General features: G+C 37.2%; 1 long non-coding RNA gene across 1 annotated transcript; it reads right to left on the bottom strand.

The window, feature by feature from the left end:
- Positions 1 to 50,702: 50,702 nt before the first annotated feature.
- LOC115947382 (uncharacterized) lies at positions 50,703 to 64,052 on the bottom strand. The gene is made up of 3 exons (XR_004081303.1): positions 63,999 to 64,052; positions 53,786 to 53,846; positions 50,703 to 50,771 (listed from the first exon to the last, which is right to left on the bottom strand). It is a non-coding gene; the product is annotated as an uncharacterized lncRNA (long non-coding RNA).
- Between the last annotated feature and the right edge of the window lie 8,037 nt (positions 64,053 to 72,089).

Below are 72,089 nucleotides of genomic sequence, written 5' to 3'. Positions count from 1 at the left end.
CCACTGAGTGGTCCACCTATCAAATTGATGACACTCCAATTTAGAGACAAGGATGTCTTCTGGGACAGTGTCGAACGCTTTGCACAAGTCCAAGTAGATGATGTCAACTGCTCCACCCCTGTCCCTCACTTTTGTAGTCCCATCATAGAAGGCCACCAAATCCGTCAGGCAAGATTTTCCCCTACTAAAGCCATGCTGGCTGTCACCAAGCACCTTGTTGTTTTTCATGTGCCCTAGCATTCCTTCCAAGAGAATCTGCTTCAAGATTTTGCCAGGCACAGAGGTGAAACATATCTATGTTCATAGAATTATACAATGCTGTTTCACATATAGGAACTTTAATTATGTAGTTTAGTGTTGTTTGTAAATACAGTTGGCCTTTCTTTGTTCCCCTAAATAAAGATCAGACTCTGTGCTCTGGTAATTCATTTTGGATAGTTTGTGTTCTTTTTACACTCTTATATAAAACATGCTCTTTTATTTGTTTGGTTTGAGCAATAAAATAGTTACCCAAAATGTAGTTAATGGTCCCTGCATGGGTGGGTCTTGCTTCCCTACAATCTCTAGCACTGTAGAGGAGTTCTGCAGAAAGATATATTTGCAAGTGCATCACTGCAGTATTTCACAATATACATCCTTATTTACAGTCTTACCAACATACATCTGTGTTTACCTGTGTTATAAGTAGAGCATATATATTGAAGCTGCAGGACTTGCAGAAGAAATACCAGTTGTATTATTTATTTGTTGTCATCTTTCATGTGGAAAGACTTTTATTGTTCCCTTGTGCCAATGAAATATTTTATGAAGCTGTAGATCACTTTCATGGTCCTGAATCATGTTAAGTAATTTTTTACAAATCCAGTTTGTAACAGCTGCAAACCCCCATCATTTAACGTCCACCTCAGTTTACTCATTTCAGACCGATACTGGCCTCTCAGTTAATTATGGAGCATTTTAAATCTTTATTGCCTCATTTATGCAATAACAAGGAAGGCAAGGCTATAGGGGAATTTGCCTTTCTCTAGCTAAATTTAAAGTTGTAGGATTACAGCTGAATATGAACACTATAAGTACAAACTCAATTTGTGTAGCTCTATCCCCCTGAGATCACAGAGATTTTTAGCTCTGTACAAACTGCCTGCCTATTAGCCACACAGTCTCAAGATGTTTGTAAAGCTGTTGAGTTTCCTCATCAAATGTCCCTGTGAGATGACCTTGTTCACCCCAGTTCTACTCTGTCATTGTCTATTACTTGCCAATTTTCGTTCCTTCTCTTATTCTTATACTGACCTCACTGCTACCAGCACCTGTATAGACTTACCTGTATACTTGCACACAAGAGCCACAGTGGCCCCACTGATACAATCTTCCTTGGTGAGTATAAAGACAATTTAGGTATAAGTTAAGTCTGGGCTTATCTAAAGATAAATGCTAGCTAAAATTAGGTAGCTGATTGCATGTCCTTGTTTTCAATACATACTAGTCTGCCTTCCCTCCCTTCAAACTCCACCAAAATACACAGTGCCTGAATCATTGCTTGTAGAGAAGTATTATTAAATACTTGTTTTATTTGAATGGTAGAATCTAATTGCCATAGAATTCTGCTGTTATTTATCTGCTAAAACCAGCCTTAAAAATATGCTATAGATAAAATTCAAAACCAGCTGAGCAAGGAACATGACAAATGTTATTGTAGTTACTTTTTTAGTAGAAAAATCTTAGGCCTAAAACTCTGATACTAACTGTGATTGTAGGTATGGTTATGTTCGTCACTGCTTTCACCAAAAATAATTACAATCCACATGGTAGATAGGAGGTCAGGAAATGGACACAGCTTTTCTTCTCTTGTAGACAAAGAATTTTCCACTTTTTATTGAAATAAACACCTAATAAATACTGTTCTCTGAATGCTTCAGATTCAAAATAAGGGCCATTTAACATAAGACAGAACTGAACTAAAGACGCAGCTTTTTGGTAACAAGCTCTCTGCTTATGTCAACATTTGACTTTGCTGGCACTCTGTCCAAATGCTTTTATATATGGCCTCAGCTTTCTTTAAGCACTTTGGCCAATTTAATCTTGGCTGAAAACACAACCATCAGCTCTATGATGACTGTTTGACTTGGCTGCAGGGAAGAAGCCAATTTCTGGTTAGGTAGCATTGATAGAAAGAATATTAGATTTCACATGTGAGGGTGTTCCCTATATATATATCTTAGGCACAATCATTCGAAAAACATCATGCCTGAGTAATGATTACTAGTTCAGTTATGTCCTGGTCATTTCCAAAGGGAAATGTGGAATTTGGAAGATGATCTTATTTTGATTCCATGGTTTTTAAATATGACTCCTAACAAAAGAATGACAGTTCCTTCCTTAAGCTTGGAAAGGGGTGAAATTAAACATCGAATTGGCTGGATTATCATGCTTTGTTTTCCACAGCTTTGATGGATGAACTTATATTTCACACATTCTGGCCATGGAATGAGACCAGAAATTGTCTGTAGAGACACAGGCAAAAGCTCTTGCTCCTATGATTCTGTTATTGTCAGAAGCAAATTGAAAGGCTAGTGAGGAAGTAAAGTGTCAACAGTAGATGTAGTAAGTATTGCTGGAATGTAATGAATTTTCTTGAGCAAAATGGACATAACTAAAAACAATTAAAATGGAGAGCAGCTACGATTTGAAAATAATTTGTCTTGTTGCATCTTTAATTCATTGTTAATAAATAAACAATAACAGTAACAATCATAAGAATAATAATCCTAATAAAACCAGTGCCAGGCAAGCTCTTAAATTCTTCTTTCAGGTCATGTGAAACACAAAGCACATATATGTATTGTCTAGCTTGAAGCTATAGCAGCTGAAATTTGACATATTTAGCTACCTATTTCCAAGTTTTCAGTCTGCACTCTGTTGGTGCATTTTCTCATATCAACAGATTGCCAAGAGCAATATTGGTAGATTAGTTTACAAATGGATGCACTAGATTGTTATAGTAGCTTGTTTTCTCTCAGTCCTGAGCATTATTGTACCAATTTATTGGTCGATAAGGAGAACTTACAGTTCATATCAGGATTTTATAGAGCTTCTTTCAAGATAATTCAAGGTTTTTCTCATGCTGGATTGGACTTTGAAAAGGTTATTGATCTTAAATGATTTTTTCTCTTCTGGATTCTTTTTTCAGTGTTCTCATTTTCCAGCATTACTTGATATTTTCTGATAGATGTTAAGGGACCTTATCCACATTATTTTGGAATAGGTCACAAATTGGATTTCTTTGCTGTTAAAAACTAGTAGAAAGTAAGCCTGAGCTTTGGACTGGAAGGGAAGCAATCAAACAAATAAAAATAACCCAAAGCCATAAATACACAAAGAAACAAAGAAAAAAACTCTCTTACTGTGGTTTTGCTATTAAAAACAATTAATTTGGAAGAGATCTCCTACTCCTACTCAGCTAAAATCAAACTTATTTTCAGCTTATTATACCCCACCAAGATATCTAGTGAAAAAATAATATAGGCTACTCTTTCCTAATAGTAAGATTCAAAACAGTATCCAGATGTTAACAAAAAAAAAAAATGAAATATGAAAGCAAAATAAACCTGAATTACAAAGTCTCAGAAGAGCACGAACAGGAGTGATACACAATGTCTAAAGGCAGGGGAATATTAGTGACAAACAACTGCTCAATATTTCAAGTTGTCACTGAGTCTTTCTTGGAGATACATTTCCTCTATACCTATTGCAAGAGTTGCACAACTATTCGACTCTGAGTAATTTTCAAGTTTTCTTTATTATTTCCCTGAAATCAACTATGTATTTGCTTTATTCTGAACTCACTAATATTCCACTGCCTTTAGACATTGTGCATCACTCCTGTTCATGCTCTTCTGACTAGAATTTTAGAAGGGTTAAGGATAGTTAGATAGCTGATTTTTACTACAACTTCCATTGCTTTGAAAAATCTAAGTATTAATTTATAGAACAGCAATCTGCCCTTCAGCCAGTAGTAGGTGAGACTTTGCCAGTACCATTTGTCCTGTGAAGCATACTTCTAGATAATCTCAACTCCACCATCCCCTTAGATTACTAACGCAAAACCAGGTCTCTTTCTTGACAGAAGCAATCACCTCCATACTATTCTTGAGATTCAAATTCTTGAAAGTGAGGCCATATTCTTCTCTCTTGCAACTTAAGCCAACAAATGATTTAAGAACATTTCATTTTCCAGAAGACATATTTGTATGCCAATTAAGCCATTGCTTTGGAGACAGTGACCAGCAAATGATATTGCATAATCTTGCCTCATGCGGTTTCGAAGATAGAACTACCCATTTCTAACAGCTTATGTCCTCAGTAATGTTATATGAAGAATTAGAAAATTACTTAAAATTTTCTAGATATCACCCCATGGGACACTATTAAATACTACAAAATTTCCACCACTACTGCAAAATATAAATTGCATTTTACCTCTTCACCTCTGAGATTCCTTGGCAGCTGAGACTTATTTGTTGTTGGAAGTAGTTTTTCTGTTTGTTTTCAGTTCAAACTGCTGTTATGTGTTAGCAAATAGTTTTAGATTGTGTTCTCACTCCCTTTCTAAAGCTTGAATGGCATTTATCAGTTTAATTTGGTTAAAATGATTCAACCACTAAGTCTCAGTAGCAATAAAAGAAGAAAACAGTGATATCTCTGTTGGTTTAATTTATATAGAGATGAAATAATTAATATTTATAAACAGAACATCTTAGCAGAGTATAGTATAGAAACAACTTCCATATCATACCTAAGCAAATGTACTCAAGAGAGATGTCTATACATATGAAAGCAACGATTAAAGTCAGAGGAAGTTACTGAAAGATTTTGTTGCTCAATGACTGCTGCAAATACCATTCTATTAGCCACTGCAGAACTACTGCTGATTTCAACATTTTTTTAGTTTCCCAACAGAGTTACGGGTCCCTGGGGGAGTAGAAGTCTATTGGTAATAAACCTGATTATTTTAGTAGCCTTTCACAGACCACTGAGAAGTAATCCACTAACCCCAGGGAGCTGTCTAACACAGCCTTGGAAAAGGTTGATGTGCAGAGACATGCATGAACAATTTAGACTGTAAATAAAAAAAGTGCCATCATTTTATCCTGACTTCATACAAAATCTGTAAAAAAAGCCAATTGATCCCTGACTATTTCAAGTACTACTGCAATGAAAATTTAAAAAATCCCATGTAATTATTTATAAACAATGCATATGTTTGTGATATAACTGTACTTATAAAAACAATGTCGATAAAAGGAATTTGAAATGAAATTAAATCGAAATTGTACTCCTTATCTATAGAATCTCAGACCCAAGTATATATTTGTATACAGATTAGCAAATGCAAACATAAGATATTCTGTAATTGAGAACTTTTAACTTTGCTGATTTTTTTTCCTGTGTATTATTACTAAGATTCAGGATTTGCATCTACTGCATCATTCTGCACTTTCTGATTATTTTGCTGCCTGTACACCTAGGAAAATTCTTTTACTCAGTTTGTAAACACATCTGGATATCTAATGGAAAAGTCTTGGAGAGAAGGAAAGCATAGTGTCTTTAGGTGCTAAATGTTGGGTTCATTTTTTTTTTTGACAAATAATGAAAGAAAGAAGCAAGAAAAAACAGATAATACTAAAGAGCTTGCCAAAATTTTGTGAAAAATATAACAGATGAACACTACTGAATTATTTTAGCCAGGCACAGAGAGGAGCTTCAGTGTCTTTCTGTCTATGAGAAACAGATTCAAGTCTAGCACAAATGGGTTTCTTGAGTCAGAATGTTTAAGCCAACTCAGCTATATAATGTGAAAGCAATTCATTTATACAGCAATCATTGAAATAAAAGCAAATGGAAGGGAACTGTTAATTCTTGTCAGTATCAATTATGGTGAAAATACCACCGTTTTCTCTTCCTAGCTAATCCATTCTAAAGTATATGTTAGCTTAAGATGAATGGGGAATTATTAGCCTTTATGTAAGCAGTCTATAAAATCAGCATTACTTTGTTACTGGAAGATTATGTAGTCTTATTAATGTAAAAGGCACAACTGGACTAAACACTGTACTTTATTGTCTTTTGAGTTAACAGCCTGCAGTGGACAATCATCTGGACTACATTTGAAATACAGCTGAATAGAACCCACAGGCTAAAAAGTGAGTGTTACAAAGCAGAGCACAGAGCACTTAGTGTACTCAGCACCCACTGACTGTTTTATAAATTAGTAAAAGAATACCTGAAAATCAAAAGAATCTGAAAATACATTTCCTGTCCCTCAAATATCATACTTCAATCTCTCTGTGCTCCAATATTTATTTTATGTGCTGGGTAACAAAATGGTATCTTTATCTGACTTATTCATCTGTGAGGTCACTGAGCATCTATATGTTCTACTCCATTCTGACGAATTCCTCTAGCATAAGAAAATCTCTCATATGTTTTTCTAGAGGCCCAGACAAGCCCCAGAAGAGATACTGAGACTGAAACTTTGTTGGACCCAAAGAAACAGGATGAAAATATCATATAGAGCACAGATGAAGAGGGGGACTTTAACTACATCTTGGGTAGTGATGAATCTGTAGTGCACTGAACCTATCTTACAGCATCAACAAGATTTTTTTGGTCAGCACATGTGTCAGGTCTGTGTTGTAATTTGTAAACATGTCACCATTTGTTCTTTCCTTTCTTTCTAGCTGAAGCTTCTCTAGCTAGGCTGATTTCACCTGCAGCTCTCTGCATGGCTCAACACCATTGTAGCTCTTTGTCTCACAGCTCTTCTTAGACATATGAATAAGCTGAAAGACAGTCCAAGCACATCAGTGTTGAGGTGCCCAGGACACTTATTAGTTGCCTGTGTAATATTCCTAATTGTATACATTCTACCCATTCCGTGTAGTTATGTATGGACTGTGGAACACGCAGCACACAAGGCCAAAGAGCTCAACCAGCTGTTGACCCTGTCGTTAAAAGTGTCACATTCCTGTTTTTCCTCTCAAGAGACCCTCTGTGCTTTTGAACAGTTCAGTCTTTGGAAAAGCAGTATGACATGTGGCTGGATTCCTACTTGCACAGACTGAAACCTTTCACGCTTCTGCAGCCTGCACACCTATTGCATTGTGAATGTACAACCAATTCTACTACATCTTCAAAAGAAGCAAAGTTGAATATTTTAGCAACCTCACTTTCTTCTCTCCCAGCAATAAAGATGTAACAGTTTAATGGATAATGGCACTTTTTTTTTTCTTTTCCAGGTCTCTTGATTGTTTCTTTTCCTTGAAAAGTCATACTTCAGCAGTTCATGCTCTGACTGACCTTGGCAAAAGTTCATCTATGGCAAACAGCCTGTTAACATGACAAAAATATTGACCTTGAACTAACTTCTCTCTAAGAATGCAAATTGCAGCATTTCATATGGAAGTGAAAGAACCAATTCAGTTTTTGTTTTCAATTTCCTCACACCTACTGTTGGGTCTAGTAAAACAGATTAAAACTGCAGTAAGATATGGCAGGACAGGTATTAAGTCAGAGTTGTGAAAATAACTGATGTAGTTTGGTTTGCATCAAAAATATATTTCCACCTCTGAAGACTGTGATAAGCCCCTCTGGAGCTTTTGGTTGTATTCAGATAAAATAAATCTTTCTGCATGATGCCATATATAGAAATTAGTGTCCTTCATTGTTGATTTGCATTTAAAGGCTAATTGAATGTGTTTGGTTTCTTTTTCACAACTTTTTTTTTTTTTTGTGAGACAGTTTATTAGGTAAATATCATAAAGTTTCATTTGTGTCTCCTTTTTCTAAAAATAACTTAATGGTTGATAAAAGTATTTCAGAAAAAAAAAAAACCAATGCAGACTTTCATCATATTAGGAGTAAAAAGAGGTAAAAAATAATGATGCTATTTTCTTTATTTTTCAAATTATATGTTATAATCAAATAAGAATACTAATGAAGCCACAGGCTTCTTGTCAAATATTCTGTATCTGTTATATTTATAAGAATTGCTTTCCATACCTCAGAAGGTATGTATAGAACTCAGCAAATAAAGGCAATTCATAGCAAACAGAAAAGAGAGGAAAAGACAGCAACTTCAAAGAAAAAATGCAGTCACTGTGTACTTCCATATACTTCTCTTCCTCCAGGTTTTAACTTGTAGAGGTTGCTGATCCTGCCTCGTTTTTTGTTGGTTTTATTTCTGTGGTTTTGCTGTTGTTTAGCATTTGTTTATTTGATTAAAACTTTAGAGCTTGACAAAGTTAAAACATCTCTCAATGAGTTTGAAATGTTATTTACTTTGTTTAATATTGTCAAATAATAATATAGCTGGAGCTAAAAAAAAAGGCAAAATGAAAAATTAATTTAATCAAATTCCTAAAACAAAATGTGTTTTTCTGAAGCCTCCTTTTGACTCTTTTGGACCAGTTTTGAGCACAAATAACAGGTTTTAAGTTTCAGATTTTCCCATAAAACAGAAATTGCATTTTCGATTTATTTATATGTATGTGTAATATTTGTTGTTTAGATTTCTGCTAGGAGAATGGAATGGCATATGAAAGTTTCTTATGAGAATATCTGAGGAGATTATATATTCCTGATGCTCAAAAATACTTTAAATTAATATACAGCACACTGCAAATCATTTCCCCATTGTTAGTGAAACAATTTTTTGATGATGAGATGGAAAAGAAACTTTCTGAAGGTTTTCTTACTTTTGCTGGATAAAGACAAACAGAACACTAGCCCACAGGGGTTAGCATATGAAATAACTATAGAAATAATCCCGGAAGTAATAAATTAATTTATTTTAAATTGTTTTCTTTGCCAGACTTTAAAGAAAGAAGAAAATGAACCTTCCCTCCAATGGTGGAGGAATGATAAAATTTTCCTAAAGCTGACCTTTTTCGTTACATGACAGTCTGAGAATTATAGAGACAAACAAACAAATGAAAAGTTTTACACAACATGTACTGAATATGTTTTTATAATGATCTTACCCAAAAGTGAGTTTATTAAAACTGATTAAATAGTGAGGTATTTATAATTGATTAAAAATAAGCCAAATATTTTACAAAGGCAGTTGCATTTGGAGATAGGTATAAAGCTCCTTGTTAACTCTTGTGTAATTTTCCATCTATTCTGGTATCACAATCATGGTGTGTTCTAGTGTTCAGACACGCAAGAATAAAATATTGGAAGTATCATAGTCTCTACAAGGGTACAACTGTATACATCCCTGAAGACAACCATTTTGCTTAAAATCACATAAGGATTAAAAAAAAATAGTTAATTATAGAAATTTTAATATAAAACTATAAATTAATAAAGCAGAATTTTAACAATGAATTTTCTCTTTGAAGGTCATATGTAAGGAATAAGGTGTCATTACATTCAGATATTGCCAGCTGGATCTGATCCTTGTGGTGCCACAATTTAAGGATGTCAGCCTCAGTCAGTAAACTTTTCTAGGCAGCTTTGGGAAGTTTATTTGCAAGACATTGTAAACTGAAATTCTGCTGCTTACGTACTAGATGTTGTCATGTTTATAATTTAAAAGCAGTATCATTTAACAGGTGCTTAATTTTGTCTGTTTGTTCACATCATTTAGTTCAATTGACCTCCAGCTTTGGAAGAGATAAGGGGGTTGTGATTTCTCTTTGGAAAGTCTGACTTGGATATGCTTATACTATATAATTCTTGCATCTGGTAGTTAAGCAGAGATTGTGTTATTCCCAAGTGTTTCATTGCTTAATTCTTTCAGCATTTCACCCATTTTTTAAGCTCAGGAAATTCAATACTAATAACTTCTGATTCAGTGTGCTATTAAAATACTGTCTATGTATGTACTTTGTTTAAACACGACTGAGGTGGTATTTTTCTCTCTCTTTTAAAATTATGTAACCATGGCAATAAATTGCTTATTTAATATACAAGACAATATCATGACATAATCAAAGGGTATCAAAGAACAAAAGCAACAAGAATGTAACAATTGAGGATATGATTCTAATAAGTAAATAAGAGTGGTTTTTCACTTCAGCAGTCAGCAAGCTTTTAACCTGTAGTTGGTTTTTCAGTTATATACACTGATAGATATCATAACTATCAAGCTTATCTACCAATCAGTTAATTGTAATTTCAAAGGGTCACACCTGGTAGCAAATGGTATGAATTTCAACTTACACTGGTTGCAATTGTGTTTTTTTAATTCAAGAGTTTAATTTAAATATAAATCAAATTTTCTTCTGCTTTTTACACCTAAAAAGTAAGGACTCCAGGCCAAGGGACCTTTTTTCCTCTACAGGTTGTGCAGCACTTTTCCCAGTAAAGCCTTCCAGTATGAATAATCCCTGGACTGATATCCAGAATTTGGTTCTCTAGCCTCCTGTAGACAAACTTAGATTTTATGCTTTTCTGTTTCCAAATTAGCTGATAACATCAGTGATCAATTGCAGAGACAGACATGGGTTAGAACAGGAGCCTATGTTACGTATTCACTTTCAACATACGGCAGCCTTACTGGTAAATCCTTGAAGCCTATGTTAGCAAATGCTGAACTTTCCTTGTTACTAGCATACACCTATTTTTGCAATGATTATCCAAGATAGTCCACTTAGTAGCTATCTTTGATTTTCAGTGTGGGCTATCATCACAACATGAACTAGCAAAATAGTATCTAAAATATTTATGAAGTCTGATATCAGTGTTTGGAAACCTGAAGGAAACAGGATATTCCTGAAGAAATACATACCGAGATAAATATATATATTTTTGTTTCATTTTTCTCTGTGCACTCTGTGCTGGCATGTGGGATTTAATCAAGCTAAGGACTGCATGTTCAGCATAGCAGCATTTGTATACAGTATGTAAGGAGAATCACTTGCCTCTAAGACACAAAGTAGAACAGGAATGAAAAATATAAGAGTAGCAAGCATGCAGAAGTATGAAAGGAGCTTCCCTTAGCTCATCAGCGAGTACTAATAGTGTAGACTGGGGGGCGGGAGGAAGCTATGGGAGAAAGGGGAGCTATTGCCATGATGTTAAATGTACCTTAAGTTTGCCAACTGAACCAGTCACAGAAAGCAAATTGGGCAAGATGGCTTCTGGTTTGTGTTTCTTTAAGCTCACTATAGAAACAATTAGGGTTGCATGGAAACATTGTGGGGGGAAAAAAAACCAACCAAATCAAACAAAAAACCCAAACAAACCAAACCAAAACCCACCCAGATTTGAATAAAAAGTACTAATTAATTCAAGCCAGAATGGCTGGACTGAACTGCTATCTCAGGCAGGTTTAGGACCAAAACTTTCTTGTCTCCAGGCAGGTTGCGCACTGTTCTGGGAACCTTTTAAGCTTAAGGTCCCCAGCCCCAACACAGCATGGTAAGGATTCTCTGGAGTGTCATTGGCTGCTTATATTAGCAGAGAAGACTAAGAGTCAGTTCCTCTGTGTAGCTACCCAGACAGGGAAAGGGAAAGGGAAATGGAGATGGAAAATGAAAGGGAAAGGGAAGGGGAAAAGGAAAGGAAAGGTAAAAATATTTTCTGCAAACTGGAAAATGTACTTTTAAGCCAAGATTTAGATAAAAATACCTTTTCTGTTATTCGTTTATTTTCACAGAAACCAGAAATTATGAAAGAAAGTTAAAAAACATAAAATGAAAAAAGCCAGTTGTCTGTGACTAACTATTTTTTTGGTGCTCACCAACAAATATTTAATATAGTCGTGGTTTGCATTACATTCTCTGAGAATACAATCAGTAAATGCTTCTCAATCAGCCGACTGACACAGCTCTGAACTTTTGTCTGTGCCAACACCACTCATTCGACCTGGGCAGCTCCCTGGGCACAGATGACAGCATCTCTCCACAGAAAATGAGGTCTGGAGCTTGGTCCTGTGGCTGTGCTGTGCAGCTAATTTTTTTATTTTTTTCTTCACTAAGGAAATTGCATACTTTCTGCTATTAAGTCTGGTTTATTGCCATCCTAGGAGGATGTATGGAAAATTCTAATGTATCCCCTATGGAAACATATTACCAGTTTATTATAGCATTTCCTCACACACATTTTATTTTCTTAGACCCTCAGGGGGAGAATTGACTTACAATGTTCTCAGGAATTTAGAAACTCCATTGGATTTGAATGTATTGTGTTTTAACACTAAGCTGATCATTCACTTGTTTGTAATTTAATTATAGGAAGATACATGATCTCTGTTCATAGTCCTTGATAAAATTTGGTGAATAAAATTAATGAAAAGTAACATAAAGACCTGACTAGAATTCTGCAAACCCTGATGAATAATGTCAGGCAATCTGGAAAGTTAAGAAAAGTTAAGTGTGTATTTGACAGAGCTAAATCTGGACATTTTTCAAGATAATATTTTTAGGGCAAAGCAATGCACAAAAATCACAAAAATTGAAAGCTGTTAATGAGTTAAATTATAATAGAGAATCATAGAACAGCTTAGGAATTTAAGATTATCTAGTTTCAACTCCCCTGCCATGGGCAGGGACACCTCACACTAAACCATATAACCCAAGGCTTCATCCAACCTGATCTTGAACACTGCCATAGATGGAGCATTCACAACTTCCATGCACAACCTATTCCGGTGTCTCACCTCCCTACAGTAAAGAACTTCTTCTTTATATACAATCTAAACTTCTTCTGTTTAAGTTCTAACTCATTACCTCTTGTCCTGTCACTATAGTCCCTAGTGAAGAGTCCCTCTCCAGCATCCCTGTAGGCCCCCTTCAGATACTGGAAGGCTGCTATGAGGTCTCCACGCAGCCTTCTCTGCTCCAGGCTGAACAGCCCCAACTTTCTCAGCCTGTCTTCATACGGGAGGTGCTCCAGTCCCCTGTTCATCCTCGTGGCCCTCCTCTGGACTTGTTCTAACTTTTTATGTTGAGGACACCAGAACTGCACACAATACTCCAAGTGAGGTCTCACAAGAGCAGAATAGAGGGGCAGGATCACCTCCTTCAACCTGCTGGTCACGCTTCTTTTGATGCAGCCTTGATGCAGCCCAGAATACGGGTCAATTTCTGGGCTGCAAGCACACACTGAAGCTGGCTCATGTTCATTTTCTGATTGACCAACACCCCAAGTCCTTCTCTGCAGGGCTGCTCTGAATCTCTTCTCTGCCCAACCTGTAGCTGTGCCTGGGATTGCTCTGACCCAGGTGTAGGACCTCATGGTTAAACTTCATGAGGTTGGCATCAGCCCACCTCACAAGAGCGTCAAGGTCCCTCTGGATGGTATTCCTTCCCTCCAGTGTATCATCCAAACCACACAGCTTGGTGTCATCGGCAAACTTGCTGAGGGCACACTCAATCCCACTGTCCGTGTCACCGACAAAGATGTTGAACAAGACTGGTCCCAACACCGATCCCTGAGGGACACTGTGTCATAGGAAAATTGTTTCCATCTTACCTGTCAGAAATTACTGAGCAATATAAGGTCACTATAAAAGAATAATTAGAAGAATGAGCACAAAAACTGTTGAAGAAACTATTTCTCCAAGACACATTTCATTCATATTGCTTTTTATGACAGTTTCCACACTTAGAGAAAATGCATTGCAAAGTCCATGGGTGAGTAGTATCTTGTAACATCATGGACAATTGTCTAGACTATGTAGATAACAATTTGAAGTAGGATTTTTATTCAAACATTTCTAAATACATGCAAAACTCACTATGTTGCTCAGGGTAGACAGTAGAGCCAGCTGGTAAAACTCAACTCCTATTGGCCCAGAACATGTTCCCAGTGATAATACTATAATTCTGATGTGACTTTATTTCATTACTCCAGATTTGTAAGAGTTTAACTGAGAGCAACAGAAAAAAAAGAAAAAAAGGGCAAAAACCCCAACATTCAGAGGCAAGATTTATTTATGTGTTGTTTGAAGATCATCAGGAAACAGAAAATCTAACAGATGTCACTCACTCGGTGGTTATCATTAGTGTTGTTATTTTAGTTGTTCAGTGTTTGTTCTGGTGGTTGACTAGCATAGGGGTCAACTGTATAAAAGGTCTGACAATATTCAATCTATATGTGGAACTACATAACTTGGATGTAGATGGGACAATATCTTCAGCCAAATTTCTGTATTTGTTGTATTGCCTGCAATGAAGAAAGGGCAGCCTTAAGATCAGGCAGCAGCAATAGCCTGACAACTGTAATATTTTCAGATGAGCAGTCTTTGTTAAATCCCAGTAGGCTTCCCAAGGAGATGATCTGGGGGAGTCATTAAATTCTACTCTTTCCAAAATGAAACTGAAGGTTAATTAATTCTGCAATAGACTTTCATGATTTTATCTTACAGAATATGAATAATTACCATACTAGTCTGTTTTTCTTGATTTGCACCAAGTGAATAAAATTATTTTTTACAAAAAATGGTAAGAAAGATTATTTTTCTAGTGATATAGTACTATCCTTACTAGTACGTTTTTAGTGGACTGGGCTTATAAAATTTGGGAAGCTTTGAGATGCTGGCATTAGATTGTTTGATAATGTGCTGTTTGAATCAATGTCTCAGTATGAAATATATTTGATCTTATATCTATGAAACTTATTTCTCTAGATAATTTATGTGATGACCCTCAGTCGCAGATTGATGAACTAGGTTGCATATATTTGCATTTGTCATGCTCTAGTGTGTTTGGTGCAGCTTGACTAAACTAATGACCTCTACCATTTTATCCACAAAATGAAACATCCTTATAATTCTTTTTTGTTATTATACTTATTGAGCAGAAAGGGTCTATGCTACAAATAAAATGCTGTTTTTTCCAGCAGTAGAAAACAGCATGAAGAGAATGTCTATTTCTCAACATAATAATGTAATTCTATGTCTACTAAGGAATGATTTTAAGCCTAGTTAAGATGTGTTAAAAACTGTTCTTGATCATATTGAAATAGCAATGAGGACAAAACTGACTAAACCAGTCAGAGGTTGACTAGGTGTTCATTGTTATTTCTCATCACAAAGGGCATAGTAAAATTACAAATATGAAAAACAGGTGAGTACCATAAACCCACTGATTTCAAAAACTGTAGTTGTTGAAGTATAAAAGAAATATCTAACTTCATAATAGTGATTCGTTTTAGAGGAAGCTTTTCTACCTAGGAAGAGTGCAAAGCATGCTTTAAACTAAATGTAATTCCCTCTGAGGTCAGGACAACTGAAGCACATGCTTCAGTATTATCCTGAATTGAGACAAGCCTATAGTTAGCCTCAGACCCTGTCCTCGGCCTTTGTCTTTGCAAGTAATATCTGTCCCAAAGGTTCCACATGAATTTGAAGAATTGAGTTGCAGAATATTTTGAGGGAATCTGCAAAGGCTTCACTTAGGCTGCTAAGCATCACTTAGAACCTGATTACCTTTAAAACATGAGATTTTACAGTACTGCATGCTGCTTGTCTAACATGGAAGATGTGAGGATGAGAAAATGAACAGATGATTTTTGGATTTGCAGTGCCTATTTGTATATGAGAAGACTAGCTTGCAGGTCCTTAGTAGCTGCCAAGTCAAAGGCAAATGTAACAATTTTGCTTTATTTCTCAGCGAAAGTGGGAGAATATATTTTCAAGTAATTTCAATTTAACAAATAATCATCATTATGGAATATTGTTCTCTAAAATTAGAGTAGAGAGAGCAGTGAAGAATATAACAATGGATCCTATTCGTTGTGTAAATGGACATTTTTACCTTCTGCTGGACTTCTAAAGTTTAGAACATTCTCTCAGGTATACTAATGTCAAATTACAAGTAATTTCTCTGATTATTAATAGTGTTTACACAGTAAATTGCATGGCGTAATTCATCATACACTCAAGCTTGAGGCATTCACTTTTAAAAAGTATCATATTCAGAGAAACCAAGTACAATTGCTTGGTAATCTATTTATATAAATTGGCTTTTTAGCAGGCAGTTTTCCAGGATAAAAATGTAAGACCATTCATGTTTGTGTCATTTTCAGTTCCTTAGGAATACAGCCTCATCAGGAAGTGTATTTTGAATTTTCCAGTGATGAATGTGAGAAATGATGAGAGAGGGAACTCTTTAATCACACACACAAAAAAAAGTGAAAATTGATTGTGCTCGGTAAGTTCACTAAGATATTTTTCACATTTCCAAGCGGTCTCTTGTAATAACTGGTCTTAATTATAGTATTTTTAGAAGTAGTGTCTGTGTGTTACTTTTCCAAGTACCCTGACAGATTAATATTAGTTATTTTAGGGGATAGATAATTCACCTTTTGGATCTCAGCAAGCAAAAAAAAAAATTATATTATAGGTTTAACAGCCCCAGAATCCACAGCCTAGAAATTGAGAATGAAGAAATACAGGCAGTTAAACAAAGAGCAGACAATAAGCTGAACATCTTCGATGCATATGTGCAGGGCTCATTAATTTAAAATGAAGAGCAATTGTAAACATCTTCAGAATTGGGTCATTAATGCCACTGTGAAAGGCCAGAGAACTCACAGGAAAAATTTTGACTGGTTCCAGAAGATTTCCTAGATCAAATCCTACAAGCTCAAGTGTTGCTCTACTGAACATGTACTTTTATGCCTAAATGGTTTTATAGCCTTCTGCACTAATAAGTGACTACACTCTTTCAGCCTAAAACTCTCACTTTTGTAACGGTATTCAAAAACCTGTTATCTTTCATCCACTGTGTTCTCAATTCCTATTCTTTGTATTTCTTTAGGACAAGAGTTTCTTGGAAATAAGTTTGGGTTCCCCATGGTACAGTGAACTTTTTCATGTTTTCTGTTAACATTGCTATGAACAAATACCCTCTGTGTCTTTCATTGAGTTTACCTAACCAGGATTTTAGTGTTCATGGTTTGAAGTGTCAGTTTGTAAAATTCATAGATAGAAGTTATCTGCCTCCTTCTTCCTTTAGAAAAATCCACAATTTATTGGAAGCAATTTTCCACTTGTGTTTTAATGGCTGGTTGTAGGACAAAAGAGGAAACATATGAATTGCCTGCTCCTGGTATCTTGAGAGAAAGGTAGCTGCTACTTTTGTCGTTCTTCCTTTGCACATCACTGACTGCTCTTGAGAGATATAAAATGATGATACAAATATGCAGAACAGTAATACAGTCAAGCTGAAATGTTTCTTAAGAGCAGCTCTGCATTAAATGTAGGACTCCCTGCTGTTTGAAACCCTGTAAATGATCTGCTTCACTTTGGGTAGTTATTGTCAGAAATGTTAGCTGAGATTTTGCTCCAGCTGAAAAGTGCTGTGTAGGCAGATCCACTATAGGAGTGTGAGCCTGGGCCTTCCTTTATAGTTGAAAACAGATTGGAAGAGGAAAGGAACATTTCTTCCTGTGGACCCACTCTGCCCTCCTGGCAGGAAGCTCTTTGCAGCTGCACTGCTGGCCACCTGTGACAGCAGCATTCAATAGCTGGATATCCTGTTGTATAGTTCAGCTTCTCAGCCATCCAGGACAGCTATATGGAAAGAAAATTGTGACTTTCCAGGGTTTTAAGCATGCCAAGATCAGGTACGAAAAAAAAGGACACTGGAACTCACTGAATTCCAAACCTTTTCATCACACTGAAAATAATGCATTTGATTTCCAAGACATGTTTATGTTTATGCATGCAAGCATGCGTGTAGGAGCAAGAGACAAAGATGTTTTATCTCAGCTATGGTTTTAGATTCTCAGCAAACTATTGTGGAACGAACAGCTTGGGGAGAACAACTAAACAAGTAAACATCAAAACTAGCCACAAAATTCCAGTGTTCAGTTGGAAAATACAAATTGGTCCATATAACAATGTCTATGAAAGAATCTCAGTTTTGGCCTTCTCCACTCCTTTGTGGGACAGAGGGAGAGGTGGGATTTTAAAACAAAATCTGGAAAATTTTTCTGACCATAAATCACAGTTTTAGATCTTAGTAGATTTTTTTTCTTTAAGGACTACACACAGGTGAAAGCATTCTGGGTATCCCAGCGCCTAAACCTTTTGCCTGAAAGGAAGAGGAGGGAACAGATTTACTTAATGCTATTTAACATGTGGATAAATATTTTATAGTGGTTTACTTTGCAGCATTGTCTTGCCTTGCAAGTAGGATATAGGCTGCCTTGTCTGTGTGTTCTGTAGTCTAATAACTCCTGTAGTTTTATAGCAAGCTAAATAAACTATAGGATTCCTGGGAATTTAAAAGTTGAATGGATAGGCAGACTGTCACTTATCCTTGGACATAATTCCGTCTGACAACTAAATAAACATGGACTAGAATACACCTCTGTACCAAAGGTGCATTCACGCTTTTCACAGAAAGCCCCTTGAGTCTGAGTTTTAGTGACTCTTGCTAGCTAACACTTATAGATCTCTTTGAAAGCACATCTAGAATGAAATTTGCTTAAATGAACAACAAATCTAAGTGTAAAGCTAGGAGACAAACATGTCTGCACGATCACTTACAATGCCTATGTTTCAAGGTGTTTGCTTTACAGTTTTAAACATACAGACTTGGCTTCCTCACATGCATTTATTGTTATATACTAATAAAATAGCAGCAAATGTACATGAACAGTTCTTCCATGTTCTGAACAATTCTTCCATGTTTCTGAACATGTGAAACGAGGTTATTGGGTGTCACTGGGGCTGACAGGAAGAACTTAAAGTGAATTTAAGAAAAAAATCCACACAGTTTTCCAAAACTAGCAGCTCCAGTAACAGGGGCCACAACTCACAATACAGTAATATAATAAGATATGCCCCAGTACCAGGGATTTTCTGCAATGCAGGTGTAACAATTATAGCTGTTCATTCAAAGGTTAGTGTATCTGAGTACTAGAAAGAAGTGATATAAAAACATTTCTAAAGTAGAATGAAACAAAGCTCACATGTAGTAGATATGTTCAGAGATATAAGCATCCAGAAAATGCGTAGGGTCAGTGTCCTCCTACAAAAGATTCAGAGCAGTGAGCACAGAAATTAGTTCTTCTTGGAGCCCATCTCTGTCAATGACTGAAGACTAGTTATACCTTTATTGAATAATGGAAAGGCATTGAAGAAACTGCTCACTCTGCAATTTCTCTAAGAAAAAGTCTCTAAGATCCACCAAACCAACCATATGATTGAACCTGAAAGAAGTAGGAATAGTATATCTGAATAATTTATCATCAAACAAATCTTGAACCTATTGTTTATTTACGACTTTTAACATGGAGTGGTTAATCCTTTGCCACGTCCCTCTTTCATAAAGTCCAAATTAACCAGAAGTAGACCAGTCCACCCTAATGGTATACCTCTGAATTAACTGGTCTTATGCCAGTGTTGCATTTGGCCACACAACTGGCAGCTGAAACAAAAGGGCTAGCAGATATCTCTAACATAATTTCATTAAAAAATTCAGATGAACTTTCATGGAAAATGTTGTGCGGTATTCCCACAGTCCCATTTGGCCTGCTTCACTTAATGCAGCAAAGTAGAACTAAATCTTGTTTTAAGAAACAACTGTCTTCCCCTATAATATGACAAATATTAATTTCTCTAATGTATATTAAAAATACTATTAATCAAACAAATCTAATGTCTAGATTTTTTCCAGATGAGCAAACACTAGACTGGGATTTCTCAGCACTGACGGTCTCCCCTGTTAATTTCATTGAGAATGCCTTTGTTTTTTTTATAGGAACTCATCTTTCTCCCTGTGAGTATGTAAAAGGTCATATGTTTCCACAGTGTCTGCCAAACACAGCCAAAAGAAAGGATCTTCTGAATCATGAAATGTTCACATTCAAGGGTTCCGGTGCTTCAGAAGACTGCTTATTTTGTTGCTCTTTTTCTTTTTTCTTATTTTCTATTAAAGTAAAATTTTATAATCTTAGGCCTCTTAATTCACTTGTCCATTTCTTGAGAAAACCTGTTTTCTTCTTTGAAGAGCCCTGACAGCTTAAGTCTTCCCTGGCAATATGTGTACAAACCCAGTTTTGTTGTGAACATTACCTACATGTTAAGACTGTCTCTTTTACAAGTCTCACAGTTGATAAGAATTATTGTTACCTCTATGTCTGATTACCCTACATACAAGAAAACAGGATATCAGTCCATAATAATTATAAAGTACTCAGGGACATCCAGAGCTTAAAAGTGAAGATATCACTGTTGTACATGCACTGGTAATTGGGAACTACAATGCAAGGAGGCCTGAGGGAATATTATGGCCTCTTATTGTTTATTAATGCATTTGCTATTATTTTTATTTTGTATTACTTAGCTAATTGTATGTCAAAATGTCTCAGAAGAGTATCCTGTTGGCTACATTGAAGCTCTGTCCATAGAAAGAAATATTAATGCTCCAGAGTTTCCTTCAATGCCAAAGAAGCTCTCATTATCACTTTTTCCCCCAGATTGGTTGGACATCTGGATCATTCACTGCATTTTTTCTTATATATTAAAGTTGATGGAGTCTAGACTTAATGCTATTCTAGTTTTGAAGAAACCTGATTCTTAAACTACCATAAAGCTTTTATTCCAAGCCAAGTGTTCTATAGAAAATGTCACAGGTTGAGAAAGAAAATAGGTCAGATTTGTTTCTTTGAACATGAATAAAATGCTGCAATTGTAGCAGACACACACACACACAAAGATAAGATACATCTCATAAAAATAATGTTTTTTCAAAATGAGCTACATAAAAGCAGATTTGCCTTCTCAAAAATGACAAGTTCCAGTTTTGCTGTAAAAATTACTATGTGGTATTCCTGCTAAGTAAGAGAGTTATTGTACAGTTCATGATGGCCCCCATACTTCCACTCCATGTATTTCAGTTAGAAAAAAAAATGAGACACAGAGTATTATTTGAGGGGCAGACTGATTAGGAGCACTGACTGCATGGTGCTTGCAGCAGATCAAAGGATAATTCAAAATACTAATACAAGAAAAAAAAAATCTGTTCATTGCATAAGGATGTGAGCAAAGACTGACAGCTGTAGAGTCCATGAAATGACTCAACATGCATCTACAGGGTAGGTTTGAAGAAGTTATTCCTTGCTGGTGAATGTGTGTCTTTTTCAATTAATTTCATTAACTTTGGGACTTATTCTAAGGAGACTTTTGGAATGCAAGCAGTGATTTTGTTCTCAATCTGGCATGCAAATTATAAGTAACCAGACTAACAGCAAAAAGGACTGAAACTGCTATCTTAACATGGACATCAGTTAAGAGAATATACTTTACAGCAGTATTAGCCTTTTCTAATCTATACTCAGACTGAAATTGAAATAAATTTTCCTAGCACCACAAAATTTCTCCTTCAGGTAATGTGCAGCTGTATTGCTGTCCTTCAAAACATTTAAAACATACGTGTTTTCTATATCTCCTGACATCTCTACTTAAGGACTGTCTGCTGAGTCTATCAATTTTTCAATGCCTTTTTCTAGAACCAGTCTTAGGCCTGTAAGAATTGGAAGAGGTAGAAAATGTATGAAGAATAGAAAAATATATATAAAAATCTCAGTAGTAATTAGAATGTAATTTTCTAGACTTTTTCTGGTATTTGTTGCATTATTAATGGGAAAAGATCAGTATGGCTTTCCCATTGGGCTTAGAAGAAGAGAGGAAGTTGAAAATAAGATATTTATTTCCTGGAAATTGTGAAGGTTTCAAAATTCATTTTCATTCCTCGGTGGAATGAAAATAAAATGCATTCATATTTACACAGAAAACAGAACAAAATAAAACCAACCGAACAACAGCAACAAAAAAAAACAAAAACAAAAACAAACAACCCCAACCCAACAACAAGAAACTTGAAAAGAGGCAAGAAGAGTCAAAGAAGGGTTGATAAAGACATACATCTGGTCCTAAATACAACTGAAGCAGTAATCTTACCTGTCAGATTACTAGTTACTTCATTTATTTCTCAACTGACATTCTTTTTCTTCATAGGAGTAATCTATTATTTGGTGCCTTATGACATAGCACAGCTCTAGTACCAGAACAATCCCATTTCAAAAGACATAAAAAGTAAATAGTGCTAGTAAACCTTATGAAAACATTTGTATTAGTCACATCAAGGGAACGAAATAATACTGGGCAGGAATATTGTGGATCTTCAAGATATCTGACGTGAACAGCTAAATCAACTCTACTGCTGGTTTAGTCAAGGCAAAGTGGAGAGCATTCAACCCAAGTATTCCAGCCTTTTGTTTCTGCATTTTATATTGTTCATATAGTGTTTCTAGTTCAGCACATTCTTTAGGGCATGTCTACACTAAACTTAGCCAGGTCATATTTCACTTAAGGAGTTTTCTGAAATTATTTATTTTAAGACAGATCTCTTCCACAAGACACATAGCCATGTTTGTATTGCACTGTGAAGGTTCAAGCATCCCCACAGTCTATGACAATAGGTTTGTTTTGTGCACAACGCCATTTTCAAAGAAACTCTCAGGTGTAAAACCTGTTTTCATCAGTATTGCAACACGATGCTAGGAAATCACAAGAAGATCGTGTTATGTCAGCCTTTCTGACCCTTGCTAGCTCTCCCTGCACTCTCGGTTTAGTAAACTATTCACTTGCCTTTTCAGGCACTCCCAGTGTGTAGCACACAGTATTTTATGCAACATCTGCCAAAACTGGACTGGAAAAAGGAGTCTCATTGAACTCAGAATTTTAAGTACTACTGCTCAGTAGGTAATGAGTGTTTGAGATAGAAAGGGAAAATATAAAAGCAAGTGGATTTCTTTTCCTGTTTTTTCTTGCAAAGTAGCTTTATAAAGTACCTATTAACTGTAGGCCCAAAACCCCCTTTGATCTGAGATTTCATGGCTGTTTAGTTTCAGGAGGAAAGTGCCACAACTTCAACAAACTGATAGTTTTAAATCATTTTGCAAACAAGATAATAATCATAAAACCCCATAAAAGATCGACCATTTTGGTTGAAGGTATGCATCAAAATTTAAATATAACTGTCATGAGACTTCACAAGTGCTGAGGAAAGCTAGCAGCAGTAGCTCTACCCTACTTAATGTCTCAGACATACAATTATGAGACTCACGCAATACAAAATCAATAATTTATACAAGAAATCCTACATGTGTCTCTCCTAACTACCAAATAATAGATGAAAACTGACAGATAAAAGCCTAACTTCAACAACATCTCGGAGGAAGATACAGTGTACATGCAGGGCATCAGTTAAGTTTGTTCTCCTCAGTATGCGCTATGTAATGATTGGAGCTGGAACTAAAACTCAGCTTAGGAAAACAAAAAATCTTTAGCTTTGGGTAGCAATAAATTAGCTTATTTGGACTCCAGATAATAGGATAAGAAGGTCACAGGACAATTTAAGAGGCAGTCATGCTTTTCTCTTTCAACCTCATTTAAGATCACATTGGAAAACCTAGGGGATATTACCAATAAACATTTGGACCACCCTGCAGTCAGAAATGTAAGATTTACAGGGCTATAGAAAGAGCTAGCAAAGCAAGCAGAATCCTGTTTCCTGCTGCTTGGTGTAAAAGGGCATTCTCCTGAGACTGCATCCTGGACCCTGGTCCCATGGATTTTTCATTAAGCAGCCTTTGGATAAAATGCATAAGAAGTGTTTGGAGCAGAGTCTAAATGGCAAGCTCTCAATTTTCAAATGTACCTCCTTAACCAGAAGGTGCAGTATTATGAGTTCACTCTTGAGCTCTCATGACTCATTACTGACTGCACATTGTCATACTTTCAGCAGCAGAAGCGGGGACCCCCACTTTCTTATCCCTGTCACCACCTGGGCAGAAGGGTATCCTCCTGAGAAGCAGGAATGTGGACCTCCTCATGCCCCAGAGAAAGCTGAATCCTTCCTCTGAAAAAGTAGGCATTTGTCTGCCAGCTGTGGTTTCGTATGAAAAAGACCACAACTGTTGTACTTGATGCTGAACTGTGTGGCATTGTATATTAGCACATTTTCCAGGCTGGGGTGCCTTAGAAAAAAGGATGCTGAAGTATGCAGCCAGAACGGAGGACAAACCAGGAATATGTGCACCTACTAGGCTCACAAGCCAAGCTGTATGAGTCTTTCCCCTTCTGGCCCCTGAGGTGTTGCTTCTGGGAGCCATTCCTCCTAGATCCTGTAAATGGGGCTGTGTGGCTTTTTAATGATACGATTCAAACCCAGGCATCTGACCTGAAACTGGAGCTGTAAAATCAAGTCTGTCTGGTCTACTCTTAGGAGGCCTGAGTAGCCAGATGATGTTTTTAATGATTCTCTTTCTTGGAATTAGAAAACAAATTTCTCTTAAAGTGAGATTTTCCCAGTCTCTTAGCAGATCAGAAGCCCACAGGCAGGGGGTTATTATACAAAGCAAAGTAAGATACAAAACATTCAAGAAACTTTTCATTTACACTCTTCTATGGAATTTCCTTTAACATTTGCAATAAAAAAAGAAAAGCTCTGAAGTGCTTGAAATATATAAGCTTATGAGACCTTTACCTTGCATCTCCTGAGTTTGATATTCTATTCAGATCATGTTGGCAACACCTCTTCAAACAGTTTATGTTTTGTTTGACAAGTTAATTTTTTAGCAGACAAGGAAGCAATCAGTAAGCTTCTCTGTCAGGGCAGCCCTTGCTCTTTGTCTCCTGTCAGTGAAAAGTTCCCCACATCTTCCTAAGTCTTTGTCTTCTGACCTCTTGATCTCACTGTCTACAAAGCAAAATTTGCCTTTGGTCCAGTGCACAGGTCTTTTTTTCACAGATAGTGAAGTTCAGTTCATGATTTATGCTAATGTTTTCTTAGAAGATGTGTGATTTAGTTTTTTTTTAAACAGACTACATTAATATTTTACCTCCACATATCCCTATTTTCAGTGTTTTCTGTTTCCTTGAATTGATCTGTACTGCTGGGAACATGATCATCCAGAGGAACTAAAGAGAATTGTTGTATGTCTCTTGAGCCTACATCAGACTTCATTTGTATGCAGTGGTGCTGAGACCCATCTTTCTTCTAGCTGAGGGCTAGGAACACGCTCAAGGGGTGTGGTTTCTTCAGCATTTGTTATATGCCAATAAATAGCTACATTTTATGGCTGCTTGTGACCATCTGCTTTGGAAAATATCAGTATCTTAGTTGAAATTGTACCTAAAGGACAGAAGAAGCTTTTTCACCTAGAGTAAAGGTTAGTTTCAAATTTTTTTCAGTGTTGAAACTCAGAATATATAAAAAGCTGTGGAAGAAAAGGGCCTGAATTTTACAATTGTGCACTACTTTTCTACAACAGATAATAGACTAGAAAAGCAAATAATAAAAATTCTACTCATCATACTTCCAAGGCAACCAACACCAGCTACTACTAATAAGGTGGCACAGGGGAGACCTTATCCCTCTTACAACTGAAAGGAGGTTGTAGTGAGGTTACTTCTCCCAAGTAACAAACAACAATTCAGATCATGATTAGAGAAGAAAAAACTATTCAACACTCAGTGCCTTCTACTGGAAACCATACCACTTATTTAGATTTAGGAATGCAACTTTAAGAATCCTAATTTTTTAAATGCTTGCTGGTATGCTTTGCAGAGGAGTTCATCTGTTTTATTTTTGTGAGTAACGAGTTCATCTGTTCATAGCCTTTATATAAACATGTGGGTTTGGAAATAAACAAATGCTATTCACCAAAAGAATACACATCAACACAAGCACCTTCCTCAATGTCAGCCATATCTCTGCTGATTGTATGGAATTAAGTCAAATCTAAGTATATTTAACTGAATTATATTTAAGATTTACAAGGAAATGCATTGAGACAATAATCATATGCGTAACAGTGCCTACCAAGATCACAGTTTAATTGTTTCAAGCCTCTCAAACACAAGGGCACCATGGGGAAGTACATTTTTATTTGCCTTTGCTTCAGAGAGGGTGAATTATTGAACTGTGTTACCCTCGAGGTAGAATACTAACAATATTTCCCAGTGGCTTATTCTGCTTTGTAGACTTTAATCCAAGGAGCTGACAATAAATTCAAGATCATTGAAAGCTATGCAAGTTTTTGTATCCAACAAATTATAGGTATTTTAAAAATTGCTTAGATTAAGGAACCTAACTGAGAAAGAAAGCTCCTTTTTTGCTGTTTACTCAGTCTCAAATGTTATTTTAAAGGTGCTAGCTGTGCTTTTGTTTGGTGTACACTGCTATTTCAGAGATATAAGCAAAATCAATTTAACTGCTTATTTTTAAAACATGTATTTTACCTGACTTCAGATAGATGTGTCATTCCTGTTGACAGTGCCCTCAGAGGTTTTCACCCCGTGGCAAAAAGGACATAGACTGGATAATGACAGCCTATCCATTCCTCTTCCCTTCTGCCTGACCTATTGATTCCTATAATCATCTTAATTTTCTCCTCAGTATCACAGACATAAATTCAGTGAGATGACCTGAGCTAAAAAGACTTTTTTCCTTTAACTTATTCTTAATATTTATATTCGCACAATGAAAAAAAAAAAAAAAGGAAGAAACTGAGGAGTAGAGTTCTTAAGGCAACATTGCCACTAAAATGCTTCATACAAGAAGCCTAGTTCCATGTAGATTTTATCTGGTCACAAAGCCATCTGAAGAAGTTTTTTTTTCCCCAGAACTTAGCTCACAGAACCATAGAAACACAGAACAGTTTGGGCTGGAAAGGAACTTAAAAGTAATTTTGTTCCAAACCCCTGCCACAGCAGGGACACCTTCCACTAGACCAGGTTGCTCAAAACCCCATCTAACCTGACCTTGAACACTGCTAGGGATGTGGCATCCACAACTTCACCAGCAACTTTTGCCAGAGTGTCTCACCACCCTCATAGCAAAGAATTTCTTCCAAATGTCTAATCTAAATCTACCCTCTTCTGGTTTAAAACCATTCCCCCTTCTCCTGTCACTACACGCCCTTGCAAAAAGTCACTTTCCAGTTTTCTTGTATGCTGCTTTTAAATATAGGAAGACTGTTATAAGGTCTCCCTGGTGCCTTCTCAAGGCTGAACAATCACAACTTTCTCAGACTGTCTTCATAAGAGAGTGCTCCAGCTCTCCTATAATCTTCATAGCCCTTCTCTGGACTTACTTGACCAGGTCCACAACCCTCTTGTGTTGAGGGCCCCAGAGATGGACACAGTACTCCAGGTGGGGTCTCACAAGAGACGAGTAGAGGGAGAGAATCACCTCCCTCGACCATCAGGTCATGTTCCTTTTCATGCAGCCTAGTATATCATTGACTGTGCTGCAAGCACAGGCTGCTGCATCATGTCCAGTTTCTCATCAATCAGCACTCCAAAGTCCTTCTCCTCAAGGCTGCTCTCAATCCATTATCCACTCAGCCTGTAATTGTGCTTGGGATTGCTGCAACAGGACCTTGTACTTGGACTTTCTGAACTTCATGGGGTTTGCAATAGCCCACCTGTCAAGTCCCTCTGGAGGGTATTAATTTTCTTCAGTGTGTCAACTGCACCACACAGTTTGGTGTCATCAGCAGATGTGCTGAGGATGCATTTAATCCCACTGTCCATGTTGCCAACAAAGATGTTGAACAGCAACAGTCCCATAAACTGAGCCCTGAGGGACACCACTTGTCACTGGTCTCCACATGGCCACTGAGATAATGGCTTGGTACCTACATCTGCCAGTTCCTTCAGGACCCCTGGATGCATCTTGTCAGGTCCTATGGACCTCTGCACGTTCAGGTTTCGGAGATGATCTCAAACCTGATCTCTTACAGTGTGCAGTTCTTCATTTTTTCAGTCCCAGCTGTGTATTTCTACCCTCTTCCACAAATTAGTATCTCTCTTTTACACTGATGCGGTTCTCTCCTCTCTCTTTTGGTTTTAGTTGTTTTACTTTGGGGTTTTTTTTTGATAGTTTTCTTGAAATATGTCATTGATACAACAAAGAAGGTAGAAAACTAGATGAGGAGGAGTCTGAAAAATAACACATAGATGGACAGATAAGGAATATTTCACTCCATATATGTAGTAAAAGTATACAGCACTCTTCCTCTCACAACACTATTCCTATTTCCTGGGCTTTGAAACTAACGGTGGTACCCAACGAATCAGTGACCCCATAGACAATCTAATACTTGACCTGATCTGGTATGCTGAATCCCTATCTGTCCTGTCTGTTACATAGGGGTTTGGTCACAGGTGTTAGAATCATATCTGAATGTTTAAAGGAGAATTTGCAATAACAGCCTGTGTACTTCAACTGTACAACCAGACAACCAGCCTTTGGGCAATAAAGTTATTAGTAAACTTTTATCATACAGTTTTTTTTGCCATGAACTTAATTTGACTTGGATTCAGTTCACTCAGGCAATTTGCAAGCAGACTGTTGAAATTATTCACTATGCCAAAAAGATTATTCCACTGTTTCAATATGGTTGTTTTAGCAAAGTCCATTTAAGTGAAAGGAAAACAAAGTAGAAAAAAATGTGGTTTTGGATGAAATGTTCAATAACTAAGACCTTATACACTTAATTGAAGTTAGACCTGACAAAATTTATCCACCAAATGCCTTATGCAGATGACATTTAACAACACATGACCTGGGATTCTTTTACTTTAGAGGGAAATCTTAAAATACATTTTTCAATATATATTGATACATCTGTAAAACTTTAATTGCTTCTGAAATGTTCTTCTCTTTAAAAGATGGCAGATAATGTTTTAATAGAAAACTGCATGGCAAACTTGAGATATGTTTTTTTCCTTGTATTTTACAGGAAAAATGCTTTTTGGACTAAGTAGAGCTTCTAGTATAACTTCCTAATTATATTTCATTTTGTCACATAAAATAGCCTGAGAAAACTTTTTCTTAGCTGCTATAAAAATGAGAAATATAAAAAATGTATTTTTATCATTCACCAGGGCCAATTTCTTTTTTCCAAAGAAATAAAGACATTGCATTGCCTTTAAAATTTGGCTGTAAATGTGGCATCTTCTAATTTAAGAACTCTATCCTTTGCATATAATAAAACTGTATATTTAGAATTGTATCTGGTTAGGATTATTAGCTGACAGAAACAAATTGATTGCCTTGTTAAAATCTTGTATGGCAGCAGAAAGAGCATAGCAGAGCTGTAGATTTTTCCATCTTGTCATGGCTTAAGCCCAGCCTGTAACTCAGAACCATCCAACTGAGAATCAAAAGAATGTAAACCACACGGGTTGATATTAGAACAGTCCAATAACTAAAGTATGGTATAAAACTACTACTACTACTAATAATAATGGAAATAACAAGAAGGGAGAATATAAAACTGAAAGGGAAGAGGGAAAAAAAATAAACAAAAGTGATGAACAATACAATTGCTCACAACCCGCCAACTGTTACACAGCCCTACCTCAGTAATTCACCCCAGTTTATATACTGGGCATGATGTGCTGTGCTATGGAATGCCCCTTTGGCTAGTTTGGGTCATATGTCTCTGCTTCATCCTGGCTTCTTCTGCTCCTCCTCACTGGCAGAGCATGAGACTGAAAGATCCTTGATCAGAGTAAGCTACTTAGCAATAACTAAAACATTAGTGTGTTATCAGCATTGATTTTAGACTAAAGCCAAAACACAGAACTGTACCCGCTACTAGGAAGAAGAGAAAAACTGTTATAGCTGAAATCAGGACACTTGTATGGCAACAATTGGCTTGTTTACAAAATTTTGAGCAATTACATGCTGAGAAAGTCTACTTAAGACAACCACATTTACTTTAATGATAGACAGATGAAGTGGTTTGCATTGTGGTTTTATTCCTTTTAATTGTAAGTGGATGATTAAGCATTAGAAAACATGAGTTGAACTCGACTTCCAGATTCTCAGTTATGAATTTGCAGCATTACAGTTACTGCATTAACTTGTAGCTTGACCCATTTGAAAGAAAATAACCACAAGCAGGTCTGCATTATAAAACATTGTACAGATTTTTCACTTGAATTTGTGGGCAAAATTTCACTGCTAAAGTCTTTTTTTAAGAACAAATTTACACTGGAAATGCAGTTCTTTTCACAATATGACTGAAGTAACTTAGGGAAATGTCTTAACACTATTAAAAAGAAATTCTTTGAATGATTTTGCCAGTATAACTTTGCAGAAAAGTTGCAGCAGTATAGGTGAGTTACAAGAATTTCCCAAGGGCAGATCTTTCATAGGCACTTCCTATTGAAATGGGAGTTCTTTTCTTTGGGCAATAGAGAAGAATTAGACGATGTATAATGCGCAGTCCAAGCAAAGTTGGTCAACAGGAAACTTTCTTAAAAGTCTTAAGATCTAGTAGGTGTAGATAATGGTTCAAAACCTGGTCTTGTCAAAGCTAACTTCTTGTCAAAGCCAGTTTTCCCTGGCTTCTTCCACTTGCTTTCAGTCTTCAAGAAGAAAACGAAACATCACTGACTCCTGGCAAGCCTACAATGGAGGTAGTCCCATCTTCCTCTGGATTTAACCTCTGTCCACTGATTGCCTCTTCCCTCTCTTTTTGAAGTCAGAAAGACCCTTTTCTCTAGTCTGCTTGTGAAAAAAATCAGTAGAGAAGTGCCAGCCATGCTTCAGTGCACGTATCTGCAGTGAGGGCCAGGCAGCTGTGGTCTCTTCCTGAAGAAGGCTGCCCATTTGGCTAGGAGCTTTGGAAGGAGGTATATAGACCACATCATGGAGAAAAATGCCAGCCACATGTGATGGCTGGGAAAATCAGTCTGGAAAGAGAACTGAGTACACAACCTAACAATGCTTCCTTTAATATGCTGTGGATCGGATCTACTTTTTGAACAAGTAGAAAAGAATAGCCTAGAGTGCCTGTGGAGGGGGAGGAGGAGGAGACAATACCCTTATTGTTTTTTAACAAAAACAGTTCTGAAGTGTACCTTAGCAAAGCTCATGGCTTGAAATCTTTCTCTTTCCAGTTCAGGCCTGATGCACAGCATGTTCCTCTAGTTTTCCCCTGTCCTTAATTGCATGTACACCTAAGGACTTTTGTGATGAGTGCATTTTACTACTGAAAGGAGAAAAAAGTCACTGAATGTTTGAAAAGCTGATTGACAAGGAATTTTGTTTTTTACCCCCTGATCTTTTAAATGCTTTCAGCAGTGCTTCCTTATAGTCCTAGACAATGCCACTGACCCTTTTACAAATCACTGTACACACTGAAGAGTGAAACTTTATACACAGTTAAAATGAAGCTTTTTGGCCAGGTTTTGACAGCTGTTATTCTAAAACAATGTTTTGGCTCTGATCAAAAATATGACTTTATTTCCTTTTAGGTTTCTACCAGGAGCCATATGACTCTGATAGATGTGGAGGAGGGGAGGGAGCAAGACAGCAAGAAGCTCTTACAGCTGCTTTCCCAGTAGAGACCAGACTGGAAAAGGAAATTATGAAGAAATCTAATTTATCCAAGGTGTTGGATATATGGTAGGTGGTCCCTGAGACAATATTGGAAGAGAGGTGAAAATCGCATGTTGTATATTTATTATTGAAGCCAGAACCGCAAGATCAGGAGATGAGACTGCATTTTGATTTTCTACATTTCTCAATGAAAAATAAGTTATTAATGCACTTGGTGGTATTTTACGGCTTTGAAAGTCAGAATTTGAAACCACCATTAAGTTTTTGAAAGCCCCAGGTGGAGGTAAGGCAGGTGGGGGGCAAGCTGTGTCCTCACAGCACATTATATTACTTGCTCAAGTACCTAACTTTCCTTAGTAGGGCCTCAGCTTGGCTTTTGACCACAGGCAATTGCTGTGTCTGCTTTTGCCAAAACTTATTCTGGTTAGAGATCATATCAGTGTAAGAGGTGGTCTGAGCACGTCCACGCTGGGCGGGCTGAGTAGTTTCTGCCTGAGTCTGTAAGAGCTCTGAAACACGGCAGTGTCTGAAAGGTGACACAAGCTGAGGGGCCCTCTGAAAGCCTGCAAGGTTTCACCAGAAAATCATTACTGGCTGCAGCAGGTGATAAGTTAGAAGTACAGATGTTATTTCTGTTGAGATTAAAATAGGGTGTTTAAGTACTAGTGTTCACTGGGATTTCCAGAGGTGCAGAGAAATGAAGACTAGTGCTTATTATGATATTACCTGCATGAAACCACAGAGGTTTGAAATTTCCTTTTAAAGGCCACTTTTAAATATTGAGCTTTTAGTTAGCTTTCAGCTGAACTCTGATCTTTTTGAGACCTGACTTTACTAAGCTTTGTGGAGTATGTCAGAGCTGCACTAACAACCAGACTAGCCAGATGAATTCTGTCCATCTTCCCTAAATACTTCAGAGGAGAATATGATCACAGCAGCACTAATTCAGGCATACTCTAATGTTCCTTCATCAAAGTATTTCTCTCCTGAAATTCTTCACATCAGGATGAAAAAATAATTCTGGATGTAGGGCTTGGCATGTCTGTAAACACACATTCTTAGAAAATGTAGCAGAAAAAAGAAATAAACTTAGTTTATTTTCAGTAGGATGTCAGGAAAGACTCCTTTAAAAAATAGTAAGGTATGTGAACATATCAATATATAGATTTTTAGCTTGAACACCAGATTTTAGGAGCTATTATCTTTCGCAAGTCATAATAAACATAAATAATTGAAAACTGTGGACAGAGGGGATATGTATGACAGCTATCAAAGACACATTCACCCACATGGAATATGTGTGTTATTTAACTTTGCCAAGCTCACCATGATTGGTTGAAGAACTGCTGATCCTGCAAGGTACTTTACATGGCTGAGCAGACATGCATGATATTCAAAAGGAAAAATACCGAATTTATAAATTCCGAAAAAGTTTTCATTCAAATTAGAGAATAATTTAAAATCCATGAAGTAGTGAATAATTTTTAGTGGATCATCTCTCAGTGAATCCTATTCTGGGCAAAATAAAAAAAAAACCAAACTTCTGAACTGGAAACTAAAATATTTTTCAATATTCCTCATTTGTCTCATTTGCAATGCCTAACGTGAAATTTACCACCTTAATTACCAATACTTACCATTATGAAATAGTACATCATAACAATTGCCAAGATGAAAAAAAGCCCAGCACTAAACCTAATAGACCACCTCTATTATTGTCAGATACATATTGCTATATATATTTTATAAATATATATATAGTCAGAGACATAACATTGATAAAGATTCTTTAGTATCAGCTCTCCACACTCCCCCATTTCGGTAGGGAAAAGATGATAGAAAAGAATTCACTCTTAGCAAACAGGCAAGGACCTGACACATTGGAATAGTAAAGATAGAATGGGTGGCTTCTCTTTTTTATGAGAAACTCAGAACATTCTCTATTTTGTTACTTGCCTTTTAGAATACAATAATTAGATAAATTAAAACAATCGCAATACTTCCAATTTATCCACCCAATATATTAAAAAAAATATTTCTTAAAATGAATAAAATACTGCTGAATGGATTCAAGTAATGCAACAATACACTACAACTTTCTAGGAAATGAACACACTATTATCTGCACTCAAGCTCAGCATTTTTTGGAAAGGATTAAGGAGCTTTTAAAATCGTGTCTTCCTTCCTCAACTTACTTTCCTATATAAAGTTTGCATATTCTTTTCAGCTTGGCAAATATCAGAACGCAGCTCAGTAAACATCTGTACAGTGTTTTCTTTTTCTTTGTCTTCTACTTTTTGAGAGAAAGACATCTGCAAGTCTCAGAATTGATAGTTTTCCATATAAACCAATTTTACATGGATTTTTTTTTTCAGGTCTGCAAAACATGGAAATCATTAAACTGGCCAGGCACAAGCTCCATCTAATCCAATATTTTATCTCAGAATATAGCTACTTCATGATGGTTGTGAGAAAGAGGTATTGAAACATCATTTTAAGTTATAGTCCTTACTATGAGGGTGTTGAGACACCTGAACAGGTTGCCCTGAGAAATTATGGCTGCCCCATTCTTGGAAGTGTACAAGACCACGTTGGACAGGGCCTTGGCCTAGGTAAGGTATCCCTGCCTGTGACAGTGGGTTTGGAAGCGGATTATTTTTCAACCCTAACCATTCTATAATTCTATTACACTGGAAGAGTGAAACAATCTTCCCTTCAGCTAAATCTTACCTTTGTCTCTATTACTTACTATAGCACTTAAACACAAAAGCACAAGTGTAACTTTCCTTCTAAAAGTAATCATGAACTGCAACACAGGCTTTTCCTGCTAGCCTTGAAAACTCCCAAACACCTATATTCTGGAATTTCTGTGCCAATGAAATGTACACCTGAGGTATTTTTCTCTGTTATTTAAGACATCATTCTTTATTTTCACTTAAATATTGTAGCAATCTAAACCAGCTGCTATACTCTTCAGCTGTTTTAATTTAGAAAGAAGAGAAAACTAGGGAAGTATGTATTCTAGCTCTCTTACGTGTTCTGTTCTCTTTAAGCTGTTTTGTAACTATGGTGATGATAGGGATCATGGTCTAAATGAACTTCCTATTAACAATGTAATTAGAATATGATGCCTTTTATTTTTAAAGGTACTGGGAGTATTTTGTAAGCTTCTTGAAAAAGTGCTGTTGGTTTCGTCCTGCAAAAGGAAGTGTTGAAAACCATACAGCTGAAAAAGCTTCATAGGAGTATCTATCTTCCTGCAAAGATTTTATGGATTATTGTGGATTTCTTCAAATTGTATAGTCACTAAAATAACAAGAGACTGTGACACTGGTTAGTGTCTGGTAAAGCCCCAAATTTTCTAAAAGAGAACTTAAATAATTGTTTTTCCTTTAGCTTGTTAATGAAATTGTTATTTCCATGGCTTGCGAAGGCTATGGCATAGGGTAAAGGCCTGAAATTTACTTGAACAAGTCAGTTCTGAAATTTTAATTCAGTGCAGGCATTTCTTTTCATTGACATTTTTAAGAATAAAACCAATTGTTGAGGTATTAAAGTCACAAATTCTTTCTATAAATTTTCATTTTGTTTCAATTTTTATTTGCCTCTTAGGGTGTGAGGACAAAACTGCAAAAATTACAGGAGTTGTTCCAGTTTTTATCCTAAATAAGTCAACTCTTTATCCATACAACATGTGGGAATCAGGAAATTCATGGCACAGATCTATGATTTGTCTTTACATTTAGTTTACAGGGCACTTTCTGTCCCAGGAAACAAAAAAACAAACAAACAAACAAACAAAAAGATAAAAAACATTGACTGGGCTTTTAGTAATGAAAGATAAGATACAACTGTATTTTGTTTCCCTGGTAAAGCTGTCTGATAAACAGGCCTTGAGTGGACTCTGGGATAAAGCCTAGTCCTGAATAGAGACTGACAATTGTGATTCCACTCTTGACATTCATCAAAACTTTTCTTAAATACCTGTGTTAGGTGATGAGATTAAAGGCCAACTGCAGTGAACACAGACTAAGGATCAGGGGAAAAATGACAGACTAACCTCTTCAGAGCAAATAAGAGCACCCTTACTTGGCTATTCCTAGGACCATCAAAAGAGAATTATGTGACCATTGCCCTGATGTGAAAGTCACTGAGAGGATTCAGGGGAACGCCATGCAGAACAAAGGGGACATTGCCTCCATGAGGATGGGATGGGATCACTGTGGGGTGATGGCAAAGTAAAATGTTGGTATTTTGTAAAACTTATGGAATATTTTAAGGGAATAGAGGAAATGTGAGCCAGTTATGGGATGTTTAGGGAAAAAAGTGGGGAGAGGAATGAGGGTAGATCAAGGAGGGGGGAAAGTATGGGACAATAGAGGGAGAAGGGAAAAAGAGGGATCAGTGAAGTGCAAACAGGCTGCTGGTTAACACACTTCTTTGACAGAGCCTGAATGTGATCACTGCAGTCTGTCCTCCACACATTAAATCCTATTTCTGTGGTTTTCATGTGGGTGCACTCTGTATTTTCTGTGTGTGAGAACATTAGCAAAATGTGCGGCGAGTATGACAAGAATTCTGAGCACCAGTGTCTGGAGTGGACCCTCAAGGACTCACAGGTCCCCAGGCAAGCAATAGGAGGACACCAGAATGTGAGGACCAGCGGCAAGATAAACTGAGCATCTAAAGCCAAATGCTGAAGAGACGTCTATTGTTTGTATGTATATTTGATTACTGCAAGTTCCAGTCCTCTCCTGGCAGGAGGGGATGAACAGAATGTGTCCATCTGCACTGTTCATGTTTGCATGAGTTCTGATTGTGTCTGCATGGATACTGGTACCAGCACTGCTCTGTGACTGTGGTGTATCTGTGTGACCAGGTATGTGCATGTTCTGTATGAGTGCTCTATGTGTGTGTGTTTGTGTGCACCTACTGTGAATACCAGCCCAGCCTTACTGCTAGCTGAGACTTGGGGCAAGTACCTATAGCATCATCACCTCTGTGGGGCCAGGACAAGAGGTATTAGCTGGGACCTCCATCCTGTCATGTTCAGCCACCAGTAACAGGTGACAAAGATGCAAGCTCTAAGCAGTTTGCTCCAGGCCTTCAGAATCCCTAATCCTAGAGCATTTTCATGACATCTACCATTTAAGATTGCTATTTCCTGTTCCATCCACTATGAACATGAATATAGTAATCTATCACTGCTTTTTGCTTCTTTGCCAGAGAACTGTGGACACAGACCACGTTTGCAAACCAATGCAATGTAAGCACAGAAAGACTGTAACGGTTAACTGGAATGAAACACAATTCTCTCTAGAGTGCTGTTGCCAGTTCAGTGATATTTAATGTTTCCCAATGCACTTCCAGTTTCACGTTCTACAAATTTAATAGGCTTGGCCCAAGCTGTATCTCCTATTGCTTAATACATTGAGCAGGTCAGTACTGAGGCCCAAGTGAAACCTTAGTGAACTCCACCTGCTACATCTCTCCATCTTGGCAACAAATCATTCTAACCTACAGTTTGGGTACACTAATCCAGCAAGATTGTATCCAACAGTAGGTTCATCAAGACCATGAGCCCCTGGTGTGTCTATGCAAATGGAACCCGAGGGACTAACAAAACCCCTTTAAAGCCAGGATGTATGACACTACTGTTTCTCCCCTGCTGCCTCTGTCCTGTTACCCTGTCATGGAAAGGAATTAAGCTAATTGGACAAAATGTGTTCTCAACAAATGTGTATTGGCTGCTACACAACCGCTTTTGCTATTCTCAGAGCTGTTGCACTAAAGGTGACCCCAAGCCAGGGAGATGTTTCATAAGCCAATAAGCCAAACAGGACTGGGAGGAGCTGCTCAGATGCAGTCTGCATCTTGACAAGTGCTTTCAGACACTTTGTCCAAAAAGTCCCTAGCATAGCATCCAACTCACTCCATAACTGAAGCATTAGTAAAATACTTTACATGTGTTAAAACTGTAGGACAATAGCACTTTGGTTAAGAAGCAGATGTTACCTGCATAAAAATGAATATATGCACAAAATTTGGATTGCTGTTAAATCAGTCCAAAGAATCCCTTCTAAAAGTATAACTGTTCCAATAGCAGCTGTACTGATTGATATCATTAGGTTTTAATCACCTTTCTGGAAGCAGAATGTTTAAATATTAAATATATTACAGTTAAGATTTTTTTTTAACTTTTAACTATCTCCTAATTTTCTTCCTATTGCTATAATTTTTATATCTCTTGCAGTAATTGTACATTTCAATATTGTGAAATGATTCTAGCATGCAATTTGTTAGAAAGATGTAAAAATAAATTATTGTTGAACCACATCACTTTAGAAGAGGTAGGTTTCTGAAATTTATTTGCTGAATGAGGCCTAGGAAATTTGGGGTAATTTCTTTCTTCACTGCCAACTTCCTCTTATAATTAATGCAAATAAACTGACAGGACCTCATGTTACTACGATCCCCTGTATTCAGAAAGTTTCACGCTAATGAAAGGTTATTAGAAACTTATGCTTACCAAGACATGATGGAGAAAAGGCAACCTCTATGGAAAGTATTTTGTCTAGGGTAGATGGAGGCATATACTTCCTGAAGAGCTATGATTTCATTCAGTCATCTTCTAGTTTTCAGTCATTTCCCTTTGACCTAGCATGACTCTGGCCATTACTTAAACTTTTTTAAGTTTATAACAATTTCAGAACTTTTTTTTCTTAATATACTCTTTCTATGTGTGGTTTTCTAAGATGACATCAATCCATCTAATTAGGGACCTAATTTAAGCACAGATTTATTGTCATCCTCAGTGCCTGCCCCAGGAGAACAAGGGGTCATGTGGTTTGATGAACATAATTGTTTGCTGAAAAGCAAACCAAACCAGAATTTGTAGTTGCATATCTATTAGGAAGGTGATAGATACAGTGGCACATGATACAGTGGCACATGTGCTTTTGATCAAGGTTACAGTGGCATATCCTCAAAATTCTGCATTCATAGGAGGAAGGTATATGACCCTGATCTGTTCTTATGTCTGAAGAGCTTACCATAGAAGACAGAGCTGAGGATGTGCTGATAAATACAAACGTTATGTTTGTTATTTGCTTACCCAGAACAGCGTATAAGAAGCAGGGCTGATCGGCTTGATGTGAATTCTGTTTGTCAGGGGTGGTAACCTCAATTTTTGTGAACGGCTTTGAGGTTTCTCATGCTTGGTAGTCATTACTCTTTTCTGTATTTTTTCAGTAAGACTGTGTTATAGTACAACCACTGATGACCAGTGTCCCATATTCACCTAGTATCATTAACTTTGCGAGAAGTGGCAGTAAAGGATATACTGCAGAATTGTTCCACTCAGCTCCAGCATTCATATCCTGTAATGTAGCACTAAGAGAACAGGCATCTCATCTCCTGACTGAGTGACAAGAGGAATACCACTTTTTCTTGTGTTTTTTTTTTTTTTTTTTTGAGGGGTTTAAATTTCTAATAAAAACAACCATGGTTTATCCATTTTTCAGTAGCAAATATTTTCCACAAAGTTCAGATTTCACAATGAAAGCAGAAATTATCCCCCCCTGAATAACTTAATTTTCTCATTATGAAGATAATGCTTCCACAGCTGAGAGAACAGTATTAGACACCGTGAAAAATAATTAAAAAAATTGCATACATTAATACATTCAATCAACATGTCAAAAATTTTCCTCTTATTCAGGTTAAAGGTATTGACCAGATCTGAAAACACTCAGAGACATGAATAAGAGTGAAAGATGATGGAGAACACAGGTCATGAAGGATATACAGCCTGAAGAATTCATTAAAGTATTACAAGACTTAAATCTGCCTAAGTTTAAGAAAATTATAAATAATTATTTATCTGATTAACTGTTTATGGTGAAATACTTTTGTACTTGAAACACATTTCCAGATCTCATCATCTGCTAATATTTCAGATATTTTTCTTTCTTTTTTTATTGTTTGTCTATGTTAACCCAAAATGCTGTTTATAACTGCTGAGAGTGTCCCTGTCAGATGTATACCACATCCCTCCCAATTCTGCTTTTGTCTTTTACACAATATAAAGGTGATTTTATTACAGCCTCTAATGGCTGCTAGCCAGATCTCAAAAACAGTACTTGTCCAGCATCTTATTTGACCTCCTTCTCTGTTCATCCTCCCCTGTGACTTATTTCTCTGTAACCTCATCACAAAACCAAATACAATGATTTTCTTAATATGAATGACTCCCAGATGTGTACTCTAAACTAATCTGCTTCTCTTTAGACCAAATCCACTCAAGAAGGTAGGTAAAATAGTTTCATCGTTTCCCTCCTCACATCTTCCTTTGAAAATATTTCCATTCCTTGTTTTTTCTGATTCATAGACTGCTAGTCTCCTCCAGCTCAGATCCTTCTATAGGTCAGTCTGCCTAGGCTTTGCCCAAGTATTACACCCTCTATCAGACAAAGTATGCCTAAGAACTTCCCTGTCTAAGCCTCCAACTAAAGCACACAATTTCTCCAAACTCAAACCGTCTTACATCTTTTCTTCTCCTCCTTGAAATGTATCAAGTCACATCCATTCTGAATGCTGCAATAAAAGACACTTTCTGCTATGACTCTGTCACATCTCTGTACATTTCTGCACTTGCTTATCTTTCTCCCTCATCAAACCCAAGCTTCTTGTCTTCACTGCAGAAGCCACTTTTAACATCTCCATAGAAATCATATTTTTCAATTAAGATTCTGGGTAGAGATCCTATCTTTGTCTAATCCTTCCAAAGAGGCTGTTCAGAGACTGGCTAGGCATCAGTCTGCTGGTGGGAGGTGTTGAGTGCTTGTCTTTGCATCACTTGTTTTTTTCCTACTTTTTCCTTCATGCATTAAAGTGTCTTCATCTTGACCCATTAATGTTTCTCACTTTTGCTCTTCCAGTTCTCCCCTGCATTCTATCATGGGGGAAGCAAGCAACTGCTTAGCTGCTGGCCATGGTCAGCACATTACACATAGAAGAAAAAGGTTGACCTCTATTTGAGAATTCCCCTGATACAGCACTATTAGGAACCCTGAAACTTACAGCCATCTGATGGCAATTGTGCAATCCCAGCTGTAGGAAATCTGACGTAATTTGAACAAGCTTGTAGTGAAAGCTTGGGTATAGCAAATCAGAGTAATTAAAAGGTCTTCCCACTTTTATTTTCAAGCTCTTGCTTTCAGAGTTTCATGTTTCATTCCTTGATATTGCAGACATTCAGAATGAACCTGTGCACTGTTTGGAGCACACTAGTGGGCTGGGCATAGTCCTGCTTCATTACTTTTTTTTTTTCTTTTCCCTGTACTTTTTGAGAACTTCTTTTGCTGGTAGAAACAGTTAATAAATGAATGTTGTAAATTACAGTGTTACCGTCATCACTTTAATGTTAATTCCACAAAAGCACTAAAGAAGACGCTTCCAAAACTATACACATTTGCCCAACTTTAAATTTAAATTAAAAAAAAACTTTTGCTACTTAAGCAAGTTTGAGCACATTCAGTTTCATGAGCGACTGGTTTTCCTACATTCCTATTTTTCAAGATTAAGAAATCTGCTTGCTATTAAAAAAACATAGAAATAATAGAAATGACAGAACAGTGAAATAACTTGCAGCATGCTAATGTCTGGGCTATCAAGCTGGTTAACCCCTGTAGGGTTTAACTTACATTTTCTATACACCATTATCAAGACAAAAAATCAGAGAGAAAATGAACTGGGCTTGAAACAGCCACTAAGATAACATTTCACTACTTACATAGCAAACAATTTCTGGCAGGTGGCAGGTAATAGAAAATAAGTATTAAACTTTTTGGCACACTGAGCCTGTGAAGTAATTGCCAGACTGTGTGGCCTCAACTGCCTGGAGTAGCTTTTCAAGAGATAAAGCATACTAATATGAATATTAAATAGCAAACCAAATTAAATCCTTGATTTATTGAAGAAATATCACTGGCAGCTTAAAAGACAAATATGTCCAAAAGACAACTCAAAAAGTAGAATCGTTATCATTAACATGACTCCTTGCATGTACACAACATAAACCTGTTCTGTCAAATGTCACTGTGCTACTCCACATAACGTAGAATACTACAATTTCTATATCAGATTGTGAGTGAACTGGTATAATAAGAATAAATAGACACAATAAATTAAAAACTGCTAACCATGGAATGGTTTTGGTTGGAAGGAACTTTAATGATCATCTAGTTCCAACCCTTTTGTCATAGGCAGGGCCACCTTTCACTAGACCAGATTGCTTGAAAATGTATCCACCAATAATCATGACATTCTGATATCCTAAACTACCAAAATCATACCAATATAACCAAACATATTAGGCCCCAAAAATCTCTTCTTCCTTTAGCAGGAGGGATAGAAAGTAAATGTAATTCAGTGGTATGTTGCATCTTCTTCTGAGGGGGTATTCTTGTTCAGAAAAGGAGGACTGAGAACCCCGGTCTGTAGGTGTAATGAAAAATTATATGCCTTTTCTTCAGGTACCTAGATGATAAAGATAGTTTCTATCTATCAATTCCAGTCCTAAAAAGTGTCCCAGTACCAAAGGCCAGTGCTTCATTCCCAGGAAGTAACTCAGCATATTCCTTCACTGTGGCATTCCTTTTGCTTAGCATAGATTTTCCTCTTTTAGTATGCTGGGCATTTTGGAAGGCAGAGATGTGGTTAATGGGGCAGAATCTAGCTGGAGGTCTGTGACTAGTGGAGTCCCTCAGGGGTCGGTGCTGGGACCAGTGCCGTTTAACATTTTCATCAACGACCTGGATGAGGGAACTGAGTGTACCCTCAGCAAGTTCGCTTGTGACACTAAACTGGGAGGAGTGGCTGACACACCAGAAGGCTGTGTTGCCATTCAGCGAGACCTGGACAGGCTGGAGAGTTGGGCAGGGAGAAACTTGATGATATTCAACAAGGGCAAGTGTAGAGTCTTGCATCTGGGGAAGAACAACCCCATGTACCAGTACAGGTTGGGGGTTGACCTGCTGGAAAGGAGTGAAAGGGAAAGGGACCTGGGGGTCCTGGTGGACAGGAGGATGACCATGAGCCAGCAATGTGCCCTTGTGGCCAAGAAGGCAAATGGCATCCTAGGATGCATGAGAAAGGGTGTGGCTAGTGGGGCAAGAGATATTCTCCTCCCCCTCTACTCTGCCTTGATGAGGCCGCATCTGGAATATTGCATCCAGTTCTGGGCCCCCCAGTTCAAGAAGGACAGGGAATTGCTTGAAAGAGTCCAGTGCAGAGCCACAAAGATGATGAAGGGAGTGGAACATCTGCCTTATGAGGAGAGGCTGAGGGAGCTGGGTCTCTTTAGCTTGGAGGAGACTGAGGGGTGACCTCATCAGTGTTTACAAATATGTAAAGGGTGGGTGTCAGGATGATGGATCTAAGCTTTTTTCAGTGATATCCTGTGGCAGGACAAGGGGCAATGGGTATAAACTGGAGCATAGGATGTTCCATGTGAGCATCAGGGAGAAACTTCTTTACTGTGAGCGTGACAGAGCACTGGAACAGGTTGCCCAGGGAGGTTGTGGAGTCTCCTACGTTGGAGATATTCAAGGCCCGCCTGGACAAGTTCCTGTGTGATGTACTCTAGGTTACCCTGTTCTTGCAGGGGGGTTGGACTAGATGATCTTTCGAGGTCCCTTCCAACCCTTGGGATTCTGTGATTCTGTGATCCCACTGTAAAGTTCTTCTCTTCATATAGCTGCATTGCTCTGCTCTGTGAATTGCAGGAGTGCAAGGTGTCTCAGTATATCATTTGCTAGACTGAAGATCATAACGCATACACTCCTTTGTGAGTTCAATGGACCAAGCATAAAATCTAAGTTTATTGCAAGGTGGTTATATATCTTTTTCCACCTCAAAACATTTGATGAAATTCCAGTGTAGGTCAATATTTTGTGGAAAAATAATACTGGGCTTTGAACTACATTGGCAGGGATATTTCAGGATGACAAGAATGGTGACAGAGCTGGAATCAGTAGGTCTGTATTATGCAATGTGACATACACAACCACGGGACAACTCAGTATCTACGCAAAAGATCTGTTGCACTTGAAAGCGATGACAAGCAGTACTGTCTATTATGTCAAGCCATATCTTGTGAATCTATTATGCTTTGGAAAAGCGCAAATTTATTTAAAATCAACCTTGTAATTACAGTGGTTTATCTTATGTCCTTGAGTTGAACTTTCTGTTTAATTTCTTTCCATCCTCTATGACTCAAGGTTTTTAGATACAAAACAGAATGTTGTTTTTTTTTAAAGCTCTACATTTAAAGCACAGACAAGAGTCCACAGGTTGAAGGGCGCTATTACAAAATAAGTCAAATTTAAATCTGATTGAAAGAAAAAAGACAATATATTGTCATATATATTTAATGGTCAGGAAGTCATCTGTCTCTTTCTGAATAGAGGGATAGCTGGTTGCTCAGGGTAACAGTACTGGTTTTGTCTAATTTTCAGTATTTATTTCTACACATTTCTGATTGTCTGACTGCAAGAGTGAGTACTAACTTCATGGCTAGCTAAAGCTCAATTTTACAAAGTAGAGAAGTGTTTACTTAGCAGCATGCAAGTGGACAGGGCCATTGATTATGTTGAAGGAATTATATGAATGCTTAAAGCTGAGATATTTTTCTGCTCAGCTTTGCTGAATGGTTCCAAATTTTCCAAGATCAAGATTCAATTCAGCAGAATCACTGTTATTCAACAAAATAGAGAGAAATATGCATAATTTAAAGTGAGTGTTGGAATTTCCCTCACACAAAATTAGTGGCCTTCACAAAACTACATTTCACTGGTACACATGAGAATATCTTTTAGAAATAATTTACTTAAAAGGTTATGAATTTCTGTATATGTGTTCTAATCAGTTTAAATCTCCCTTATACTGACTAGCCTTGCAACAAAGTCCAAAGCATCTTTAATTTTTAATATTGAAATTTTGTTGTGATTTTATGTAGTACAGCTGTCAGAAACAAGGTCTGATGAATCCTTACTGAGAACAGAAAAGCCTGCTTGCTGACAAGGAATCATGAATCCCCAACATTTTCAATATCAGCGTATTTTAAATAAGATAGAGACTCCAGCCAAAAGAGTGGAAAAATTCCTTTTTATTTCAATGGCTTTTGCTATTTAGGTGAATAAAATTTCATTCCAAAGGATTTTTAATTTTTTGTGATCTCTTCTATAATCAGTTTTCTTTCAGTAGACATTCTGGGCCTTAATGATCATTGGCTGCCCAAGAAAAAATGTTAGTATAATTTGTAACTTTTGATAATGTCTAATGCTACCCTTATCCTTTCTGAAAGCTTAGTGTATTTTTGTTTCTTCTATACAAAGTACTTCTGATAATTGAATCAAGCAGACAATGAAGCATTTCCAGATTTAATCAGGCTTTTCTTCTAGTGGAATTCAATTATAATTTTGTATTTCTAACATCAAGAAGAGCTACAAAACACACCCAAAGAGTCCAAGGCTTAGACATTAACTCTGTCAGAAGGCAGTCTTCATTTTAAACACCAAATTGCTGGAATTTTTTAGGTTATGATAGAATAAAATTATTTCAATATTGCAACACTAGATGTCATCACATCATGGAACAACATGGTGAAATGTTATTTAAGCTCTTACCAGAATACAGATGACTGAATAATTCAAAATGAATAATTCAGTCACTGGATTTTGCTTTTTTTTGGGGTCCATGAAATATTCAAAAGCAGATTACAAAGCTCTCCAAAGTATTCCTGACCAGAAATTATTTACAAGTTTCTTTCCATTTTGTATCCTTTTATATGAATTTTAACTGCTCATTGTGAACTTCAAAACTCACAATTAGCCACTGATTAAGGAATATTACTTCTGTTCCTGATTTATTTAACAACAGTGTCAAATGATGAGCTGCAAATACAAATGAAAATCAGAGGCGATAAAATGGAGGTCTATTACGAAGTCAAAATTTCCTGTAAAACAATTTTAAATTCCTTTAAAAATATATTTCAACATAAGTAAATATGGGAAATGTGTTAGTTTAATCTAGATATTTAGTTTTCCGCAAAATGCCATGTAAAATGTAAAGTACTAAACAAAAAGTTATCACTGAAATCAACTTCAGCAACTTTTTGCACTTTTCAGAACAATTTAATTCAATAATTGTTTTCCTGCATATTATGTTTGTGTAACTATGTTAGAATGACCTTACTTACACCTTGTACTGAGCTGAAGTAAATTCAACTCTTTTCACTTAAGTTTTATTTGTTGATAATGGGAAAAGTGTAACATATTTCTTGCTTTGAGCTCAGGTCATATCACAGTCCCTAAAGCAGTTGTCATTAGAGCTACTAGTTACCTTCTTCAGTAGTGCCCCCCATGTCATACATTTGGGACCAGAAAGCAGGATATCCAGTCTGTTTAATAATAGTAAAATATTTATTATTTTTAAATTCTCTGCCACTCAGAGCCATGCACAAGAAATCTCCAGGATCTTTCAACTACCTCCTGTGTCTTCTCCTCATTCTTCCTCACTTCCCTACTAGCTCATGCTCTTGGATAGCACACCAAAAGGGATGAATCCATTAACTCTATAAATTTAGGCAAATGCAAACATAAGAGCATTTAATGTCAATAAAACAAAAATCAGAATTCAAATGTGCAAAATTGCTTCAGCATCTGTTTTAAAAGCAGCTCTATGCTCTTTATTTCAGTTTGTGGTTAGTCAGGTAATTGGAACTTCTGTAATGATTTAGTAAATACTGAATTCAGTACTTAATCAATGAGTCTTTAATACAAAATGTAATGCCAGTGTGAGTAAAGGAAACTGAACCATCAGTCTCACTGACAGTTTCATAGCCACAACATCGAGGCATGCTGGCATGCTTCATTATCATGCATTCTGATGCTAAAGTGTACCATCACACTTAAGATCCTTAGATTCATGGAAAAGTTACAGCACACTTTAGATCATTTACTGTCATTTAATATGCCCACTTCATACCTTTCCCTTACCAGGATGATTCATTTCTTGCTTACAGGCATTAAAAGTTTAGTTATTTTTTTTATTGTCAACAACCAATGTACTTTTAAACTTAAACCACATTTTAGATTAGTATAAATGGTTTAGTTGATCATAATTGTAACCACATTTATTGCGGTTACAGATTTCATTATCTGGGTTTTAAAATAAATAAATGTTATTGGCCTCTCTGTTTTTGATTTTTTAATTATTATATTATGTGGATTTGTGTATCTAATACCTTTGCCATTTCACCATCATTTATCTGTCCCTACTCTGGCATGCAATGATATTGCACCGTTGTTCCTAGACAGTACGACCTGATTTCTTTTGATGGAATTACAGATGCAGGGAACTATTCCCCAGAGCTCTTAGCAATCTTAGCAATCAAAGCCTGTTTTCATTAGGTTATGATCTTGTTTCATCCCACTTCTTGTGCTGCAATCACTGCAAGTGCAGTCTAGTGTTCATTGCTGTTGACTGCTTGCTCTATCTGGTGCTTTGGCAATTTCTTAACAGGTATATTCTCTTGGAGAGGGCATGAGGAATGCAGGCACCTTGGAGGAGACTCAGAAGGCAGAGGCAGGGTTTCTTGAAACAGATTTTGACACATCTTTTTGTGACCTAGTGGAGGGTAATAAAACAATTCACTGTGATTTGGTGAATAACCTAGAATAGTGTGCCAGAGAACAATAAGAATGTAAGAAAACTATACTATTATATTTCAAGGAAGTATTACAGCCAACTTGCTACTATTTTTATGAAAAAAAACCTCCTTCAAATTTTACTTTATAAATATTTGGAAGATCTTGCAACAGCAGCTAAGGTACAGTATATACTTAATGCTATTATTCCAATATTATCAACAGATAAATAGGAGTGAAGAAATGAGGAAGTTCTCTGCCTCTAACTTCTATCCAGTTAACAGAAAAAATGAGAATCTGATTATGTATTATGCAAGCTATGTATTACTTTATATTTTGGTGAAATTTCAGTGAAAGAAGTACATTTTTATTAATTCATCCACCATTAGAAATCATTTAATAAGAATTTTAGTCAAATATTAATAGAAAGTAGGTATGATAGATGCGTGGTGATTTGGCACCTGCTTAACTAAATCTTGAAGATTTGTTGCTATTCCAGTAACTGTTTGTGATGCTGCTTATAGATAGTTGAACTGTTTCAGTGATGCAAAGCCATGCTATTTGTTGATGTTCTAGACGTAAACCTTTGATCTTAATCATTCTCTCACTACTATTATAAAAAGATAAGAAAACAGTGATTTTATCAGTCTGAAACTTCCACTCTACTGCAATAACAATTTGTCATTATCTGCCATTAAACTCTCCTTCTGCCTTTGAGCTTTGACAGATTTTTGGAAAGCTGTATGACAGTTATATGAACACTTAAAATAGTAGCTGAAAGATGAGAAAAAACATAGAGCCCAATCCTGCCATGGAAACTGTGTGGGTGCAAGGATCTAGGAGGCTATTACAACCCACTTCTGTCTGCAAGAGGCATTAATGACACAAGCACAAGAATCAACTCATAGCAAGAAATTTTCATTAATGATAAAATAAAGAATGACACTCGTGTTTTGTAGGCTCTTCGCATTTGAAATATAAGAGAACATCTTTATAAGAGCTTCTGTTCATGCTGGTATTGCATATACAGACCTAAGCCTCCAGGAGTTTCCATTCTGATTGCATTTCGTGCACTGTTTCACCTTTACAGCTATCATTTTAGTCAAGTAGAAAAATCTTTTTATTGTTTATTTAACTATTTTAATATTGCAGGATTGAAATGTCATAAAATATTTTTGTAACACTAGTTTTGTCTGCCTTCTTACAGGGAGTTTAACAGATAATAAAGTCAACACTTTGACTTTATTACTATTGACTTTATTACTATTATTTAATAAATGTGTCTAATTTCACCTGTTAATCCTTCGTCTTGAGAGAGGTGATATATATATATCCCTGCTGTCATTTGCAAGTGAAAGAAATGTGAAGAGGATTGTATTATTAAAGGCCACAAAACAGATTTCTGAGAGCCTGCTTTTGTTTACCTGCATATTTACCTGTTTACCTGCATAGCAAAGGCTACCCTCGTATTTCAGTATTAAATCAGATATTGGGTTAAAAGCATTGTGTCACTTCCCTTTGAATACAGTGAGGAAAAGTTTACATCAAAATTGTTATATTTTTTTATGCAAGTTCCTCTGACATAAAACTAGCTGAATTATTTAGTTGTTTATATAAGAAAGAAAGATAATTTGATTCGGAATCTACAAGTTTTTCTCTTAGAGTTGGTCTATAAGGAAAACTATTTTTCTTGCAAAAAAAGTTTTGGAAAAAAAGATTAGCCATTTTTAAATGTTCAGTTCAAACTTAAATGCGTATGAAATGTATCATCAGCATTGCAAATATTTTTCTCTCTTTTTTGGACTGATTTCCTCATTAACATATTTTTGTACAATTATTGTTATTCTACTTGGTTTTTATCACATTAGGTTTTGTCTTTTTCTCAATAATAAGTTGTATAAAATTTTCAGGAATTATTTAGTTATATAAAACCTGCTCTCCAAGTCAAATGGGAAGTACTGAACATACATCATGTATGCACACATAAGACATACATATGTAAGGTAAACAATAGGAATTGTATTGTATTAAGTAATCTTATTTTTTATAATGCATTTATGTGCCTTTATTAAATCCATCTTTTTCCACGCACTAAGCCTATCAGTTGATCAAATGCAATGGAAAAAAAAAAATAAATTCCTGCATCACATTATTTAAATGTACCAGTGTTAAGAGACACAGAGAATTCACCATTGTATCATGCATATGGGATGCATGTAGAGAGAATCTCTCTTTTGGTCCCATTAGGCACCTCTCTGGCATTTCTAGAGTGTCCAGACTGAGCTCAGGGGGCAATCCAGCTTCAGTTAAATATTTCTCTGAGTTCAAGGCTCCTTGTGTATAGAGATAATGAGTAGTGCACTATTAGACCTGTTGGAGAAAATAAATTTATTGTATTTTAATTTTATTTTATTTAAAAGTGTTTGGTACAGATTTTTTTTTTTTTTTTTGTGAAAGTAAGTTTCATTCTTCTGTGCTAGGAAGGGTCAGCTGTTACCCAAGGGAAAAAAAAGCACCAACTGGAACACAGCAGGCTTAAACTTTAAGATTTCAATGAAAATGTGCTGGGTCAATGAATATCTCAGCCTACAGTGTTCCTTTTTAGATTGCTTATAGGATTGTAACACAAAAGAGACATAATTTATATAATAACTAAAAAAGGAGTCTGTAGAAATAAGGAAAATTAAGAACCAGAAGTAACCTTATCAAAATAGCAGAAGGAACAACTTATAAGAAATATTTAGAACTGTATCAGATATTTGATTGTAGCATTCAGAAAACCCACCAGAAAGACAAATCAAAACTAATTAAAATTTTATCATCCTAAATTCTAGGAAGATACCTGATTTGTCATTGACCTTTCTTCAAGTGAAGCTAAAACCAAAATTAATATTTCTGCAACTCTCACATCAGAAATGTATGAGAATACACTGTGACAGTGGAGAACTTGGCCTACTGCTATGACTGTGCCCATGAGCTGCAGTGTGGAACAGAATGAGTAAGCAAGTAAAACACACACGATTTTTGAAAGGAAAGACTGAAGCACAGCCTTCTCAAAAGGACAAAACTGGATGCTCCATACTCTGTCATTTTTTTCATTTTCCACTTCTTTTCCTGTTTCATGGTTTTTTTTTTGTTGTGAGGCTGGGGAATATTTAAATGCTCCAATATTCCAGGATGGAAGAAATCCTAATAATACAACTAACACTAATGTTGTCCTTTTATATGAATGCTTTTCATCTTTACTTTAGGGACTAAAAAAATTAATAAATAAATTGTCCAGGCTTACCATTGCATCTTTAATGATGCTTGGTGCAAGCAATATGGGTAGACCTAATACCAAGAATAAATGGCTATAGAGAAGAACAGGCAGAAAATGAGAAAAGTTCTCAAAGAAAGTGTGGATTTTAGATGCTGTTTGTGACAAATGGATATATTTCTACTCACTGCTGCATAATAGATGGAAGATGGGATAGTATGCTTCAGTCATATTCCATGTTCTGTGGCTCATATTCTATATTCTATTTCTTGCTTCTTAGACATTTTCCTTCCAGGACTGCATCTAACGTTAAGGATTGCCACATGGCTGAGAGAACAGATTCAGTAATGTCCAGGGCTGGTGGATCCATGCTGCATTTATGCCATAGCTTCATCTTTACAATAAGGCCAACTGTGATGAAGCAGAAATAATGCCACCAGTTTACACTGAAAGTTCCTGCTACGTTTATGAGACTAAAAAAAGATATCAGCTAACACTGTTTTTGTCCTTCTGTTTTCCAGATAATACTATGGAACAGTTTATGAACTCTGTGGGTGCTTACACTACAAAGCAATCCCTTTCACAGTTCATACAGAGCTATGTTGTCTGCTGATACAATCACCATGCCAGAACTAATTAAGCTCAGAATGACATTTTTTAGATAACATTATTTCTAAATTCCATAAAGAAGACCAAACTACATCAGATCAGAAAACCTTTTGGCCTAAATGTCTTTACATACGCAAGGACAGATCCAGCCCAATTTTCTGAAGCACAACAAATGTACTTTTCCTTCCAACTCTGAAAAAAGAAATTGGAACAATACAATCTGTGCAAGCTGACTTATAACATGAAAGCAACTATGATTTAAAAATGTCGTATTCTTAGTTTACCCTTTGTCCTTACACAATGGCATATTACGGCATGGCAATTTAAAATGCACAAGGCTGGTGGAAGATTTTAATATTTCAAGACATAAAATCATTAATTTTGCAGAAAGTAAAGGCTAAAGGGAAATTATCAGTTAAAAAAAAACTTGTAGCGGTGTCTATGTGAAAGAACTTCTGGGCATTTGCTCTTCCACCCTGTCAGTTTGACTGTTCATCAGTTGTCTGAGAAGTTTGTAATGATGTAGAAAAGGGACTTTATAGGAGCGTAGAAAGGTAATACTGGTAAGTAATGCTTGGATTCTAGACTAGGCTAGTAATACATATCAAAGTCAAAAATGTGGTATCCATATATATATGCATGTATATACATGTGATTATATAGAAGTAGGAAAAAATAACCTCCTCAGCTGACTACTTACCAATGTGTTATTCTACAGTGGAAATGGCGCAGTTTAAAAATTCCTGGCAATTTTCATTGGAATAAATTTTAAAGGAGACAGTATGGAATTCAAGGACAGTATTTTTTTGAAGTGGTAGCAGACAAAACTCAAGTCAATTTCTTTAATGCAACATTATCTTTAAACTAATTATCCAGTATGCAAATATAGAAAACAAACAAATGTGCACTCATTTATTTATATATGAAGACTTAAAAGAGTCTATAATCCAATCTATTCATCACACTCTCACAAGAGTGAAAATACGGATTCCCGTGATTCTGCCCTTCAGCTGAGCAAGACTAGGTACATGGCTCTTGCAAGTTGCAAGGCAAATCATGAGGAAATCAATGAAGCTGAAATGCAATGTTAACAAAGCTATTTCTAGATGTCAGCCGTCAAACTGATTATATCCCAGAAAATTTACTTCTGTAACAATGTCTACTTCCAAAAAACCCCTATGTTAGATCTGTAGATTTAGTCTCATAGTACTTACCTTCCTCTGATCAAAGCTATGGTCAGTTATTGTAACAATTGGCACCATACATTTTCGGAATTTGCTTACAAACTAAAATAAGAAGCAAAAACAAAAACAGAAACAAAAACCAAAAAAAACCCTAACCAAGACATGGGAAATTGTATGTTGCAGCAATAGTGGGTGACTTACAGGAAGTACTAATTATTTCAAAAGAACGTCTATTTCACAGGATGTGTTTTTCAGAGAGAAACTGCTTCCCAAGCTCCACACAGCTCACCTGTATGCTTCAGGTGAAGGACAACAAGGAAAGAAAAATGTCAGAATCAAAGGTTTTAATATTAGGTAAGTAAAATAAGGAAAATGAGGAAAAGAAAAACAACTAGGAGGGAGAGGAGGGGGTGGGGGGGTTGATTGCCTTTTTTTTTGGAAGGGGATCGGCCCTTAAATCTTCCATAGGACACTGCAGAGTTACTAAAGAAAAATTAAAATACATTTTTGGTCCTATGTCTTTTATATAACTTACACAATGTCTTTTATATAACTTACACAAAATATTAGCTTGACCTACAAAAACCTTTTTAACTAATCTTATTTTGAAACCATGCATATTTTGAATATATATTAATCAGTATTCCAAATAAGGTATCTCACTCTTTAAATATCCTTTTATGGAATTTGGTTATTATTCAAAGATAAAGATATTGTGACTTACTGAATTATTTTTTGGAAATATCATTACTCAGAAAATCTCTCTTTTTGTTTTAGGTGCCAAGCTAATTCACACGTCAGTCCTGATGGTCTTACTCAATATCTTTTTTCACAATATTCAAACTAAGAATTGTTTGCAAAATAGTGGAGGCAACAATTAACAATTCACAGTGCTGGGTTAGCCAAATTACAGTGGTTTCTTTTCACTCCTAGCAACAATGTGGAATAATTAAAAAGCAGTCAACAGTCTTTCAAAGGTGATGTGCTTGGCTGTAATTAGATGCTGAGTCTTCTGTGCTGCATATCAGAGACATCTTACAAATGACAGAAGGGCTCTCAGACTCTATCTAATTAGAAGCTCTATCAGTCATTTTATGTCATTTGTCTAGATGCTTTCCTACAGATTTCTGAATTTATATAAAATTTTAGTAATACAGAAATGAATGATAAAAGTGTTTAAAACATGTGGAACTAAGGACTTAGAAATATATCTGGATTTCTGTAAATTTTTATAGAGTATGTCATGAATTCTATGAATAATGACAAATTAAACTCCATTTGTCAGAATTATAATAAAGATTTATTTCATTTTTCTTTCAGACATGATGATATTAAAAGACTTTGTTTTTGTCACACAAGTTTATTGATTGTCATGAAAAGACATTCGAGGACTCATTCTCAGTTTTCCACAATAGCAGTCAGGGATTTGTTCTTAGTTTTAGATCAGGATTAAGTACACAGTAAAACAGAAATAGAGCTTGTTAGTGAGCTTTAGTCAAAAGCAGAGATTCCAAACAGGCAAAAAAAAAATATGGTTGTATCATCCTGTCACCTAGGTTGGCTGAACATATTCATGAGAACACTTTGGCACAGAATTTGATTTTTAATATACTGATACTTCCCTTTCCTTACCTCACCCCAAATTGCCTTCCTTCTGTGGCTGTTGTGTTGCTGTTGTCAAAATAGGAAATGCCTGAAAATAATAATAAAAAAAATATTATTTTGAAAACAGCAATATATTTGATTGACATATGAAGTATTGTATACAGAAGTATGTCTATAAATACAAATAGCTGCAAGTCTTGAAAACTGTGATTCAGCTGCATCACGTCTGTGTGTCTCTGTTCTTCCCTAGAGGATGAACTGTGGCTCCACCCTCTCAGATGTAGAGCTGAGGAATCTCAGGAGGTATCTATCATCTTCCATCCTGGGGTCTAAATATCTGTAGTGTCCATTAAGCACAGAAATAATATATCTAAAGAAAAACCTGTATTCCGGTAGAAAAGTGATGTCAGTTTGGTTTTAATTTTTTTCAAACAGCCCACCCCACACCTCAGTCCATCCCTATTCACAGAGACAAAGTTTTGGAAATGAAATGTTTGACATAGTAAGGATGCCTAGTTAGGTGTTTGTTTCAGAGATTTTAATGGGCTAAGGGGTAAGAGTTCTATTGGCAAAAGAAGGTAGAGCTGTCACTTCCTCTCTTTGCAATGTCAGACTATTCTTTAGACATTTCTCAGACCTCATGTGGCCCAGGCAATCTTATCTTAGTTTGAAAATCTGAGAGACATTGCAGAACAAAAATATCAGAGTCCATGCTTAGATGAGTTAAAACTTCCACAATTAATCAAGTAGTACTTTTGATATTGTATAAAACTGAAAAAATAATATTCGTAGATCAAGATTGGGGAAAAAATGTTAATCAATTTACAATGAATGGGGTTGTAACAGATTTTTAGAAACCTTAGCTGAAACAAGCACAAGAAAAGCATTTCCTGGTAAAGGTCAACTGAACCTTTCTATTTGAATGTGGATATAATACTTCATGTCACTATTTTAGTACACATTTGGGCAAGGCCAGGTTGGATGAAGCCTTGGGTGACATGGTTTAGTGTGAGGTGTCCCCGCCCATGGCAGGGGGATTGGAACTAGATGATCTTAAGGTCCTTTCCAGCCCTAACTATTCTATGATTCTGTCTCAGTAATGAGATTCTAGGCTTGTCCATCTCCAGTAGCCAAAGATATTGTGCTCCTTATGAGCCTTGGCTGCTATAGCATTTGTACCAATTCAATACACATAAAATCTCATTCTGCAAATATATAACATGAGAACAAAGTGGAAGAAAACCTAAAAATTAATACTGACTCAAATAGAAAGAATCCAAAGTTGTTAATGAATAATTAAAGTGGGCAATCAGTGAAATTCTCATGATCATCAGAGGGTAAAATTCTAAATGGTTTTAGAAAGCCAACAGTAAGTCAATATGGCAACCAGTTTTAAAATATAACCTCACAAATTGCTGAACAGGGATGTTTGGAGTGCTTGCTTAGATGAGATCACCCTGGACAACCCTTTAATTACCTTAAGAAGTAAAATTGCAAAACACTATTTTCTCTTTATTTAAAAATCTGTAGAAAAAAAAACCCAGATAAAATGCTTGCCCAGCACACTTATATGGTGAAATAAAATGGTCAGATTTTTTTATATGGGACACTTTTTCTTATGTTAATTCATTAAATGAACATTTGAGGGGGAAATGTCAAAATAAGACTGTGGAGACAGTGTAATTTTAAATGACAGCCTTCACTGAATCATCTGTCAACCGTTCCCTTTATAGTTCACTATGGAATGAAATAATAGACTGTATAAAGGGACTGTGATTTAGCCAAGGGTGTGCTGCCCTGCTGGTAACTGACATCTGATAAGCAGTAGAGCCGCACTACACTTCAAGTGGTGGGTTCTTCTTTCCAATCTGATGAGTTTATCACATACCTGAGTCACTTCATATTTCTCTTCTCTGATACTCTCACACTCATCACTAAAAAGCTACCAGTTTTGATCTTCCTTTCTTAATACTAGAAATTAAATCATTGGGAAGGACATGCAGATGTAACACATAAGAAAATAAAGAGTTTTCATTTCATGTAGTTTCTTAAGTATACAGTATTTTAAATTAAGTTTAAAGGTCTGTCTGTTCTGCAGTTACTCTTGACAGAGGCTTGCAACAAAAGATTTAATTTGATCCACCATAAAGGGAGTAACAAAACTGAAAGTAGCTTAAGTTCTTATAAACACTTGTGAAAAAATTACCTGGAATGCAGTGATTGTCTGGCTTTTTGTCAAGGTAAGGAAAAAGTATTTATATGTTCACACTACAATAAAAAACATTTTCATTATTTGTGTAATTCAATGTATCTTGATAAACTATCCATGAACTCAGCAGAAGAGCATACCCGTCGGTAAAAAAGTTAACATCTTTAACCAAGATGTCAGCTGAGATATCAAAGCTAGGATGTCTCTCTTAAAATCATGTAGATTTAATTCTTCTGTGAAGTTTGTTAGATTCAGAATAAAAAAGGGTTTAATTCTATCAATTGAGGTCTAAAACCAAATGCAAACCTGGTTTTGGCTTTGTAATTAAGAAAACAATATCAAATTGAGGTTATGCTCCAACCAAATCACAACACCCCAAGTGTCATGTCTGAAGCTACTCAAATAAGCTTTCATCATGGTCCCTTTAGGCCAGCCTTGCAGGACACAGTGCTTGTATCGATGTATAGATTTTTTTTCTCCTTGCCTGAAATGATAGAAGGGTCAAATATGGTATCATTAAAAACTGTAGGATGAAAAAATGTAGTATTGCATGTGCTTAACTGAATATGATTTGCTGTTACTTTAAGACAATTGAAACTGTCATGTAAAATTGCAGAGAAAACAAGCTTCCTTGTGGGTAGGGTGGTCAAATGTTTTAGGTATGTTCAGTCCTTGAATACAGGTGATAGTTTGCCCAAAAAGAAAATCCTTTCATACAGAAATCATAAATAGATAAAATCTCCTTATGACAAAGCATCTTCAATCTATCTCAGTTCTCATTCTCAGGCTGACGAATCTTGCATTTCTTATTGTCCACATAATAAACCTGAAAGCTGCATTTCAGGAGTCACAGAGCATTCCTGGGAGATAGGTAATCACATAAGATGAGCTCTTGAACACTTTTGATGAGATAATTTCTACATATTTTAAATAGGTTTGCCTTTTTCATCTTCCACTTACATTCTTCTCATACACATACCTTGCTTTTCATTACAAGACATTTTGGAAAGCAGACTATACTGCTTTTGTGTGAAAAAAAGGAAGAAAATGTATCTCCATTAGTGAACCTGGTCATAGACTTAAATATCTTTCGAACAAATCACTAATATTAGTGTAACCATGCATGTGGTGCAGCCTTTTCATTTATCAGACTGTCTCCTTGACACAATTTCTTAGCAAAGTATTCTGAAAAGTGCTTTCTGAGAAAGACCTTATTTCTGTTTACATATACTAATCTAACATTGTCTAGGTAATTAATAAATGTGTCAACTTTTATATAAAGAAATGTTAAAGTGGAGTTTTTGCAGCAAAAAAATGGCAAAATTTTAGAGACAAAGAAATGATGGAAAAGTCTCATTGCCTTACCTGTATATCAAAATATTTCCTTACTAACTGAAGTAGAAATACATTATAAACACACTGTGATGGAAAGACAGTTGATTGATAGTGAATGTATGACAATTATTTTTCAAAACTTTTTGCTTGTTCTGACACACATCTCCATGTTAAATTTCTGTGTGAGATAAAAAGTGGTCTAATTTATTTGTAGCTAATTTCCTGCAAATCATACAGGACCTAATAAAAACTCTTGGAAAAGACTTCTATGCTTACATACATATACACTGCCTTATTTTTTTTTATGTTACACAGTGACCCAGATGCCAGTAAGATGCACAAGGAGAAGAAGCTTTCAAGTAATTTCTTTGGGAATAATGTTTTTCTTTGGGAGACAGTTTTGCGCAGGACAGGTATTGATCACTGTTTTCAAACTGTTTTCATTATCTTCACTTTCACATTCCATTTTGATGTAAATCAGTACACCAAACTGTCAGTTCAGTTTTCCTTCTTCCTACCTCTGGCTGTTTCACCTTCAGGTTTTGCTGGAATATCAGTAAATGTTAAGGGTTCCCACAAGATTGTTATTATGACGTGTTTGCAACAAGATATTTTTTTTTTAACTACACTGTGTTGCCTTGGCACATCTCAATTTAGTATCTTGATGTTCAGATATGTCATTCAGACAGATTTCAGTGTATTTGCTATGGCAAAGTAATTTAAAACCCCTGAGTTTACTTACATTAGCCTGCAAGAATTCTGTGTCCAACCCACAAAGATCTCTGATCTCATCAGGCAACCATTTTCTTGGTTTAGCATCTTATCTAGCTCTAGAAGACATGCTTGAAAGTTCATGAAATCAAAATTTTCATGAAGAATGCTTTTTATGACCTCAACAGTACATCAGCCTGTTGTACGTTTTCTAAGTCCCAGCCAGTGTTTTACACTTCTATACCATTACCATTTGTCTGATAAGTGACACAGTTCATCTGGTTCCCTCTCATACATTTTCGTCTCAGAAATCTGACTTCAGATTGTTTTCTACTTTTTTAACTGCCTTAATCATGGACTGACACTCTTTTGTAGGTGACATTAGGCATAGCACTATCACTTTGTTTTATTATAACAGTGAAGAAAGATCATCTACTATAATAAATTTAATTTAATTTAACATCGTTGCCTTAGTCACTTCCATCCTTTGTCACTGGAGAGTGGTTGAAAAGACATTTTCCCATACTTACTTTGTTTACTTAATTTTGATATCCACAGACAATTAGAGGCTGGAGGTACTGAGCTATTCTATGCACGAAACATCTGCATTATTTTATGGAGAAATATATGTTTATGCTAAGTAAAATATATGTTCATGCTAAGCCATCTGGTATTAAAAAAAAAATAAATTGCAAAATACCTGTCAGTTTATTTCACACTGCATTGTAGTGAAACAAAAGTAAAGCACAGAGAAAATAACATTTCCAAAAGATGAATATTTATCTTTTTCAGACATGCAAAACAATTTCACTGGGAGTAGTTTCTGTCATAGCACTTGATAGAATGTGTTTTTCATATGGTGAAAACTAGGTCCTTTTTTGTGTTACTTTCTGATATCTTCTTCCTAGGCAAAAAGGTACAAAGGTCTGCCTAAACCTTGTAATTTATTTTATTTTTTTCCATTTTGCAGTTTTGGTTTGGTTTTTAATGTGGGGATTTTACAGCTTATTAAGATTTTGATCTTCAGTTTTTATACTCTGATCTCAAGGTTAAAAGTGGTGGATTTTTTATCTGAATGTTTCTTCGTAGAACAGCTGATAATGTTAAAAATTCTGTTATTTGTGCCTATTTTGCTTGAGATATACCATCTATAATTTACCACATAGATGATGTACAGCTTGCTTGTTGGTCTTTTTCTGTTTCTTCTCTAGAAAAATACCTCAGCAAATGCATTCAGTAATACTGATAACAGCTGTAATCATTTAGTCATATGTGCAAAAAGATGTTAGAGTAATAAAATAGTTCCTGAGGAAAAAGAAACAAACAAACTTTAATAAATATGATGGCAGCTAATCTGTATTTTCACAAAAGGGAGCAAACATTGGAAAGTGGGTAGAGGGAAGCATTTGATGTACAGCTCATGTGTAAGTTATATGGAAAGCGTCACATTTTCCATACCACTAGTCATTCTGTTAAACCTGATTTCTTATTCCGGAGCAGGTGCTGAATAAGGCTGTCTGCAAGAGCTCTCCATTGTGAAGATTCACAATTTTTTAAACTTACTGAGCAATGGTAAAAATGAACAGCATCTGCTAAAGACAGAGCAATATTTACCAGTGTGGGTAGTAAAACCTGAAATGATAGCACTATAAGTTTTACAATTCAGAACTGGAAGTATTAGATGAAACCCAGCTTAATCCCTAGCTCACTGCTCCTGATTTCTCAGCTTTGAAGAGGATATATGTATATATCTACAATTAAAGTATTATTTGGCCTCATTAAACTACTGCTAATTAGTGATCAAAATACAGGTATAAACAAAACATTTTCATGATTTCAACAGAAATACTGCTTAACTCTTTTCATGGAACATTTTCAGGTAACTGCACTTCTTTTTTCCCTTTGTAAATTTTGTCATTTACTGGAATTCAGGGCATTGAATAAAAAATTCGAGAACATAGGGCACAAACAAGAGGTCTTGAAAACTTACCCAGATTATACTCTATACTTGGAGTTATTGCAGACTCTTGCATATTCCATTCAGACTGTGGCACCTATCCTATATTCACTTTATTTAGACTTCAGACTGCTTCTCACATCTTCTAGGCTTACTAGATCAGTGCAAATATTTAACAAGACATTCATAATGATCACAGAATCCCAAGGGTTGGAAGGGACCTCAAAAGATCATCTAGTCCAACCCCCTGCAAGAACAGGGTAACCTAGAGTACATCACACAGGAACTTGTCCAGGCAGGCCTTGAATATCTCCAACGTAGGAGACTCCACAACCTCCCTGGGCAACCTGTTCCAGTGCTCTGTCACGCTCACAGTAAAGAAGTTTCTTCCTGATGCTCACATGGAACATCCTATGCTCCAGTTTATACCCATTGCCCCTTGTCCTGCCACAGGATATCACTGAAAAAAGCTTAGATCCATCATCCTGACACCCACCCTTTACATATTTGTAAACACTGATGAGGTCACCCCTCAGTCTCCTCCAAGCTAAAGAGACCCAGCTCCCTCAGCCTCTCCTCATAAGGCAGATGTTCCACTCCCTTCATCATCTTTGTGGCTCTGCACTGGACTCTTTCAAGCAATTCCCTGTCCTTCTTGAACTGGGGGGCCCAGAACTGGATGCAATATTCCAGATGCGGCCTCATCAAGGCAGAGTAGAGGGGGAGGAGAACCTCTCTTGCCCTACTAACCACACCCTTTCTCATGCATCCTAGGATGCCATTTGCCTTCTTGGCCACAAGGGCACATTGCTGGCTCATGGTCATCCTCCTGTCCACCAGGACCCCCAGGTCCCTTTCCCTTTCACTCCTTTCCAGCAGGTACCTGTACTGGTACATGGGGTTGTTCTTCCCCAGATGCAAGACTCTACACTTGCCCTTGTTGAATATCATCAAGTTTCTCCCTGCCCAACTCTCCAGCCTGTCCAGGTCTCGCTGAATGGCAACACAGCCTTCTGGTGTGTCAGCCACTCCTCCCAGTTTAGTGTCACAAGCGAACTTGCTGAGGGTACACTCAGTTCCCTCATCCAGGTCGTTGATGAAAATGTTAAACAGCACTGGTCCCAGCACCGACCCCTGAGGGACTCCACTAGTCACAGACCTCCAGCTAGATTCTGCCCCATTAACCACATCTCTGCCTTCTTCCTTTCAACCAGTTCTTGATCCACCTCACTACCTGATCGTCAAACCCACACTTCCTTAGCTTATCTATGAGGATGCTGTGGGAGACAGTATCAAATGCCTTACTGAAATCAAGAAAAACCATATCTACCACTCTACCATCATCCCTCCACCTAGTCACTTCCTCATAGGAGACTGTAAGGTTGGTCAAACATGACTTCCCCCTGATAAAACCATGTTGGCTATTCTTAATTACCCCCTCATCCTTAATATATCTAGAGATGGCATCAAGAATAAGTTGTTCCATCACCTTTCCAGGGATGGAGGTAAGACTGACCGGTCTATAATTACCCGGGTCTTCCTTCTTGCTCTTCTTATAGACTGGTGTGACATTTGCCATCCTCCAATCCTCAGGCACCTCTCCCGTTTCCCACAACTTACCAAAGATGATGGAGAGTAGCCTAGCAATGACCTCCACCAGCTCCCTCAGCACCCGTGGGTGCATTCCATCTGGACCCATCGATTTATAGATGTCCAGATTTCTTAGCTGATCCCTAACCCAATCCTCATCTACCAAAGCAAACTCCTCCTTTGTCCTGACTCCTTCTGGGGCTATAGGAATCTGGGGCCCCCAGGGAGAGTCTGCAGGAATAAAGACAGAAGCAAAGAAGGCATTCAGCACCTCTGCCTTCTTTACATCTTCTGTCTCCAGGGCACCCACCTCATTCAGCATTGGGCCTATATTGCCTCGTGTTAGTTTTATTCGCTATGTATTTGAAGAAGCCCTTTCTATTGTCTTTAACACGACTAGCAAGGTTAAGTTTCAAGGAGGCCTTAGCTGTCCTAATTGCCTCCCTACATCCTCTAACAGCTGTCCTATATTCCTCCCAGGTGACCAGCCCCTCCTTCCATAATCCATAGATTCTCTTTTTCCACATGAGTTTGCCCAGCAGGTCCTTGTTTAACCACACTGGTCTCCTAGCTCCCTTACTGCATTTCCTACCCATTGGGACACTCTGATCCTGAGCTTGGAAGAAATGGTCCTTGAGTGCTGACCAACTATCTTGAGCCCCTTTACCACCTAGTACCCCTTCCCATGAGACTTCCCTTAGCAGTTGATTGAACAGGCCAAATTTGCCCCTTCGGAAATCCAGAACTGTGGCCTTGCTAGGTATTCTATTCCTCCCACACAGGATCCTAAACTCCACCATCTCATGGTCACTGCATCCAAGGCTGCCACTGACCATCAACACTTCAACCAGACCCTCCTTGTTGGTGAGTACTAAATCTAGCAGCGCTCCTCTCCTAGTTGGTTTGTCCACCATTTGCATTAAGAAGTTATCATCAGTGCACTGGAGGAACCTCCTAGACTGTGAATGATTGGCTGTGTGAGTCTTCCAGCAAATATTGGGGTAGTTAAAATCCCCCATAAGGACCAAGGCATGTAGTCATGAGGCTACTTCCAGTTGCCTGTAGAAAGCCTCATCAACTCCTTCATCCTGATCAGGAGGTCTATAATAGACCCCCACAGGTGTGTCATCCGTATCAGTCTGTCCCTTAATTTGTACCCACAGACATTCCACTTGCTCCTCATCTGACCCCGGACAGAACTCAATACATTCCAGTCGCTCTCTCACATAAAGGGCAACTCCACCACCTCGCTTTGCTGACCTATCTTTCCTAAAAAGGACATAGCCATCCATGATCACATTCCAGTCATGTGACCTGTCCCACCATGTCTCTGTAATTGCCACCAGATCATAACCTTTAGACTGCACACAGACTTCTAACTCCCCTTGTTTATTCCCCATGCTGCGTGCATTGGTGTACAGGCATTTCAGGGAGCGAGCAGAGCATGCTGATGACACTCTCGGGAGGCAGGAGGCCTTCTGGTCTTCATTAATACTAGAACAATGCCCCACCAGCTCAAACCCACCTACAACCCCCTTGTACTTTGAATCTAACCTGAAGCTCTGTGAGTGAGCTCTGCTAACTCTTGTCCTAGTACATTTTTTCCCCTGTGGGACAGGGTCTAAAAAACTATCCTTTCCCACAAATGAAACAATAGATTGATATTCCTCCCTAGTCCGCCATCCTTCAAGCCTTAGCATGTTTCTCTTGGGCTTGTCCCTAACACACCCAGTTAAATCCCCTCCCCACTTCATATCTAGTTTAAAGCCCTGTCAATAAGCCCTGCTAACTCCCACCCCAAAAACCTTTTCCCCCTCTGGGACTAGTGTATCCCATCTGCCACCAGCAAACCAGGTGTCTCATATAGCAGCCCATGACTGAAAAACCCAAAACCCTGCCTTTGGTACCAGTCATGTAGCCATACATTAATCTGCAGCCTCTTCCTATTTATCTCTTCACCCTTGCTTGTAACAGGTATGGAGGCAAACACTACTTGCACTCCAGACCCTTTAACCAGCCATCCCAGGGCCCTGAAGTCTCTCCTCATTTCCCTTGCCCTCCTTGTAATAATTTCATCACTGCCAACCTGAAAAACCAGCAGCGGATAGTAGTCAGAGGGCTGCACCAGATCAGAGAGTTTCTTTTTAACATCTGTAATCTGAGCCCCAGGTATGCAGCAGACTTCCCTGTGGGATGGATCCAGTTGACAAATGGGCCCTTCTGTCCCCCTCAGAAGGGAGTCACCCACCACAATTACTCTTCTTTTCTTCTTGGTTGGGGAAGTTCTAAGGCATGGGATGAGTGACAAGCCCTAGGTGACTCACTAGATAGATTTACCTCTCCATCTCCATTTACCTGGCCCTGTAGCTCCAAAACCTCATACCTGTTATTCAAGGGCAACTGGGAGGGAGGAAGGGATTGTGAGGGTTTTCGCTTACCTCTCCGAGGAGGGACCTTCCTCCATAACTTGTTCTCCCTTAAGTTCGCTCCTTCTGTCTGATGGTAGGAGGGAAGGGGATACATCACTTGTTCAACCACTTCCCTCTGCCCTTGCCTTAGGGTGTGGCTCCACCAATCTATTTCACTTTTGTGTTCTCTGATGGCTCTCAACCTTTCTACCTCCTCCCTCAGTTCAACCACCTGCCTAAGAAGATCATTTATTTGCTCACAGTGAACACAAGCAGCATCATTGGCTCCCTCCAATACAACTGCTGGGCTCAGGCATTCACTGCAGCCAGAGGCCTGCACGGCCGCATGTCTGCAGGAAGGCTCAGTCTGGATACCCACATTATTACTCACTACAGCTTTTGATCGTGTTGTAACCATGATCTATCTGGTCGATCAATCCGTCTACGTCTCTCCACACAAACAAGCACCCCTTCCTCCTCCTGTGCTCCAAGTGAGTCACCTTGATGAGGCGGTTAGCCCGCTCGCCTGCCCGCGCAAACTGCCTCGACCCGCTCTGTTTGCAGCTCTCCTGCTTGCTGTGCTCCCTCGATAAATTTTTAACCACTCACAGCTGGTGCTGCTCCTCCCGGCTCCGCCGCCAGTGAGTCAGCTCCTCGCGTGAGCTGAGCTGCCGACTCCTGGGCAAGTCCTGTCGAGGACTTGAGGCTCCCTCCTCAGTGGCTCTTGTCACTCTGAGGTGAGGCTCCTGGACACTGATCTCCCCCTGCTCCGCTCCGGAGTTGCAGGTGTTCTCTCACAGGCCACTCACCTCAGCAACTGCTACATAATGATGTATCAACTTCACTGTTAACGATGATATTAACACCTGGAGGACCACTAAGCTTTTTATTATGTCATTTTTTGGATTATTTAATTTTCAGAAGATGCATGACACACCTCACTATTGTGTCAGAATCTCGTACAAGTTGTGGAAAAAAAAGATATTTCCTTGGGTTTTAGACATTACTACCTTCAGTCAGCACTCAATAACCTCATTGGTAATAAGGAATTGTCAGAATAGCAAAGCACATTTACAATCCCATTTTTAAGGCAGACCTTTATTTTTAATGGTACCTTTTCTATTTATGCTAGTATTTGTACTTTATGTACTATTTGTATTTACTGTTCATTTGCTTGATCCTAGGAAAGTTTTTGGGCTTCTTAAAAACATGATAGGCTGAAAAAAGTTGGAGCTGTTCATCCTGGAAAAGAGAAGGCTGCATGGAGACCTCATGTCATGGAGGCCTTCCAGTATCTGAAGGGGGCCTACAAGGATACTGGAGAGGGACTCTTCATTAGGGACTGTAGTAATAGGACAAAGGGTAACAGGTAAAAACTTAAACAGAGGAAGTTTAGATTGGATATAAGGAAGAAATTCTTTACTGTGATGGCGGTGAAGCACTGGAACAGTTTGATCAGGGAAGTTGTGAATGCTCCATCCCTGGCAGTGTTCAAGACCAGGTTGGACAGAGCCTTGGGTGGCATGGTTTAGTGGGAAGTGTCCCTGCCCATGGCAGGGGGATTGGAACTAGATGATCTTAAGGTCCTTTCCAACCCTAACTATTCTAGGATTCTATGATTCTATGTTACTTCACACACTGTAGAACACTAAAGCACCTACTGAACACTAAGTAGCATTACATACATGGGTACATTTTAAGTATATTCAAATGATCCAACCTGTCAAATGGCACCAGTGACTGACACCAGCTAGCAATCTGATCTGGGAATAACAGGCAACAAAACTACAAAATTATAATCCATAAGTAATGTATTCTAAAACCCAGGCACATAACAGTAATCATCAATATATGCACATCTGGGAATTAATTAGAAAGAAATAAAAAAACATCTGGAAACTTTTTTGTAGAAGGCACTTACTAAGGAGAAAATGAGGTTTACAGTAAGTCAAGCAAAGAATAAACCCATGTGAAAAGAGACATGGGTAAGTAAGCAAATGGTCTTTTTTGATTTTAGTTTTTCACAGTAACTTTAAACACAGTTTGAATTTTAAGAAGTGTACTTTTAGATATCAAGGTACATGATGGAGTTTCTCAGTTCTAGCCAAAGGACAGTAGCATATCTTAGCAGAAAGCTCCTTAGGAGCTGGGCAGGAGTAGCCATGTGCTTGTCATGACATGCTCACCCTCACATTCTTGGGTATGAACTCCCTGCATGAAATGTTTGAATCTACCTTATTAATGATACAACCCAATCCTAAAACTATGTGGAGTCCCACTCAAGCCAGTGATACAGAACATTTTTAATCTTTTTTTTCATATGCATATTTTGTTCACTATTTCTTCATTGTGCTTTTACTTTGCAGTTTAAAAAGTATGTGTGCCACAATTTGGAATCATGTATTCAAGCACTTAAAACAAGTTATGAAATCTAGTTACCTTGCAGCTTCTAAGGTTATAGTCCCTCATACCTTTCTGCCCCATCACAAAATTCATACCAGCTTTAAAGAGGCAACACTTCAGCCTGGAAAGATAGTCTGTTATGATAGGGGTAATCTAGGGTGTTAAACCTGATGTCCAGTGGGATTTTAGGAAACTCTGCTTTGACTCCAGCTGCCATTTTGGAAGGCAGTGGGTCTCCTATCTATCCTGTGCCATAACCTCTAGCAGTGTGAAATCTCAGGCAGTATCAGGAGCCTATACACTAAGGCCTTACCAGGTAAGTGCTAAAAATTAATCCAGAAATTTAAGACCCTTCAGAGAAACCCCTCTACTTCTGATCCCATGAAGTGACACTGAGAAAAAATTGCATCACCTCTGGCTCAACATCTTGAGGAAACATTTGTAGGGTCCAAATTATATAGGGCTTTTATAGCGGGGTCCCATCAGACCTTGACTTTTTTGTAATGAATTGGGCAATGAAGTGTGCCTTAACAGTTATCAGGAACTCTTACACAACTAAGGAGAGAGGCACTGATCATAAAAGGAACTTCTGATACCTAGCTAAGATGAGAAGCAAACCCAGGATGTTCAGTCATCCTCTCACAGACTCAGACCATTTCTTCCTTTGATTGTAGCCTGAGTGGAACAGTATCATTGTTACTGGAGTTTTAAAAAATTCCTATTAATTATTGACTTGGGTTGTGGCCGGGATGGAAACTTACATTGACTAAAGCAAACCATCCTGTGACCCTATAAATAATGGTCCTAAGTGCCGCCCTTTGAGCTTTTCTGAATGGCAGGTGGCTGCAACTACTATCTCCCTCTGAAAGCCCTTCAGAGCTCACAAACTCTCTAGCTTGAGATAATCGGAGGACTCGATGAAAGCTGATGACAGTACATGCGCCCAAGTACTCCCTCACTACTTAAGGCTCAACCATCACCTGTTGAGAAATCGAGACATTTGACACAGATATTTCACTGAACTCGAGGAGAATTTTTAACAGCTATACCTTTATATGTCTTTAAGTATGCTTGCGTGTGTATGTATGTATAAATTGTTACAGCAAGTGCAGTAAATTCTATTGACACACTTCATAAATGTTAAGACCCACCTTAAAACTGCAGACTGCTGCTAGGCAAAAACCATGTAAAACTTCCCTCTGTGGTCAACTGGTATACATATAAACATTTAGATATATATCACTGGCCAAGTCTTAGACTAAGACTAGTTTCTAGACTCCATCAGGAGTTTTTTTCTTGCACACCTCTTTGGAAATGCAAAACAAGATGCATTATTTACAGAAGAGGAATTTGCTTCTTCTCAGAATATCCAAAATACTCCACCAACATATGATACTGCTAAAAGTGTGTTCACAGGGTTTACTCTGAAAATGCACCTGAAGAAAAAGACATGTTGGCTACTCAGAAAAAAAACCTCAACAAACCTACATCTGGTGGAAATTTTAAAGTAGGAATATCTACAAGTTTTGCAGTGGGGAAAATGCCTATATCGACTGCAGAAAGAAGGACTGAATAATTCATCATCTATATCTTCCACAGGTATGGTAGATTTTATGTCAGGAGAGTTTTAAATTTTTCAAACTGTATAATTAAAAAAACAGACACTTTGACCACAAAGTCCCGATTTGCTGATATTCAGAGGCTTTTAACAGCAACATATTTAGAAATCTAAAATAAAGAGCTGTTTTATCTTTGTATTTTCCATTTTTTAATATATAGTATGAGCATCCTGAAAGAAATATGGACAAAGAACATAGTAAAGCTAATAAAGTTTTACCTTGGAATAGAAGGTAGTTCTTATAGTAACGTTAAACTTGAAATCTGCCAGTCAGGTAACATGTGAAAGAAGGTTAATAGCAAGATAAGGGGCACAGCAAAATCCTTAAAACTGCTGATCGGCTCAGGGGATATATAGTTTATTAGTCCTGGCTTAAGACAGAGCAAAGCTGCATTCAAATATTGTGAAATGCAAGACTTGGAAACAGTGAATTAAAAATAGAGCATTATGTTATTACATTAGTGCCTAAATTTAAATCAGTGATAAAATTAAAGTTCTTTCTGAACTTGCTGTGTTTTGCAGTTACACTGGGTATGGATGGAGCTGAACAAGCCACTACAAGACAAGTGGAGCAGTCTTCTGGGAGAAGGCTAAACTCAATTAAAATCATTCAGACTCCTTCCTCAATAGTGAAATGAAAGAAATATCTCCAGAGGACAATTATTTCCATGTACCTTAAACACCTATCTTTATTTATCTTTAACGTGATAAATTGTTATCTTGAGGTGTCTATTTCTCACCACTGACTTTAGAGAGAAGCTAGCATAGCTAGAATGCCTCCCAGGGGTAGCTAAAGGTAAGAAAGGAAGAAATCCCCATACGGAGATTCATTCTAAGGTTTCAGATGCTTGAAACTAGTCATAACATTCAATCCAGCCTACACTCAAAAGTTATCTCAGTTCACCAAAATGCAATGCTTTTATTTCCATGAAGCTGTGTCAGTCTGACTCTGATAGCCTAACACATTAATACTTTAAATAACACCCTTAGTTCAGAGAATTCTCATTAGTTTTACTTTCTCTTACAGAACAATTAGGTGTGGGGCAAGTTGAAAAGAGAGATATCCCTGTGCAGTCAAAAATTTCTTTCACTGCCTCTAAGCTAACTTGTAAGGAGGCTGTGTTAGTTTTTGTCAGCTTTCTCATGAACTATAGAGTGTTTTGAATCAACTCTGATTTAAAATAGTTGAAGCATTTTGATGTTTTGGCAATGTTGCAAGCCCAGACAAAGGATGCTTGGATGTATTTACGTGGAATAAATACAGGAGCTGTTATTGTAAGTAATTTAAACTAGAAAATGAAAATTTGGTCAAAAAATTGTGAAGAAGTTACAAAGACTGAAAGAAAAAGAGACAACTTGTGACATGGCAGTGTATGTATATTTATGACAGAAATATGCAAGAATTATTTAATTTGGGGAAAAAAAAGACATAAAGGAAATTTAATGTGTTTCAATAGGCAGATGTATCCATTCCATTGCAGAATGTACCAGCATCCTTTCAACAGTGGCACATAACTGTTGAATAAAGGAATACTATGAAATGAAAGACCAGTGGAAGCTCAGCTCTTTCAATTCACTGTCAACAAGATCATAAAATCAACCATCATGGATATTTTCTTTTTCTGAGATACGAACCCAAACCAAAAGGAAAAAAGGTATAAAAATAAAACTCACTGTGCACTGACTTACTGTTTGTAGAGATCAGACAGGAATATCCAACATATTCATTAAATCTCAGCTCTATGGATGCACATAAAAACATGCAAACACCAGAATATGTTGCTGTGAATTAGCAGTAGCATTTTCATACAGCAAACTCCACTTAAAAGAACAATTATTAGTAGTAAAATATTTCACTGTTCTGAGTACTGCTGAGTACTTACTTAACTTATGACACATGGAAATGACAGAAAAGCTGTCAGGAATGTGAGATATGGCAAACCTTTTTGCCTCTACGATGTACATTATTGTATAATATGCATATTAACATATAACTGGATACCACACCTTAGTAAGTCTAGTCTAGATCATTAATCACTGTAGAACCTGACAGATGTATGGCAGCCCTCCAAAAAGCCAGGAGAGCAAGCACACTTTATGTCATACATTATTTGCCTGAGGTCCATTAAGGCAATGAAAACACTTCACCCCAGGTGCTATGACACCACACAGTTTTTAAGGAGTTCATCCCCAACAGGGAACCTCCTTCCGGCCAGCATTGCCAACGCAGTACATTTGTCTAAGTAAGCCGCACAACAGTGAGAGTTATCAGCAAAGCTTCCCACTGTGATTTTAAAGACCCTAAGGCTCTTAAGCCATGACTCAAAAGAGCAGAAGGTTGTTTCTTCTCAGCCTCTGAAATCATCACATAAAGTATAAGAAGCAAGAGTCAGTTTGAAAATCATGATATTTTTCCCCGGGAGCAGCCCTCCAGGTATCAATTTCCAGTGCCGTTTGCACATCCTGCTAGCTAATGCTTTCACTGCCAATATTATAATTAAACAATTAGCAAGCAAAAATACTCTTACAAGGCAGATCTTCTTTACACTATTTCCACTTAGTAGATGTCCATCATGTCTCTTAATAATCTGGACAAATAAAGATTCCTCCCATTTCTGTTTCCTTCTTCTTTTCACACCAATGCCAATTTTGGGTATGGTGGAGTGTTATTGATAGGCAGAATTTCTGAGAATGTCACTCACGGAGTAAGCAGCAGCTGCTTTCTGGCAGCAGTCACAATAAAAGTAGGCTTTTGTTGCTACACACTTCCAGCTATTGCTGCAACTCCTAAGATTACCAGAGATAACAGGACCCCATCAAGAAACACACTGAGCAAACCTGAAAATGCAGTCAGAATTCAAATTAGAGCATCTTTGACTCCTTGGTCTTTACAAAGTACATCTCATCCTTTCTAAATGCTCCCAAGTGCTTGAAAAACAATAATAATTTAAAAAAAGTGTGAAAATGCCATGCAAATCTTACAATTTAGCTTCACGGCAAGTATGCATTGTGTCCCAACCATCCTCAGAAAACATAAGCCAACGCATCAGCCATCAGGTGTATTTTTCTGCCATGTATATCAGTGTCTGACTCCTTTCTGCCACTTCTGACTCCCCATCAATATTCTTCTTGGCTTCTGTTTATCTGCTGTTATCCTGAGATTCTTGATATGTGCAAGCTGGAGGGGAAGATCACAGATCCTGCTCCTGCTTGAGTCTGACCTACATTCCCCAAAAGATTAGGCAGCCCAAAATACAGGCTTTAACTTTCTGGGACACTTCTGAACAACAATAAGCTTCATAAAAAGGAGAACACATTAACACAAGCTCCAATTCTCATCAATCTTCTCTCCTGGCAGCCTCTGAAGTAGCAGTGTCACTGAGGGGCATGATTACCCCTTTCTGATCTTCTGCTGAGTGGTGTTTTACTAGTGATCCTGTGCATTTTAACAGCTTTAGAAAGCAGCAGCAAAGCAACCCTGTCAATGGTGGTTTATTTACTAAAAACATGTGACCTTTGAAAAAACAAACAAACAAACAAAAATCCTAATTAGATAATGAGCAAAGACTAGAGGACAAATCAGCTCTTTTGTGCAACATAAATGTTGGGAAATAAAAGATTCTTTCTGTGTAGGCTCTGCTTAGTTCAATGTACCAAATTCCACATTTGTGTACCTAATGCTCACTATCAATGCAATTAAAGAAAAATTCCAGGCTAAATTCTGAATTAGATTCCACAGAATTATTTGTAGAAACAAACTGTGTTCTTCCTAGGGACTACTTACTGAGAGTATGGGATGAGGATTTAACTCCAGATTCAATCACCTAACACAAAGTATATACAGTACAGATCTCCTTATGTACTAGGTGTCTAAGCTCCTCTTGTGGTCATGGAGATCTAGCCAATCTAACCAAGGAAGTTACTGGGTCACCTAAGTTCACTAAGCTCCAAAGAAGTTTCTAAAGAAGACCCCTTCATTTAGCCAGCTAAACATCTATTAATTGATCATATTACAACCATATTTTACATCCATCATTTTTAAAATAAATTCTATCTCAAGCAACAAGTCTACTTAATGTTGCAAGTTTTTATGAATTCTG

Source organism: Melopsittacus undulatus, chromosome 3 (genome assembly GCF_012275295.1).
Source record: "Melopsittacus undulatus isolate bMelUnd1 chromosome 3, bMelUnd1.mat.Z, whole genome shotgun sequence".
NCBI classification, from domain to species: Eukaryota; Metazoa; Chordata; class Aves; order Psittaciformes; family Psittaculidae; genus Melopsittacus; species Melopsittacus undulatus.
This window is presented reverse-complemented; position numbering and strand designations above follow the sequence as displayed.